Here is a 72,089-nt window from a genome sequence, read left to right on the forward strand (position 1 = left end):
CACGCCCAAACGTCTGAAGCGTGCGCAGCCACTAGGGATTTATTGGCTATAACTGCGGACAGGAATGAAGTATCAACACGACACTTGGTACTTGTGATGACAGTCATGGCCTGAGGTGGCATGCGTCGTTTCGTCACAGCGCCACCTAGTGGTCAGACGAATCATTTAAACGCTTATAACTTAGGCTGAGTTTAACGTATTTTCATGCAACTTTTTTCCATGGAGTCCTGAATTGTTGCGGAGTCCAACGATACCAAGCATGCCAGGTTTTGCTTTACGGTTGGTTCTGCACAGGAAAATATCGCTTAAAAAACATGCGAATAACTCTGCGAGGGTTATTCCGATCGACTCGAAACGAACATAGGAAGAACATTGTATTACCTTCTGAACAAAAAGTTCTATTGGCGCTATGTTAAATTTTCCATCAGAAATGGCCGAAAATTGCAAAAAACGAAAAATTACCTCAAAATTTTGTGTTTTTACACATAAATGGTTATAACTCCGCAACGAAATGATATTTTTTCACCAGATTTGATACGCTGATGTCTGAGCACAGTCTGAGGCAATACAAAAAAAACGGTATGCCTGCACCACTAATTGGCCTCATAATTGAACAAAACCTTTGACATTGAGCAAGCCCAATGGTCATAAAACTGTTTTTTCACTAAACTAAAGTGTGTAGCCATGATACTAGCTCGATGTAACACAGTCATGACCTGAGATTCCATGCACAAGTTTCTCATAGCGCCACCTAGTGGTAATTTGTTATTTTCACTTAATAATACTGTAACCTTACATTTAAAATCATGAGTCATCATGGATTATTCCTTTCATGACTTTGAGTATAATCATTGGTGGATTGCAAGTCACTCCCTAGCAACCAATGAGCATACCCTAGCAACCATTTAGCAAGAGCTGTATCTCTGTATCAGAACATCGTAGAGACATGGGGTTCGGCTCTTTTGACTCATTAACACTATTTTAACATTTTGTGACCCGAGTTTTGCCAATGCAAGCACCACAAACATTTCTTTCATTGTTCCATTTGTCAATGTTCCGTGAGAAGAGAGGGAGACATTTCACTGAATGATAGCACTTTTTTGCTGATAACTTTGAACACGTGTGTCTGGTATCTTATTTTCCATCATTTATTTTGTACAATGCAGCAAATCTACACAGCCATGCCCTTAAAGGTCTTAATGTCCCAAATCGCTTGAACCCCGGTAATCGCTGCTTGCAGCTATATTTATTATTAGGGGTTCAAGCCCGTAGGGCTGAAACCCTATTGTATTTGTATGGATTTTTATTAGGGGTTCAAGCCCGTAGGGCTGAAACCCTATTGTAATTGTTAAGATTTTTATTTTTATTAATTATTATTATTTTGCCGTAAAACGAAATGTGCAGCCCAAACCGTAAGGCCTAGAGACTTGAAACTTGGCCAAATGGTAGGACCCAATTTGGGGAGAGGTTGATAGAGTATCAACCCGATTGGCCTATAGGTGGCGCTATAGCGATAACAAACGCGTTGATGATCATAACTCCCACAAATCTTGTCCAAATGTCAAGTGTCTTATATCAATGGAATCCTTGCGTCAAGACGAACAAAACGTATATCTCCGATTTCATTTCCGTCATGAATTTTTTTTCGCTATTTTCGATTTTGTCGAAAAAAATAAAAACGAACTAGTCCTAGGTTTTTTGTCCGATCGGAACCGTTCCAGTGCTGTAATATTCCTTGGAGTGTGAATATCAAAAGTTATCAAAAAAAAATTGAACTTTCGACTCACCATCGTAAAGCCACGCCCAAACGCCCCAATGGGCGGAGCCTCTTGGACTTAAATGGCTATAACTTGGGATTGGAAAGAGGTATCGACACCAAATTTGGTACACATATACAGGGGACTATTCTGGGGTCACCTGCAAAAAATTGCGCCGCTTGACCACTAGTTGGCGCTATAACACCACCTCAACTTTGAAGGTCTGTAACTATAGAAATATGCGACCGATCAACTTGACCTTTGGCACCGGTGCTCCTGGTCTAGGGTACTATCTATGTCCAAAAGGAATTTTGCGTAGCTCAAAAAACATGGCCGCCATCGGCCAATCAAGAAAAAGCAGCTATCAGACAGTGTTAACGGAGGCCGATCAAAACGAAACGCGTTGGGCCTGTTTGTCTCTTGGCCATGAAGGTCTGTGCAGAGTAAGAAAAAATTCGGCCTCCGGGAGGCGCTATCACGTTTTTTCAGTGTTTAAGTGATTGTGTATTATGCAGTGTTTCAGATATCAACAAGATCTTCATATCATTTAATAGAGGTACTTATAATGAACAATTTTTCCTCAAGAAGCATTTGTCTCAGTCGAATCGTTTGTTAGATATTCATAATTTTCTTATAAACCTACTTTTGCGAACTAGTCCTAGGTTTTTTGACCGATCTGAACCAATCCAGTGCTGGAATATTCCTTAGACACTGAATATCAATAATTATCAAAAAAAGTTGAACTTTGCACTCGTCGTCGCAATACCACGGTCAAAAGTACGAAGAGGCGGTGTCACAAATACTTAAATGGCCATCATTTATGATAGGAATGAGATATCAACACGAAATTTGGTACACATATGTATAGACCTAGGCCGAGGTAACATGCAAAACATTTCAGAGATTGTCCACGAGGTGGCGCTATAACCTAAGGACAAAGAACGATGACTATAGCATATGTATACGACACATAAATATTTGTCTGACCTACTTGTTATTTTGCACTTAACATCTGCTTTCAGATTCTTATAAGGGTCTATTAGGATAATTACATATCTTAGAATACATGAGACCAACAGCCAGCCAGCATTAACCATGTACGAGTCCAGTGTAATGGTGTGCGATTACAACTAAACTGATGGGCCTGTTTGTCTTATGTTCTCAAGTGTCTGTGAGGATTTTTGGCTCATCATTCCGGAAATATTTGCATCTAGAACAACGGGTGTTACGTTAACTGTTCCCTAGATCAGTGGTTCTCAAAGTTATTTCTGGAGGCCCACTGCTCTGCACATATACAAAAGTCTTCTATTTTAAACAAATCTACTTTAATCATCAGTAGAGATTTGTATGAACTGAACTGATTGTGTCAGATGAGAGAATCATACAAAATGTGCCGAGCATTGGGTCTCGAGAAACCACTGCGTTTCACTGGGTTAAAAGTACTGCTCCTAGATGTTTATGTTTATATGAAAAACTATTTTGTGAATTTACTGTACTATATCTATTTTATTTTATAATCAAATCATCAAAACGTATTAAAACTAATTAAAATCTAATTATCTCCACTTCTGTTTTCAAATTATAATATGAACAATTTATATATATATATATATATATATATATATATATATATATACAGGGTTCTAAATTAACTTTTTTGACCACCAGCCAAAGTGGCTGGTAACTTTCTAAAGTTACCAGCCAATCAGCATTTCCACTAGCCAAATTTTTTCCGGTGAAAATAAGAGAAATTATGAGTGCCACTGAATGCAACAATGATTTGTTTTTTTTCTTTCGCGTGCATGAGACAATCCTGACAAAACATGACAACATTTTTGTGATGAAACATAAGATTTCTTCATTTCTCTGTCGATAGACATAAAGCTTTACTGGGGCACATTCCCCCCATTTTTTGCTGACTTTTTTGAAAGCCTGCTGTGTGCAAGTATACAATGTCCTTTGCTTAACCCACTATTCTACAGTGCAACAGTTACTGTGAAAGATTTATATGTATTTAATAATATTTAAGTATAATTTTCATCATACCTAACATTATTAACATGTTTGGAGGCATACATGGCAGAAAATGTTTGGTAATAATGACAGCAGAGAAATATTTTCTACATTATACAATGATAGCAATGATTAATAACTTATTTTTACAAGAATATTTTAAGAAACCAGTCATTTTATGACTGCTATACTAAATAATCTAAATCACAGTTACTGCTAACTGTTATGCAAGTTAGTGTCCTAGAGTTAAATATTAGTAAACTAAATATTAATTTCATATCTTGTTGGACTTTAAAGTGTCCAAAGCGTGTTCATCAATGGAGAAAGACACAAATATCTAAATTGAATATTTATTGATCAGATATGAAAAAGTTACAGCATGCCGGGTCATCAAGTCCTACAGCAGGATTTGACCAACTCCCAGCTCAGAACAAAAACATGAGTATTTATCGCCGTTCTTTCTTCAGAATCCTCCTCCCCCAGCTGGCTATTCTCCTTATCAGATTCCATCACCACATTCCTGAGGGGGTTGCCTATCACACACAGACAAAGAAGAAACAAACTGTTCTCCTCTCATCCCTGAGAGCCATGCAGTCCATCACTTTCTCCCCAGTACTCCTCCACTCCACATAGCATGTTTATAATGCTTTCTTAAAAACAAATCATTAATAAAACATTCATTTATAAAAAACATAAGCTGTAAGATGAAAGTGATTATTACGTAAAACATATTTCAATATCATGACATCATTTCATTATTCGTAAAATTGGTTAAATGAATAAGGCACACATTAACTTCTTTAGATAGATAAACAGATATTAAATCTTTTACTGCAATACTACTTCTAAGCAAACACTTTAATCATTATTAAAACCCATCTGTTAGGAAAGAAAACACACACACAACAAGCACAGGAGATTCTGTTCTTCAAGGTTGAGCTGCCATGCCCCCATTAAATTATTCTATATGCAACCTTCATTTCATTGGTTAATACACATTTATCAAAGACAACATCTTATCTTTATTACATCAATTATTCAATGATTAATACTGATTAAGTAAGAAATACATGGCATATTTTATCCTGTGAATATAAAAGCATTAGTTAATAAAATAGTTGCCGGTTTGCTTTTCCCCCTCAGGCTTCTCTCTTATCTTGATCTATACCAGGCGTAAATTCCTCAGCACATGCTCCTTGTAGCTTTTACACACATACAAAAGCTGGTAACTTTCCACTCTCAAACACAAACACCTCATTTTTACATAATAGCTCAGTGCATATATGAAACACACAATGTTTATAGAATAAAATGATTAATTAAAGAAATATAAAATGGAACAAAATCAATTTCCACAGTCCTTATTTGGACATCTTTGTAACTTTAACACTTTTAGCAATCAGCATGAAATGTAGGCAGTAAATATGTAAAACATAATTATTCAACAACACAACAATACTCCATTGTTCATGAATTGGTTGAATGCATTCATTAGTTAAACAAAATCAAATCCCACAATTCCCTCTCTTGACCTCTGAAAGAGGTCACATATTTTCTTCTTCATCCTCATCCAGGTTCTGTAGGCCTAATAGGGGCATGCTATATGGGGGTGGACTATTCTCTTTTTTCTCTATTGCAGACACTATCAGTCTGTTACACAGGGATCTAAAACATGGAATACAACAACATCCACAGGTCACCAGGATGGCCACGAATACACCAATGGAAACTACTACTGAGGTCACTATTGCCTTCCATTTGCCTAATGTTTTATCCAGCCAGTCAGATATGGGGTTGTCAATACCTGAGTGTTCTCGCATTTCTATGGACAAAGTTTTTAGTCCTTCCAGTGCCCTGGTCACTGACCCGTCCGGTGCTGTATTATTCGGAATGTACGTACAACAAAAATCAGAAAATAAATGACATACGCCATTCTTTTCGGCCAACAGCATATCTAGGGCCATTCTATTTTGAACTGCCATAAGAGAAGTGGGTGCCAATTGTTCTGCTAGGCCGTCCACCGCATCTCTGGTCATGTTCGCTAATCTCATAACATTATAATGCACATAATTGATCCTATCCACGTTTTTATTCGGGGTAACTGGAAAGAAGGCCGATAATATTGGGATATTTTCAAATCCGGCAGCTATCTGGTCAGCTAATTTGTATTCGTCAGGTACACCCCTGGGCACACCTATTGCATCGATGTATGTGGGACTATTTAATGACAAATCTACGTTTCTTTTTGCTGCTCTTTTAGCTAGAACATGCCTACGTCGTCTGGCAGTAATGGCATTAGGTTGTGATTGGAGCTTCACAGCTTTTCCTCCTATTAAAACTATTGGTGCCCCCAACCTTACCATGGCACATGTTCCTTTAGATGAGTGTTCGATTTTAGTTACTAACCTTTGACTCCCACAATAATAATATATTCCTGACCTGGCCCATCCTCCAACCATGGACCCATTGTCTTGGTAGGTGATATTACACCACCCGGGGTCAATGGTTCCCAGATTAATTTTTGGATTGGTCCTGGTGAAATTAAAACAGGTGTAATTGGCTATATGGGGCCTAAATGGTCCCGCTCTCGAGTTATTACCTATTGGTGGAAAAACTGAGGATAAGGTCGTGCAGTTTTTTGGAGAGGCCTCTTTAGTTAATGCTAGCATGCACTCATAACCCCACGGGTCTTCCGGGTAAAGGGGAGCTGGTTCTGTATATAGTACCGGTCTACCTCTAGCACAGCCTACACAATCTTCTAGTTTCTGTTCTCTGGCCGTGGAAATGATCCATTCCAGCCATAAATTGGTTTCCCCATAGCCTGTGGCCATCTCTATTATGTCTTCTGGTTTTAGTTTGGTATAATCTATTTCAATGATTTCATTAGCTTGTTTCTTTTCCACCGGGTCAGGCAGTTCTGCGGTCGCGATTGTATTGGGTTCTACTGATTCTATAATGTTTATTTTTATAAGACCCTTAGGGTCTGTTCCATCTACATCTGCACCTATTACCAACCACATAGTGGTCTCCTCCTTTTCCCCATACCTCATAGCTGTGCCTCCCCGGGGTAACCTGCTCCACTCTCCTATTGACATGGTAACAGGATTTTGAACTGGACTGTAATCTCTTTGTATTTTTAAGTTTTCCCACATTTCCCCATCTGTACCCGTCCTCTTTAGGAGATCCCATGTTCCCGTATAAGCCACTACACTACTCCATCTTGGGCACCATGATCTGTCATCATAGCCTCGCTCCCGACACCACAGTGTGGTTATAATATCCAGACACAAGTATATATCATATCCCCTCCATGAGCTATTCTTCCCTCCACAGTCTATCACATTGCATAAATCAAAGGTGTATGATGTCTTTGAATTTTTTATGTAATTTAATTCAATTCCCCCATATCTGTTTAAACACTGATCTTGTGATGTTGTTTTGGACCTTTTGTCATTTTTCAGATTACCTCCATAGTTTATGCCGAATCTCATGATAATTATAATTGCAGTTGTAACCCCTAGGGCCCACAGAACCTTCCAATTCCCACACAGCTTCATCTCTGTGGAAAAATACACGTATGCCTATTGGCTAAATTCAAAAAACACTCTTAAACTTAATACTTGATAAAAGGTAGGAGTATAGTAAAAGACGTAAAACGATAATACTAATACAAAATTAAAAGGAAGTAACACGATAATAATAGTAAAATTAAAACTTAGATGACATTCACAATGAATAAACCGTAATTGTGATGTTCAGGTCCCTGAACACTTCTGTCAGGATCTCCACCACCTTATGGAAGTCCAATTTATCTAACCCACACCCCAGCCGGGGAGTAGATACACTTGTTATGTTTTCTTTCTCACACCACTCTCTCATACATCTGAGGCTGTGGGTAAAATTCTCATATGTTGGTAAATCAGTACAGTTTTGTTTGGTTATTAAATGAAAAATCAGTCTGCCGTCGTCCTCATGGGTAACTGCACATTCACCTGTGTGTTTGTTCTGACTTAAAACCTTTTGTATTCCGTACTTTGCCTTGAATTGTACGGCTATACCTGCTCCATATGCACAATCTGCACTAACACAGTGTGCTAAAGGCTCTGTTATTGGACTGGAAAAAAGGTCACCTGTTTTGTACAAAATTTTACAAACTGTTTGTTGACTTTGTTGTTGATGTTGTGTTGGTGTTACCAATGTTGTTGGTTCAGTTTCTCTCTGTTCTCTCTGTTCTGTAGCACTTATAGCACTTTCACCTTCAACACTCTCCCTCTCTTGGACCTGAGTCCTCAGGTCCACCCCTGTATCTGTCAGAGACCTAGAAGGAGAATCACATGGAACACAAGAAGAGAGATGGAACCAGGTTTCGCCTTTTCCCTGTAGCTGCACACAATGTGACGTTCTGGCAGTCACTCTGAGCGGTTTGGACCATCTGGGTTCGTTCCACTTCCTCCGAAACACCTTCACTCTCACCCAATCAGCCTGGCTAGGGGCTGGGTCATTGTCCCAGTCCCGTTGTCTGATAGCCTGGCAGGAAAAATGTTTGATCAGAGCAGTTAGTTTGTCAAAATAAGCAGCATGAGTTAATGGCAGGATTGGGTCCTGCACCAAGGCATTCCTTGGGCCTGGAAACTGTCGACCTGTAAACAATTCAAAAGGTGTGAAACCAGAAATCCTGTTAACAGAAGAACGGATAGACATTAATGCAATTGGTAATGCATCTAGCCATGTTATTTTTGTTTGTGCACAGATTTTGGCAAGTTTCAATTTCAGAGTCAAATTCATCCTTTCAACTTTTCCCTGGCTTTGTGGGTGATAAACAGCCCCAAAGCTGTGGGTCAAACCCAATGCCTGCTCAACCTGTCTGAGATGTTCATTTTTGAAGTGACTTCCATTGTCAGATCTTACACGTCTGGGGAAACCATGATTAGGAATGTAATGATTTATCAAACATTTGATGACAGCTGTGCTGTCTTCTCTGCCTACCGGATAGGCCTCAGGCCAGGCAGTGAACGAATCGACGATCACCAAAACATATCTTTTCCCTCTTACTCCAGTTATCATGTCAGTGAAATCAATAATGATTTCATCCCCAGGTCCTGTTGTGATTGGAAAATACCCTCTCTGGGGCTTAACAGTGGGCTTCACATTATGTTCACAGCACACTTCACAAGATCTAATGTAATTGGCCACCATAGACGTCAAAAATGGATGCCACCAATACTGAAGATCACGTAACATCTGTTTGTCAGATACATGACTCGCTGTATGCACCTGTTTAAACAATGAGTCACAGAGTGACATGGGCATGGCAGGTCTCCCATCCGGAGCCTGCCACAGGCCGTCATTGGCACGGACAGCACCATGGTCTCTCCAAGCATTCTTTTCATCAGGTGAGGAACCAGCTTGTTCCTTTATCAAGTATTCACGAGTGAAACGTGGTAATATGTCTGATTTTGTTTTGTCTGAAGTCACAACAAATTGTGTGGCTGTGTACCCGGCAGCATTTTTGGCAGCGCAATCAGCAGCGTCATTTCCACGAGCAATAACTGAGTTTGCTTTATCATGTCCCTGGCATTTCACCACAGCCACTTCATCAGGAATCATCAGAGCCTGCAATAGGTCTCTGGCTTCGCTAGCATGAGTTATAGGCCGGCCTGTTGTTGTAACAAATCCACATCTCTGCCACACAGGCAGCTCTACATGTACAGCTCCTATCACATATGCAGAGTCACTATAAATAGTTACCCTCTCTTCACCAGCATAGTGCAAGGCCTTGGTTACAGCTATCATTTCAGCTCTCTGCGCTGACTGCTTACCCTCCAATTTACCACTCACTCTAGTCACAAAATCACCCTCAACCTGTTCAACCACAGCAAACCCTGCCTTTAATGTACCATCCGATGCCCTGAAACAACAACCATCTGTGAACAATGTCATTGCTGGTGGGGGAGTTGGCAGCGGTACTGCAAAGAGGCCATCTCTAATTTTGCTGGCTTTCTCAGTTAAAGGTATGCAATCATGAGGCTCTCCTTCAGTGATTAAGTCAGCCATGTTAACACCTTCATGCACATATGTGACGTTGGGGCTAGCCAAAATCTTGGCCAGCTTTCTTTGCCTGAGAGGTGAGAAAGTGAAAGCAGTTGAATTGACAAATGACATTACAGAATGAGTAGTGAGAATGGTCAACGGGTGACCCATTACAATATGAGATGTTTTTGTTATCAATTTGGCTAACCCTGCCGCGTAGCGAGCACATGCTGGCTGTCTCTGCTCAATGGGGTCCAACAAAACACTACTGTACATCAAAACCTTTCGTCCCCCTGTTGTTTTCTGATACAACACACCATGGGCACTGTTTTGAGTTTCAGATACATCCAGTATGAATGGTTTGGCATAGTCTGCACAATTAAGATGAGCTGCCTGCGACAACTGTGCTTTTAGTGAAATGAAAGCTGATTCTGCCTCTGGGGTCCACATTAACTCTGCCCTTAGGTTTTTCATGCCCTGTTCTCTCACTAATGCTCTTAAAGGTGCAGTAGCAGACACATACATGGGTATATATTGTCTGCTGAAGCCAGTCAGGCCTAAAAATGACAACATGTCCTTCACAGTCTCTGGTCTTGGGTGAGACATGATGCTTTGTCTCTGTTGTGGTGTCAGTGTGGAGCCCTGTGCCGTTACCATCCTACCCATAAAAGTGACGCATTGTCTGCATATCTGCAGCTTCTCCCTGCTCACCTTGAACCCTGACCTGTGTAGTTGTTGCAATACAAGTTTTGTTACCTCCATACACGTTTCCATGGATGTGGCTGCTAGCAAAAGGTCATCAACATACATAATCAGCACACATCCCATTGGCAATTCACATTTTCGTAATTCAGTTTGTAATACCTGATTGAAAATGCCAGGTGATAAAACAAAACCCTGTGGTAAACGGTTATAGGTGTACTGGCGCCCCCTATAGGTGAATGCAAAACATGGTTTGCATTCATCAGCTATAGGGATGCAGAAAAATGCATTTGCTAGATCAATGCACGTAAACCACTGATGTGCAGGTGATAAATTTGATAAAGCAACATATGGGTTGGGTACATTCAGTGTTCCAGTCTCCACCAAACTGTTAATGGCTCTCAGGTCATGTACTAACCTATACTTATCTGTACCGGGTTTAGGTACTGGAAAAATGGGCGTGTTCCATTCAGAACTTGCCGGAGTTAAAACTTGTTTACTCAATAAACCCTCCACTGTGGTCCTAACTCCCTCTTCTGCATCTGGTTTGTTTCTGTACTGGGGAACCCACACTGGTACTGTGTTAGATAGTTTAAATGTGACAGGAGTGATATTACAAAACCCTACATCTGTTGGGCCCTGTGACCATAAGTCATGCGGCATACTTCCTATCATCTCCTCTGTCCCTTCGCCATCTGTGTTTTCTCTGCCATGGCTTCTAGGTAGCTGTTCATGCTTCAAAATACCTACGTCTTCTGTGTGCTGCCTAATCCAATAAGCATCTTGCCTTTGGGAAAACCACACCCCTTTCATATCTGTCTCCATCCAATCATTGGTAGCCATTAATCTTTTTACCATGCTGCCTAGTTCCCTAGCCTCATGATTTGGATGTAACGCAAGTGAGATGTGTGGTGCGGCTGTATCTGCCATTTTATACCATTCTTTTTGTTCTTCTGTTAAGATGATTGGAGCTGCCACGCCCTGATTCCCTATCATAATGCCATTACCCACTAATCTCCATTTAGTTCCCTCAATAGATTGAAACAATTCCTCATAGGTGATGGTATCAAATCTGTCATAAAACATAGTACAATGTAATGGGTCTATAGGTGGTAGAAATAGGGCTATGTCTTGTATCCAGGGCTTATATGTGTTATACAGGGTCACTACACTGTTACTAGACATTTCATCTTCCCAGTCTGTTTCTAATTCTGCCCAGTAGATGTCAACTAATTCCTTGTATTTTCCCCCTACTAGCATCCATTGGTTTCCTGTTTCTGTTGAACCCAATGAACAATCTATGGTATTTCCGTCCGGAAACCCAACTATGACACCGTCCGGTGAACACAGTATGCTAGCACCCAATTTAATTAGTAAGTCCCTACCAAGTAAAGGAATAGGTGCATTGGAGGAATACAGAAATGCATGTGAAACAGATTGGTTAGCTACTGTGGTTGGTAAATGTTTAGTTAATGGCCACTTTTCAATTTCACCAGAGAAACCCATCACATCCACCGTTTTACTACTAAGATGTTTTGGCTCTATGGTGCCTTTAGTTACGGTGGAATATGTAGCTCCAGTGTCCACTAGAGCTTTTAGTGGTGTAGCGTTTACCACTATTTCCATGAGAGGCTCAGCCATTCCCCTCATGGTGGTTTCCTGTGTGCCTCGTCATTCCTCCACCCCACCCCCTTGGCCCCATGTTGGGTGCATAGGCGCCATAAAATTTGGTTGTGGGAGGTTGTGCTGTCTAGGTGGCCCCCTGCCATAGCCACCAGCTCCACGGCCGGCCCCACCTCTTTGGGGACCCCATCCCCCTGCAGGTGGTCCATTGTGTGAGCTAGCACTGGAATTTTGGGCCCGTGACCATGTTATGGGACAATCACGTCCCCAATGACCCTCCTGTCCACACACATAACATGTATTCCTTCCAATTCCACCATAGCCACCCCTACCTGCTCCACCCCTACCCCTTGGGCCTCCCCTATTTTGTTGATACCCTCCCCATGGGTTTCCTCTATGCAGTGGTCCTGTATATGGGTCTTGTGGGCCATTGGGATATGAATTTGGGTACTGGGTAGTTTGTGGTGCATTAGGTGTACCTGTGGTGGTGTCTGGTTGGGCCTGCTGTAGCATTTGCTTCTTCTTTGTGTTTGCCTGTTTGGCCTGTTCCAGCTGCAGTTTTAGGAGCTCATTTTTTATTTTATCTACCTCAGCTAGCTCTTTACTTGATTTTTCAAGGGCTCTATCTGTATGATATATGAGATGTCTCTCCCATACCTCATTTGTCGCTGCAGGGATGTCTGGGTTGTTTTCCATGATCTGCTTAACACTGGGTGGGGCCCCTGCCATTACTGCTGACCTAAAGACATCCCTGGTGACCGGGTTATTAATACCGTTCTCTTCAGTTAGCTGTTCCCATTCAGCTGTGCATCTGAAATAATATGCTGCACCTGTCTCATCTGGTTTGATTTTAAATTTAATATTTTGGTATACGGTTGGTGGAGTAGGAAACTGAACCCTCAGAGCCTTGCCTATTACAGTGCTCACAGTGGTATATGGCGTGTCATTGTCATGCAATATTATATTGGCATTTTGTTCAAAATCTTTTACTTGTGCATTGGTCAGGATCTGACCTAACAGGCATCTGATGTCACCCAAAGCCAGCATTGTGCCATGACATAGCGTGGTTAATTTATTTAACCATCTGCCGCCACCACTGGTGATAGGTGGGAGTTTACTCATAATGGCAGTTAAATCACTATGAGACCAAGCTTGGTATTTGTCACCACCCGATTTAGCTATCAGAGGCATGTTATTACTGGCCAACTGGGAATATGGGCCCGACCTTGCTGGCTGTTCTGACCTCATTGACTGTTCTTGTTCCAACATCCATGCCTGGAAAACCTCATCCACTGTTACGTCTACCCTACTCTTATCTTTGGATCTGGTGTTGCTCGCTGGCCCATCATATGGTTCTCCTGCAGGCTTTCTTAACCCCTTTTTCTGTCTACCTGGCCCACTACCTTGTGGTATAGATGCCCTTGCCATTGGAGGTGAGCCCTGTGTTATGATCATTTTGCCCTCTATTTTCACATCCATTGGCATGTTTACCTCAGTCTCGGTCTCGTGTGGGTTATTAGCTAGTGTTAACGTGTTTGGTCTTCCTGGTGTTGATACCAGTCGCCTGTATGAAGAAACACTAACTACACTTCCATCTTCACTTTCAGAGTCACTTCCTCCCTTATCATCAGTATTGTGTCTGTGACTGCTACTATTTTCCCCTCCATTATTACTCTGGTCAACTAGTTGTGTTACACTATTTTCACTCAGAGCCCTTTTATTTGCACTCCCTGTTTCACTGATGGCCCTTTTGTTTGCCATGTCTTGTTTTAGAATTATGTTTCTCAATTGTACTAACTCATTCCTTAGACCATTTAATTCCCCCATGTCTATGTCCAATTCACCTCCATTCACTTGCATCATTGGCTGCTGCATGGGAATTACAACAGATTCCTTCTCATAAGGGGGAGGTGTATGGAGGGAGGGGTAAAGTGGTTTTACTTTAGGAGGAGTTATAGGCGGAGCTGTGGGCGGAACGGGGGGTATTGGCTGAGCGCTTCCTAGTTCTATTTCCTGTTGCTTGGCAGCAGCACCACTGTCAACTTCCCCTTTCTTCTTACTAATGGCCTGAGCCGCGGCTGTTACCAATGCCATTCTGGTCCACATTCTCAATTCTTTTTCTAAGTCTTTAATCCTTTTTTCCTTTCTATACCATTTACCTTTACCCTTCACTTCATTGATTTTGTGCACAATTCTCTGTTCCATAGCAAAAATAATCGGCGCTAATGGAACCCTTTTTTTCTCTTCTGGTTCCCAACAATTCTCATCTCTCAATATTTTCCAGCCCAATTCAACCTCTTTTTGTCTTTTCTTAACATCTCTTGGGTCTGTCTGGGCCATCATAAGTTTAATCACCTTTTGCCATTGTACATATACTGATGAACAACCATATTCATCGCATTCTTTCTGAAATTCAGCCATCTTTCATATGATTTTCATAAAATAACAACTTCACAGCAATATGTCAAAGCAATACATAAAAATTTCACCAACACGATTAATCACAAAAACTCAAATTGGACAACTCAAACCAGCAAATCAATTTGAACAACTCAACCCAGGCAAAATAAACAATAAACAAAGAATTTACGGAACTTTCATCCGAGGGACTTTAACCCAGTTGGTACTTTATAATGTCTAATACATTAATGGACTCCAACCACAATTTACCTTTACGGGACTTTAACCCGAGGGACTCAAACCCAAACTTATTACTTTATAATGTCTAGTACATTAAAGGCCTCTAACCCAAACTTATTACTCCCATTCTTTTAAGTTTTTCAATCTGATCTTGTATTCAATTATTTATTACTTTCAGTTTGGATCTCCTTATCAACACAATTAATTTGGTATATGCCCAATAGCAGAATTTGATATAACAGGTTTCTGCTTACCTTTATTTTAGAAGACCGGTCTTTTGTGTTGAAATGGAGCCCTCCCTTACTCGATCTTAGGCAATTCGAAACTTCTCTTAATCTCCTTTTCCCTCCAAAGAACGTCGGCGGTCACCAATTGTTGGACTTTAAAGTGTCCAAAGCGTGTTCATCAATGGAGAAAGACACAAATATCTAAATTGAATATTTATTGATCAGATATGAAAAAGTTACAGCATGCCGGGTCATCAAGTCCTACAGCAGGATTTGACCAACTCCCAGCTCAGAACAAAAACATGAGTATTTATCGCCGTTCTTTCTTCAGAATCCTCCTCCCCCAGCTGGCTATTCTCCTTATCAGATTCCATCACCACATTCCTGAGGGGGTTGCCTATCACACACAGACAAAGAAGAAACAAACTGTTCTCCTCTCATCCCTGAGAGCCATGCAGTCCATCACTTTCTCCCCAGTACTCCTCCACTCCACATAGCATGTTTATAATGCTTTCTTAAAAACAAATCATTAATAAAACATTCATTTATAAAAAACATAAGCTGTAAGATGAAAGTGATTATTACGTAAAACATATTTCAATATCATGACATCATTTCATTATTCGTAAAATTGGTTAAATGAATAAGGCACACATTAACTTCTTTAGATAGATAAACAGATATTAAATCTTTTACTGCAATACTACTTCTAAGCAAACACTTTAATCATTATTAAAACCCATCTGTTAGGAAAGAAAACACACACACAACAAGCACAGGAGATTCTGTTCTTCAAGGTTGAGCTGCCATGCCCCCATTAAATTATTCTATATGCAACCTTCATTTCATTGGTTAATACACATTTATCAAAGACAACATCTTATCTTTATTACATCAATTATTCAATGATTAATACTGATTAAGTAAGAAATACATGGCATATTTTATCCTGTGAATATAAAAGCATTAGTTAATAAAATAGTTGCCGGTTTGCTTTTCCCCCTCAGGCTTCTCTCTTATCTTGATCTATACCAGGCGTAAATTCCTCAGCACATGCTCCTTGTAGCTTTTACACACATACAAAAGCTGGTAACTTTCCACTCTCAAACACAAACACCTCATTTTTACATAATAGCTCAGTGCATATATGAAACACACAATGTTTATAGAATAAAATGATTAATTAAAGAAATATAAAATGGAACAAAATCAATTTCCACAGTCCTTATTTGGACATCTTTGTAACTTTAACACTTTTAGCAATCAGCATGAAATGTAGGCAGTAAATATGTAAAACATAATTATTCAACAACACAACAATACTCCATTGTTCATGAATTGGTTGAATGCATTCATTAGTTAAACAAAATCAAATCCCACAATTCCCTCTCTTGACCTCTGAAAGAGGTCACATATTTTCTTCTTCATCCTCATCCAGGTTCTGTAGGCCTAATAGGGGCATGCTATATGGGGGTGGACTATTCTCTTTTTTCTCTATTGCAGACACTATCAGTCTGTTACACAGGGATCTAAAACATGGAATACAACAACATCCACAGGTCACCAGGATGGCCACGAATACACCAATGGAAACTACTACTGAGGTCACTATTGCCTTCCATTTGCCTAATGTTTTATCCAGCCAGTCAGATATGGGGTTGTCAATACCTGAGTGTTCTCGCATTTCTATGGACAAAGTTTTTAGTCCTTCCAGTGCCCTGGTCACTGACCCGTCCGGTGCTGTATTATTCGGAATGTACGTACAACAAAAATCAGAAAATAAATGACATACGCCATTCTTTTCGGCCAACAGCATATCTAGGGCCATTCTATTTTGAACTGCCATAAGAGAAGTGGGTGCCAATTGTTCTGCTAGGCCGTCCACCGCATCTCTGGTCATGTTCGCTAATCTCATAACATTATAATGCACATAATTGATCCTATCCACGTTTTTATTCGGGGTAACTGGAAAGAAGGCCGATAATATTGGGATATTTTCAAATCCGGCAGCTATCTGGTCAGCTAATTTGTATTCGTCAGGTACACCCCTGGGCACACCTATTGCATCGATGTATGTGGGACTATTTAATGACAAATCTACGTTTCTTTTTGCTGCTCTTTTAGCTAGAACATGCCTACGTCGTCTGGCAGTAATGGCATTAGGTTGTGATTGGAGCTTCACAGCTTTTCCTCCTATTAAAACTATTGGTGCCCCCAACCTTACCATGGCACATGTTCCTTTAGATGAGTGTTCGATTTTAGTTACTAACCTTTGACTCCCACAATAATAATATATTCCTGACCTGGCCCATCCTCCAACCATGGACCCATTGTCTTGGTAGGTGATATTACACCACCCGGGGTCAATGGTTCCCAGATTAATTTTTGGATTGGTCCTGGTGAAATTAAAACAGGTGTAATTGGCTATATGGGGCCTAAATGGTCCCGCTCTCGAGTTATTACCTATTGGTGGAAAAACTGAGGATAAGGTCGTGCAGTTTTTTGGAGAGGCCTCTTTAGTTAATGCTAGCATGCACTCATAACCCCACGGGTCTTCCGGGTAAAGGGGAGCTGGTTCTGTATATAGTACCGGTCTACCTCTAGCACAGCCTACACAATCTTCTAGTTTCTGTTCTCTGGCCGTGGAAATGATCCATTCCAGCCATAAATTGGTTTCCCCATAGCCTGTGGCCATCTCTATTATGTCTTCTGGTTTTAGTTTGGTATAATCTATTTCAATGATTTCATTAGCTTGTTTCTTTTCCACCGGGTCAGGCAGTTCTGCGGTCGCGATTGTATTGGGTTCTACTGATTCTATAATGTTTATTTTTATAAGACCCTTAGGGTCTGTTCCATCTACATCTGCACCTATTACCAACCACATAGTGGTCTCCTCCTTTTCCCCATACCTCATAGCTGTGCCTCCCCGGGGTAACCTGCTCCACTCTCCTATTGACATGGTAACAGGATTTTGAACTGGACTGTAATCTCTTTGTATTTTTAAGTTTTCCCACATTTCCCCATCTGTACCCGTCCTCTTTAGGAGATCCCATGTTCCCGTATAAGCCACTACACTACTCCATCTTGGGCACCATGATCTGTCATCATAGCCTCGCTCCCGACACCACAGTGTGGTTATAATATCCAGACACAAGTATATATCATATCCCCTCCATGAGCTATTCTTCCCTCCACAGTCTATCACATTGCATAAATCAAAGGTGTATGATGTCTTTGAATTTTTTATGTAATTTAATTCAATTCCCCCATATCTGTTTAAACACTGATCTTGTGATGTTGTTTTGGACCTTTTGTCATTTTTCAGATTACCTCCATAGTTTATGCCGAATCTCATGATAATTATAATTGCAGTTGTAACCCCTAGGGCCCACAGAACCTTCCAATTCCCACACAGCTTCATCTCTGTGGAAAAATACACGTATGCCTATTGGCTAAATTCAAAAAACACTCTTAAACTTAATACTTGATAAAAGGTAGGAGTATAGTAAAAGACGTAAAACGATAATACTAATACAAAATTAAAAGGAAGTAACACGATAATAATAGTAAAATTAAAACTTAGATGACATTCACAATGAATAAACCGTAATTGTGATGTTCAGGTCCCTGAACACTTCTGTCAGGATCTCCACCACCTTATGGAAGTCCAATTTATCTAACCCACACCCCAGCCGGGGAGTAGATACACTTGTTATGTTTTCTTTCTCACACCACTCTCTCATACATCTGAGGCTGTGGGTAAAATTCTCATATGTTGGTAAATCAGTACAGTTTTGTTTGGTTATTAAATGAAAAATCAGTCTGCCGTCGTCCTCATGGGTAACTGCACATTCACCTGTGTGTTTGTTCTGACTTAAAACCTTTTGTATTCCGTACTTTGCCTTGAATTGTACGGCTATACCTGCTCCATATGCACAATCTGCACTAACACAGTGTGCTAAAGGCTCTGTTATTGGACTGGAAAAAAGGTCACCTGTTTTGTACAAAATTTTACAAACTGTTTGTTGACTTTGTTGTTGATGTTGTGTTGGTGTTACCAATGTTGTTGGTTCAGTTTCTCTCTGTTCTCTCTGTTCTGTAGCACTTATAGCACTTTCACCTTCAACACTCTCCCTCTCTTGGACCTGAGTCCTCAGGTCCACCCCTGTATCTGTCAGAGACCTAGAAGGAGAATCACATGGAACACAAGAAGAGAGATGGAACCAGGTTTCGCCTTTTCCCTGTAGCTGCACACAATGTGACGTTCTGGCAGTCACTCTGAGCGGTTTGGACCATCTGGGTTCGTTCCACTTCCTCCGAAACACCTTCACTCTCACCCAATCAGCCTGGCTAGGGGCTGGGTCATTGTCCCAGTCCCGTTGTCTGATAGCCTGGCAGGAAAAATGTTTGATCAGAGCAGTTAGTTTGTCAAAATAAGCAGCATGAGTTAATGGCAGGATTGGGTCCTGCACCAAGGCATTCCTTGGGCCTGGAAACTGTCGACCTGTAAACAATTCAAAAGGTGTGAAACCAGAAATCCTGTTAACAGAAGAACGGATAGACATTAATGCAATTGGTAATGCATCTAGCCATGTTATTTTTGTTTGTGCACAGATTTTGGCAAGTTTCAATTTCAGAGTCAAATTCATCCTTTCAACTTTTCCCTGGCTTTGTGGGTGATAAACAGCCCCAAAGCTGTGGGTCAAACCCAATGCCTGCTCAACCTGTCTGAGATGTTCATTTTTGAAGTGACTTCCATTGTCAGATCTTACACGTCTGGGGAAACCATGATTAGGAATGTAATGATTTATCAAACATTTGATGACAGCTGTGCTGTCTTCTCTGCCTACCGGATAGGCCTCAGGCCAGGCAGTGAACGAATCGACGATCACCAAAACATATCTTTTCCCTCTTACTCCAGTTATCATGTCAGTGAAATCAATAATGATTTCATCCCCAGGTCCTGTTGTGATTGGAAAATACCCTCTCTGGGGCTTAACAGTGGGCTTCACATTATGTTCACAGCACACTTCACAAGATCTAATGTAATTGGCCACCATAGACGTCAAAAATGGATGCCACCAATACTGAAGATCACGTAACATCTGTTTGTCAGATACATGACTCGCTGTATGCACCTGTTTAAACAATGAGTCACAGAGTGACATGGGCATGGCAGGTCTCCCATCCGGAGCCTGCCACAGGCCGTCATTGGCACGGACAGCACCATGGTCTCTCCAAGCATTCTTTTCATCAGGTGAGGAACCAGCTTGTTCCTTTATCAAGTATTCACGAGTGAAACGTGGTAATATGTCTGATTTTGTTTTGTCTGAAGTCACAACAAATTGTGTGGCTGTGTACCCGGCAGCATTTTTGGCAGCGCAATCAGCAGCGTCATTTCCACGAGCAATAACTGAGTTTGCTTTATCATGTCCCTGGCATTTCACCACAGCCACTTCATCAGGAATCATCAGAGCCTGCAATAGGTCTCTGGCTTCGCTAGCATGAGTTATAGGCCGGCCTGTTGTTGTAACAAATCCACATCTCTGCCACACAGGCAGCTCTACATGTACAGCTCCTATCACATATGCAGAGTCACTATAAATAGTTACCCTCTCTTCACCAGCATAGTGCAAGGCCTTGGTTACAGCTATCATTTCAGCTCTCTGCGCTGACTGCTTACCCTCCAATTTACCACTCACTCTAGTCACAAAATCACCCTCAACCTGTTCAACCACAGCAAACCCTGCCTTTAATGTACCATCCGATGCCCTGAAACAACAACCATCTGTGAACAATGTCATTGCTGGTGGGGGAGTTGGCAGCGGTACTGCAAAGAGGCCATCTCTAATTTTGCTGGCTTTCTCAGTTAAAGGTATGCAATCATGAGGCTCTCCTTCAGTGATTAAGTCAGCCATGTTAACACCTTCATGCACATATGTGACGTTGGGGCTAGCCAAAATCTTGGCCAGCTTTCTTTGCCTGAGAGGTGAGAAAGTGAAAGCAGTTGAATTGACAAATGACATTACAGAATGAGTAGTGAGAATGGTCAACGGGTGACCCATTACAATATGAGATGTTTTTGTTATCAATTTGGCTAACCCTGCCGCGTAGCGAGCACATGCTGGCTGTCTCTGCTCAATGGGGTCCAACAAAACACTACTGTACATCAAAACCTTTCGTCCCCCTGTTGTTTTCTGATACAACACACCATGGGCACTGTTTTGAGTTTCAGATACATCCAGTATGAATGGTTTGGCATAGTCTGCACAATTAAGATGAGCTGCCTGCGACAACTGTGCTTTTAGTGAAATGAAAGCTGATTCTGCCTCTGGGGTCCACATTAACTCTGCCCTTAGGTTTTTCATGCCCTGTTCTCTCACTAATGCTCTTAAAGGTGCAGTAGCAGACACATACATGGGTATATATTGTCTGCTGAAGCCAGTCAGGCCTAAAAATGACAACATGTCCTTCACAGTCTCTGGTCTTGGGTGAGACATGATGCTTTGTCTCTGTTGTGGTGTCAGTGTGGAGCCCTGTGCCGTTACCATCCTACCCATAAAAGTGACGCATTGTCTGCATATCTGCAGCTTCTCCCTGCTCACCTTGAACCCTGACCTGTGTAGTTGTTGCAATACAAGTTTTGTTACCTCCATACACGTTTCCATGGATGTGGCTGCTAGCAAAAGGTCATCAACATACATAATCAGCACACATCCCATTGGCAATTCACATTTTCGTAATTCAGTTTGTAATACCTGATTGAAAATGCCAGGTGATAAAACAAAACCCTGTGGTAAACGGTTATAGGTGTACTGGCGCCCCCTATAGGTGAATGCAAAACATGGTTTGCATTCATCAGCTATAGGGATGCAGAAAAATGCATTTGCTAGATCAATGCACGTAAACCACTGATGTGCAGGTGATAAATTTGATAAAGCAACATATGGGTTGGGTACATTCAGTGTTCCAGTCTCCACCAAACTGTTAATGGCTCTCAGGTCATGTACTAACCTATACTTATCTGTACCGGGTTTAGGTACTGGAAAAATGGGCGTGTTCCATTCAGAACTTGCCGGAGTTAAAACTTGTTTACTCAATAAACCCTCCACTGTGGTCCTAACTCCCTCTTCTGCATCTGGTTTGTTTCTGTACTGGGGAACCCACACTGGTACTGTGTTAGATAGTTTAAATGTGACAGGAGTGATATTACAAAACCCTACATCTGTTGGGCCCTGTGACCATAAGTCATGCGGCATACTTCCTATCATCTCCTCTGTCCCTTCGCCATCTGTGTTTTCTCTGCCATGGCTTCTAGGTAGCTGTTCATGCTTCAAAATACCTACGTCTTCTGTGTGCTGCCTAATCCAATAAGCATCTTGCCTTTGGGAAAACCACACCCCTTTCATATCTGTCTCCATCCAATCATTGGTAGCCATTAATCTTTTTACCATGCTGCCTAGTTCCCTAGCCTCATGATTTGGATGTAACGCAAGTGAGATGTGTGGTGCGGCTGTATCTGCCATTTTATACCATTCTTTTTGTTCTTCTGTTAAGATGATTGGAGCTGCCACGCCCTGATTCCCTATCATAATGCCATTACCCACTAATCTCCATTTAGTTCCCTCAATAGATTGAAACAATTCCTCATAGGTGATGGTATCAAATCTGTCATAAAACATAGTACAATGTAATGGGTCTATAGGTGGTAGAAATAGGGCTATGTCTTGTATCCAGGGCTTATATGTGTTATACAGGGTCACTACACTGTTACTAGACATTTCATCTTCCCAGTCTGTTTCTAATTCTGCCCAGTAGATGTCAACTAATTCCTTGTATTTTCCCCCTACTAGCATCCATTGGTTTCCTGTTTCTGTTGAACCCAATGAACAATCTATGGTATTTCCGTCCGGAAACCCAACTATGACACCGTCCGGTGAACACAGTATGCTAGCACCCAATTTAATTAGTAAGTCCCTACCAAGTAAAGGAATAGGTGCATTGGAGGAATACAGAAATGCATGTGAAACAGATTGGTTAGCTACTGTGGTTGGTAAATGTTTAGTTAATGGCCACTTTTCAATTTCACCAGAGAAACCCATCACATCCACCGTTTTACTACTAAGATGTTTTGGCTCTATGGTGCCTTTAGTTACGGTGGAATATGTAGCTCCAGTGTCCACTAGAGCTTTTAGTGGTGTAGCGTTTACCACTATTTCCATGAGAGGCTCAGCCATTCCCCTCATGGTGGTTTCCTGTGTGCCTCGTCATTCCTCCACCCCACCCCCTTGGCCCCATGTTGGGTGCATAGGCGCCATAAAATTTGGTTGTGGGAGGTTGTGCTGTCTAGGTGGCCCCCTGCCATAGCCACCAGCTCCACGGCCGGCCCCACCTCTTTGGGGACCCCATCCCCCTGCAGGTGGTCCATTGTGTGAGCTAGCACTGGAATTTTGGGCCCGTGACCATGTTATGGGACAATCACGTCCCCAATGACCCTCCTGTCCACACACATAACATGTATTCCTTCCAATTCCACCATAGCCACCCCTACCTGCTCCACCCCTACCCCTTGGGCCTCCCCTATTTTGTTGATACCCTCCCCATGGGTTTCCTCTATGCAGTGGTCCTGTATATGGGTCTTGTGGGCCATTGGGATATGAATTTGGGTACTGGGTAGTTTGTGGTGCATTAGGTGTACCTGTGGTGGTGTCTGGTTGGGCCTGCTGTAGCATTTGCTTCTTCTTTGTGTTTGCCTGTTTGGCCTGTTCCAGCTGCAGTTTTAGGAGCTCATTTTTTATTTTATCTACCTCAGCTAGCTCTTTACTTGATTTTTCAAGGGCTCTATCTGTATGATATATGAGATGTCTCTCCCATACCTCATTTGTCGCTGCAGGGATGTCTGGGTTGTTTTCCATGATCTGCTTAACACTGGGTGGGGCCCCTGCCATTACTGCTGACCTAAAGACATCCCTGGTGACCGGGTTATTAATACCGTTCTCTTCAGTTAGCTGTTCCCATTCAGCTGTGCATCTGAAATAATATGCTGCACCTGTCTCATCTGGTTTGATTTTAAATTTAATATTTTGGTATACGGTTGGTGGAGTAGGAAACTGAACCCTCAGAGCCTTGCCTATTACAGTGCTCACAGTGGTATATGGCGTGTCATTGTCATGCAATATTATATTGGCATTTTGTTCAAAATCTTTTACTTGTGCATTGGTCAGGATCTGACCTAACAGGCATCTGATGTCACCCAAAGCCAGCATTGTGCCATGACATAGCGTGGTTAATTTATTTAACCATCTGCCGCCACCACTGGTGATAGGTGGGAGTTTACTCATAATGGCAGTTAAATCACTATGAGACCAAGCTTGGTATTTGTCACCACCCGATTTAGCTATCAGAGGCATGTTATTACTGGCCAACTGGGAATATGGGCCCGACCTTGCTGGCTGTTCTGACCTCATTGACTGTTCTTGTTCCAACATCCATGCCTGGAAAACCTCATCCACTGTTACGTCTACCCTACTCTTATCTTTGGATCTGGTGTTGCTCGCTGGCCCATCATATGGTTCTCCTGCAGGCTTTCTTAACCCCTTTTTCTGTCTACCTGGCCCACTACCTTGTGGTATAGATGCCCTTGCCATTGGAGGTGAGCCCTGTGTTATGATCATTTTGCCCTCTATTTTCACATCCATTGGCATGTTTACCTCAGTCTCGGTCTCGTGTGGGTTATTAGCTAGTGTTAACGTGTTTGGTCTTCCTGGTGTTGATACCAGTCGCCTGTATGAAGAAACACTAACTACACTTCCATCTTCACTTTCAGAGTCACTTCCTCCCTTATCATCAGTATTGTGTCTGTGACTGCTACTATTTTCCCCTCCATTATTACTCTGGTCAACTAGTTGTGTTACACTATTTTCACTCAGAGCCCTTTTATTTGCACTCCCTGTTTCACTGATGGCCCTTTTGTTTGCCATGTCTTGTTTTAGAATTATGTTTCTCAATTGTACTAACTCATTCCTTAGACCATTTAATTCCCCCATGTCTATGTCCAATTCACCTCCATTCACTTGCATCATTGGCTGCTGCATGGGAATTACAACAGATTCCTTCTCATAAGGGGGAGGTGTATGGAGGGAGGGGTAAAGTGGTTTTACTTTAGGAGGAGTTATAGGCGGAGCTGTGGGCGGAACGGGGGGTATTGGCTGAGCGCTTCCTAGTTCTATTTCCTGTTGCTTGGCAGCAGCACCACTGTCAACTTCCCCTTTCTTCTTACTAATGGCCTGAGCCGCGGCTGTTACCAATGCCATTCTGGTCCACATTCTCAATTCTTTTTCTAAGTCTTTAATCCTTTTTTCCTTTCTATACCATTTACCTTTACCCTTCACTTCATTGATTTTGTGCACAATTCTCTGTTCCATAGCAAAAATAATCGGCGCTAATGGAACCCTTTTTTTCTCTTCTGGTTCCCAACAATTCTCATCTCTCAATATTTTCCAGCCCAATTCAACCTCTTTTTGTCTTTTCTTAACATCTCTTGGGTCTGTCTGGGCCATCATAAGTTTAATCACCTTTTGCCATTGTACATATACTGATGAACAACCATATTCATCGCATTCTTTCTGAAATTCAGCCATCTTTCATATGATTTTCATAAAATAACAACTTCACAGCAATATGTCAAAGCAATACATAAAAATTTCACCAACACGATTAATCACAAAAACTCAAATTGGACAACTCAAACCAGCAAATCAATTTGAACAACTCAACCCAGGCAAAATAAACAATAAACAAAGAATTTACGGAACTTTCATCCGAGGGACTTTAACCCAGTTGGTACTTTATAATGTCTAATACATTAATGGACTCCAACCACAATTTACCTTTACGGGACTTTAACCCGAGGGACTCAAACCCAAACTTATTACTTTATAATGTCTAGTACATTAAAGGCCTCTAACCCAAACTTATTACTCCCATTCTTTTAAGTTTTTCAATCTGATCTTGTATTCAATTATTTATTACTTTCAGTTTGGATCTCCTTATCAACACAATTAATTTGGTATATGCCCAATAGCAGAATTTGATATAACAGGTTTCTGCTTACCTTTATTTTAGAAGACCGGTCTTTTGTGTTGAAATGGAGCCCTCCCTTACTCGATCTTAGGCAATTCGAAACTTCTCTTAATCTCCTTTTCCCTCCAAAGAACGTCGGCGGTCACCAATTGTTGGACTTTAAAGTGTCCAAAGCGTGTTCATCAATGGAGAAAGACACAAATATCTAAATTGAATATTTATTGATCAGATATGAAAAAGTTACAGCATGCCGGGTCATCAAGTCCTACAGCAGGATTTGACCAACTCCCAGCTCAGAACAAAAACATGAGTATTTATCGCCGTTCTTTCTTCAGAATCCTCCTCCCCCAGCTGGCTATTCTCCTTATCAGATTCCATCACCACATTCCTGAGGGGGTTGCCTATCACACACAGACAAAGAAGAAACAAACTGTTCTCCTCTCATCCCTGAGAGCCATGCAGTCCATCACTTTCTCCCCAGTACTCCTCCACTCCACATAGCATGTTTATAATGCTTTCTTAAAAACAAATCATTAATAAAACATTCATTTATAAAAAACATAAGCTGTAAGATGAAAGTGATTATTACGTAAAACATATTTCAATATCATGACATCATTTCATTATTCGTAAAATTGGTTAAATGAATAAGGCACACATTAACTTCTTTAGATAGATAAACAGATATTAAATCTTTTACTGCAATACTACTTCTAAGCAAACACTTTAATCATTATTAAAACCCATCTGTTAGGAAAGAAAACACACACACAACAAGCACAGGAGATTCTGTTCTTCAAGGTTGAGCTGCCATGCCCCCATTAAATTATTCTATATGCAACCTTCATTTCATTGGTTAATACACATTTATCAAAGACAACATCTTATCTTTATTACATCAATTATTCAATGATTAATACTGATTAAGTAAGAAATACATGGCATATTTTATCCTGTGAATATAAAAGCATTAGTTAATAAAATAGTTGCCGGTTTGCTTTTCCCCCTCAGGCTTCTCTCTTATCTTGATCTATACCAGGCGTAAATTCCTCAGCACATGCTCCTTGTAGCTTTTACACACATACAAAAGCTGGTAACTTTCCACTCTCAAACACAAACACCTCATTTTTACATAATAGCTCAGTGCATATATGAAACACACAATGTTTATAGAATAAAATGATTAATTAAAGAAATATAAAATGGAACAAAATCAATTTCCACAGTCCTTATTTGGACATCTTTGTAACTTTAACACTTTTAGCAATCAGCATGAAATGTAGGCAGTAAATATGTAAAACATAATTATTCAACAACACAACAATACTCCATTGTTCATGAATTGGTTGAATGCATTCATTAGTTAAACAAAATCAAATCCCACAATCTGCAAATACAGAACAGTATAACACATACATCTGTGGATTTTCTCAGCAACAATGCAATCCTATAGACTTGACAAAAGGTTTTCCTGAGATTTTTCCTCTAATGTTTGAGACCTGACAGAGTGAGGATGTAGTTTGTCTTACCTCCCTTAATCTCATCATCTTTCCTTTCTGCTTCCCTTTCCCTGCTTTGCAAAAAAACATTTCTGATGTCCATCTACAGAAGCCAATAATGATCGAGTAAAAATAAGATTAGCATTATGATTTAGAAACTTACTTCTCGTCATGTTTTCATAATTACTCATTCGCGTGGCGTCCCCTTTTGGATGCAGTTGCGCGCGCGGAGGAACGCAAAGACGCGCGTGGACATGGATACATGCATGCACACGTCCGTGCGACTGCTTCGTCGCTTTACAAGCGTAAATTGGTTAACTACATTGCATATAGATCTGTTTTTGCCGCTATTTTCTTTGTTAAGGAATACACTAGTTAACTGCTAAAATTTAAACTTGAGATTTACACATGGGCACAAAAGATTTACACTGGATCACCTGCCCCAGTAAAGGGGTGTGGCGACACCGCTGTCTTTTAGTCTATCCTCCCTGCTCTGCCCGTTCGTTCTCCATGGTTTCTCGCGCTGGTTTCGCTGCAAACTGCGCAGCCAATGTTGTGGATTTTTTTAGTGATTATGAAAAATAATTTTCAGCAGAGGGTTCCATTGCCAAAAGATGACTTTATTGCATACAACAATAAGGCCGAGTTGGTGGCCAGGCAACTAAAGAGTCTTTTTCAGAATGCAACCTAATATACAGTTCTCTAAAAGTTGAAACCCCTCCCATGTAGTTGTTTTTAGCATGTTTTTATGTTTGACAGGTGTTGTGACTTCATTCCTTAAATGTCAGCCTATGCATTTTTAGCTCTGCTCTCAGTTACCATATTTTAAACTCTGCATACATTGCAGTCTTTAAGACTGCTAGTCTTCAGCTTACAAGCATGAGACATACATTCTTGCAAAACACATTTGAATCTGAATACCATGTTCACCAAAGATATAGTTCTGAATTAAAAATATAGTTCTGAATTAAAAAATCTTCTTCATTCCACCCTTTGAGACTTTCACAAGTCTCACCCAAAGTGCAACTTCATAGTCCAGTTCAATTAAGTCAAGCTAATTAATGGCCCAACTAAGCCATCTTTCCCTTTACCAATGACTAAATCATGCTGCCGCACTTTGGTGGAGTGTGGAACAAACATCTTCTCTTGGAGAAGTAAAAGAACCTACTCCTTCAATTAATAAACCTTTATGATCATGGAATATACTTCATTATGTCATTGTTGCTGTAAAATCAGAACTCATAAAAATATTCATCATAAGAGTGTAAATTAGTCAAATACCTTTTCAATTCTTAATATCTTTTTCTGATGTAATATTACCATTTTCAAACTTTTGCAAAACCCATTTTTGATGCACTTTGTAATTTCCTATATGAAGTAACTTTTCATCTTGATATTTCCATTAACATTTGTTTCAAAATAGGGAGTACACAATAAAATAACAATCCATCCAATTAAACTTGCAAATCCTTAACCTCTGATAATTTGCATCATTTACCTTATACCTTTGATAATATTCATCCTTTAACCCATACCTTTAATCATTTGCATCATTTAACCTATGAATCATTTGACATACCAAAATATATCTTTGATAATTTGACAAACCAATCACCCATTTTCCTAATTTTAAATCACACCAATTCCACATTAAGATTCTTTCTTCCTGTATTTGTTGCAGTTTCTATCCTAAACTCTTAAGCTTATTGATAGCTTCAATGAATATACATGTTGTATTTTTAGCATAACATTAATCTCCATACAATAAAACTATACCCCTTTGTAGTATCTCATTGTTTTTCTAAAAGTGTTAAAACATCATTAGTTAAATTTAATAACCCTTTGTTGATTATAGTAGATATAATTTAGTAATTCTAGATTAAATCAATATTTATTCTAACCATGATTTTATCTCATCTCTTGCTTAAATTGTAACAGGTAATACCAAACCAATTTAGGGATAAACTATTTTAGTTTTATCATTTGTTTTCTCAGTATTTTGTTCAATATACTTCAATATAATCATGATGATTTCTTAAATTAACCTTAGTCTTGTACATATATATTTCTTCTCTAATTGCAAAACCACCATAAGTTAACATTTCCCATTAAATCAAAATTAAACCAAAAGAATTCTGCTAACATTACTGTTTGATCTTCATATGTCCACTGCTATGATTTCATTTTTTCATTTCCTATACTATATAATAGCATTGTCCACCCTTTCCATACCTAACACCCAAATTATTAAAAATTTTATAACATCTCTTTTATAACACCAGAATTTGTCAATTTGTTACATCGAACCCCCCTGTAATATCATGTTGACTTTTGACTATTCCTACCTTTTATGATTTAGAGCATAATAAGCAATTGTTCATACCAATTTCTCTTAGCTTTGAAAGTTACCCATTTGTACTATTCATTCATAATGTTTTTTTGTTTCCCATAAAATGTCCAACATATTTTTTTTTTCCTTCCGTTGACGTCCTTTTTCTTCTGTTGATGTCCTTGTCTCCTTTTTGTTTTGGTATCTTCAGTATTTTATCTAAATTTTGGTTCTGCAGAGATTATTGTAGAATAAATTCTCACTGGTGTTACTGGTCCTCGCTGAAGTGTTACTGATCCTTGCTGATAGGTGAAAAGTTAATTGAAGAGAAGTTTGATTATTGACTGTAGTCGTGTGAATTTACCATATGTTGCTGATAATTGTCAAACTGGTTATAAGCTTTATTTTTCAATTTTCATGGCTAATTCCTTGAAGTTTTCTTTGTGTGTCCTTTACACATTACCAGCAACTTTGTCTCTGTGTATTGCTTGTGAACTCCACTGCTTTGCATTCATTGGTTGTTGCTCCTGAAAGTCTCTTCTCATTTACATATTTTTCTTAACTTTGTTGCCATTGCTTGATATTCCCTGAGTGGTCATTTCTTCGTTCTTTTATCTCTTTGTAGGCTTGAATTGCTTTTAATTTTTCTGTTGTTGTCTTCTGTATCATGTCTTTTATTATTTTCTTTTCCTCAGCTCTCCTCTTCATTATTGTGTTTAAGTTCTCCTTTTCTCCCCAGCTCTCCTCTTCTGTATCGTGTTTTTGTTGTCCTCTTCTCCGACTAGTATTTTAGGAACTCTGTGCAATGGCTCAGATGACATCAGATGTGCTCCTTCCCCCTGGCCTGCTGTTAGAGCTGCTCTCCCTGGTCCTTGTTTTATGTCACTCTCTCCTGAAGACCCTCAGATACACTAGATCCCATGGCATAATATGGCATTTTATCTCCATCTCCTCATCAGGCTCCTTTTCTTTTTTCCTGCACACAAATAGCTTATGCATACAGTTAGTTTTATCATATAAGACCTCATCTTTATTTGTAATTGTTCCAAAAGCTCCATCTGCAGTCGTTCCAGAGGAAGTCCTTTTTTGGGGATGAATTTTTGTTATATAGTATTGCGCATACATTGGTATTGGCATTGGTCGACCAATAAGCATTCCATGCAGTGTTAGTTTGCAGTCTGTCACTCATTATTGCAAGAGACAAAGCATCCAGTCAGTTCAGTTTCATGCTTTCACATTTTTTTGCTGAGTTTGACGTTGAAGGGATGGTATACTTTTTATGATTAAGGATGGTAAACACATCTTAGTCTTTTCTTTGTTCTTTATTGTTGCAGTATTCACTTTGTTTTTTGTTTTTTAAATGAATTCTGATCCATTATATAAAATGATTCCTAATAGTATTTCAAATCTAGGGATTACTTCTTCTATCATTATTTTTTTTATCATTACTCTTGGCACAAACTTTACCTGCCGAACAGAAATTTAACCAGTATTGAATTCAGATATGGAGACCATTTCTCAAATATGGAGAATAATACCCATTTTTTTTTTTTTTAATCTTTAATTTTAATTTGTTCTTTAATACCTGTTTTTAATTTGAAATTAAAACCACCCATCTGGAAAGGTAACATTTTACTGTACAATAGAATGATTTATCCCCAATGTGTACATTAGATGTCTTGAATGTCTTTCTTTGTCCCCCTTTAGGTACCACAAAATATTCCTAACATCCAGCGTGTTCTTTTTTTCCTTCTATCTTCTAAGTAAGGCTTTTGTATTAACACTATAGAAGCACTACTTCTGTATGGCATTCTGAGGCTTCTTTAGCTTCCAAATCTGCTGTGTTGTTACCAGTGATAAAATATCATTCATTTTTATACAAGTTTAATATTTTATGATTGCCAATTACTTTGATAATATTGTAGCAGAAATTAACCCCACTTGTCCAGTACATTGAATATATATTCCCTCATTATTTTGAAAGCCTCTTTGTTCCTATACCAAATTGTATATTGTTTAATTTCATAAAAACATACAAATATTTCTTCTGTTTGAATACTTAAATATATAAAGCAAAGATCAATTACAGTATTTGTCATCTGGGAAAACATTTGTTAGCAATGTGGATCTGGATATCAACTGGTTAGTCTTACAATGTCATTAATTGGATACTTCAATTAGTACTTTGTTCTCTACATCTTTTAACAATTAATACATCTTCTTAATCTTGCATGTTGTTATCATCTGCATTTATTCTTTTTATGAGAACTATTTCTTGACCAATTATTTTACTTAAACGTATAATTCTAATGTGATTCTTAAACATAATGGATGTATCCTACTGGCTTTGTAGCTTTTTTCCATCATATCCCATAAATCCTTTGCTTCCCAGATTTTTTCCAGTATACAAGAGACCTGTGGAAATAAATCAGTTACATTAAGTCATTATTCTATTAACTGATTTTCAACCATACTCTTAACTACTTCTTATTTACCTTCCTGTGATGGTATGTCAATTTCTTGTCCTATATTTTATTTTTTCCACTTTTTAAGTTGAATATCTTTCTCATGATCATATTATAATACACTGAAGTTCCCACTTTGATAACTTTGCATTAGAAATTTGTGCTTCAATACATTTTCCAATGTATTCATTGTTTGTTGTACATCACTATTTATTACACTAATATACATTTGCTTTGATTCAGTTAATATCACTTTAATATACTTGTACCCTTCTGGAGAACACTAAATCCAATGGCTTAATTCAAATTATGCATATCTTCCTAACCAGTAAACAGTAAACAGGAGTGTGATTTTGATATGAGAATAGATATGGTCATGGTTTTGTTTATTGTTTATAGACATACATTGAATTAGCAATACTTGTCCAGAGAATCATATTCTTAACAAATCTTACAACTGGACCATAAACTGGACTTTGAAAGGCTGCTGTCACCCTCTCCCCTTCACTCACAGAGCTGGTACATGGATATAGCGAAAGTCTCTCTTGGCGTGGCCAGGCTTTTTGTAATCCTCAGCATGTTTTCTTTGTCCCTCCCAGTTCAAGTTGTTTTCTTTCTGGGATGGTGATGCTGTAAAGTCATTTATGATGGGTACAGGATTCTGGCTTGCTTTTGGAGAAATTGCTGAAAGTAGCTGAACACAAGAGTCATCACTGTTATTCACTTTGCATTTCAAAACAGTGTGGTCATTCTAGGGTCTCCTTCTGGATTTCCCTCAGTCTCTGTTTTATTGTCTTTGAACAAAACTGGATTCTCTGTGTCTCCAAGTTTTCTCTCTGTGCTTTTAGAGTCCAAGCAGTGGCTGCCACACTGCTATGATATGTTCAAAAATAGTCCCTCCTCATGTAACGTTAGTCCACAGGTCAGAGGTTTGGAGGATTTCTTTCATTTCTCCATTGCCACAACTTAGTCCTTCTCCCAGCCCCATGAATGCCTGAGGGTAAGTGATCAGCCTCACAAGGTCCTTAATACCTTTATTAAATTAAGAAATTGTAAGGCCAATGGCCTAAGCCAACCTTTATCTTTTTCCCCATATCCACATTTCTCCATCAGATAAAAAACTCCTCCTTACTCTCCCTCTCTACTCTCTTCTTATTTTACTTCATTAATTCTTTTTAATGTTTTTCTTATTTTTATTTCTTATGTATATCTTCCTACCTCATCTTCTTTTTCACCTCTTTGTGTAAACAATGCCACTTGTCTTTTTACTCTACACACTTATACTATTTCTGATAATACTTTAAATTTCTTTCATTTAGTATCTTTCCTCATTTGTCAGATTTACTTTAATTTTCCTATTTTATATCTACTGATCATTTCATTTACATTTTACCTTTAATTTCCACAGTGCCCTTGAGTATTGGAAATCAACCTTCTACAGTATGCATGATAAATATAGATTAACACTTTATTTTGTTCCATTATCAACTTCCTTTAACATTCTATCATATATATGTTCCCCTTAATTCATTAATTATGCCAATGCTTTTTTCTTCAAATCCATCCTTCTTTTCTTTCTTTTGATTTACTATAGATTTATTTACAATATCCATTTCTTTACACATTGCAACATCAAATGTTCCCTTCATGACAATTTCTTAGACACATTCTTTATTAGATCTCTGCCCAATAGATATTTCCACAAGAATACCAACTATGACTTTTCACTACACCTGTTACTTCTCCATTCAATCTTTTCTATCATATTTAGCCATTTTTTTTTTTACTTTTTTTTTAAATTAGAAAATTAACAAATAAAAACACTTTTATTCCAGTTAACTTTCAAGCTAAGTAAACATCAAGCTTACCATTTTCTCTCCAATATTACTTTTTCTACACTGCAAATGTTTTTCAAGCAGTTCCTTACTTAATTAATGTTTCTTTTTCAATTCACTTTTTTCATTTGTCAAGTAATACTATTTTTTCCTTTAGTCTTAAGCACAAAGATTTTTCATTGGATTAAGATTTAAAATATAGATGTAAAAACCTCCTTTCAACCTATATATACCATTTACTTATAGTTTTATTTATAATCTCTTATTACTTTATTATATAAATAATATATTATTATTATTATTTTACTTATATTATTTCACTTCACTGCTAGCTCCTTTCATCCACAGCACTCAGTCAGGCCTGCACTCACTCTATTTATAAAATACACCCAGTCATTCACACTTTAAACATGACACCACATGTTTTTCACTGTTGAGGATCCTTTCCACTTTTACTCACAAGTCAAACTTTTTATCATACATTAGGGCGGTATCCACAGAATAATATTTTATCCATTCAGACCTCTATTATATAAACATATATAAAGAGCTGTTTCATAAAAATCAATTCTGCCCTTGCAGACCCCTGTCCACTTTTTAACACTTTTGTTTCATGCTCTATTTATTTATGTTTTATTTTTTATATCATTTTTATCCATACACTGTAAAATATGCAGCATTAATGTCAAATTAACATATATGTTTGTTACCTTAAAATAACAAAATAAAACATGAATGGCTTGCAAAACCAAAGTACTTTTCCTTTTGCTATCATTATTTTACAGTGTATCCGCTTATTCCATAAGCATTTTTAATAGTCTGTTCCAGTCTACCTGTATCCGTCAAGGCCCTCTTACAGAATAAACACAGATTATTTAATTTTATCTTATTTTCCATAAGCATTTTAATAGTCTGTTCCAGTCTACCTGTATCCGTCAAGGCCCTCTTACAGAGTAAACACAGATTATTTAATTTTATCTTTTTTTTTTTCATACACTGTAAATAAAATGCAGTATTGATGTCAAATCAACACATATCACTACTTAACCCATTAAGGCAAAACATGGATTGGCTTGCACCATCACATAACTTTGTCCCAATGCTATCAGTCATTTACAGTGTATCAGCTTACACCATAAGCATTTTTAATAATCTGTTCCAGTCTATCTGTATCCATCAAGGCCCTTTTACAGAATAAACACAGATTATTTAATTTTATCCTTTTTTTTTTCCATACACTGTAAATGATATATTGTATTAATGTCAAATCAACATCTACATAGTTACTTAAACTAACAAAGTGCAACATGTATTGGCTTCCAAAACCAAATCACTTTCATATTTATACAATTATGCATTTACAGTGTATCCGCTTATTACATCTATCAAAGCCCTCTTGCAATAAGCATTTTTATAATCTGTTACAGTCCATTTGTATCCGTCGAGGCCCTCTTACAAATGCACACAGATTAATTTTATTTCTGTTTAATGCTATCTTCGAAGCCCACTTAGCTATTAAACTATTATCTGTTCCAGGTTAATGCTGTCCAATCAAAGGCCCTCTCAGCAAAACCACAGATTATCCACCTGAGCTCAGGAATTTTTTCCTCTTTATCATTTCAAACAAATCACACCATGCAATCCTTGGAAGTGGAACCCTTTTTAACTGTATTAATCTTAGTTCTTATATTGGAAGAGCATTGTGAAAGTCTTTCCACCATGAGCCAACCCAGATGAGCAACACAACAGTAAACCAGTAAATAAGCAAAAACTGCTTACCTGGTCCTGTGTATGCTGCTCATCCAAACTCAGCCCACAACGGTCATCCACCTCCATGCTCCTTTCCAATCCCATCCTCGTCGCCAAATGTTGTGGATTTTTTTAGTGATTATGAAAAATAATTTTCAGCAGAGGGTTCCATTGCCAAAAGATGACTTTATTGCATACAACAATAAGGCCGAGTTGGTGGCCAGGCAACTAAAGAGTCTTTTTCAGAATGCAACCTAATATACAGTTCTCTAAAAGTTGAAACCCCTCCCATGTAGTTGTTTTTAGCATGTTTTTATGTTTGACAGGTGTTGTGACTTCATTCCTTAAATGTCAGCCTATGCATTTTTAGCTCTGCTCTCAGTTACCATATTTTAAACTCTGCATACATTGCAGTCTTTAAGACTGCTAGTCTTCAGCTTACAAGCATGAGACATACATTCTTGCAAAACACATTTGAATCTGAATACCATGTTCACCAAAGATATAGTTCTGAATTAAAAATATAGTTCTGAATTAAAAAATCTTCTTCACCAATTGGCGTATAAACATCATCACGTATTACGGCACAGTGTTCATGGGAAATGTCCTGCCAGAGGGATAAATGACCGAGAACGAAGCTTTATGTATCTTGCATGCAATGCCTCATGCATCACCGGCCAAACTGGCTAGTAAGTTTTTATTAACACCCGCCAAAATGAATTTTAACCCGCATTTGGCGGGTTGGCGGGTGTTAATTTAGAACCCTGTATATATATATATATTAATTTTAGAAACTTATTACTATAATATTACAATCAAATAGTTTAAATTAAAACTTGTTTAAAGGTTGAACTGCAGATTACTATGCTTTACGTCTAGGCAAATATTCATTTCTACATTCATTTCTGTTCTTATAAAAAAGTTATTAATTTTTTTTTCTAGAATATTTACTCTATTAATACATAACTGAGTATTATGTAAGGAGTTACAATCATAAGATGTATAACATTGAAAGAGTTAAATAAGTCCACTAGTTATGGCATCAAATACAACTGCAAATTCCTTAGCAGTTACTGGAATCTTATAGTGATTGAGGAATTCACAATAATTAAAGAGGTGACCATCATCTTTAAATAACTGCCTCACTAATATTATATTATTATCATACCAATTTCTGTAAAATAAGGATCTGTTTCTTGTATAGAATATTCTTGTTATTCCAAATAACAGATCTATGTGGAGAAAAGTTATGTTTATATATGCGCTTCCAAGAAAAACAAACCTGTTTATAGAAACCTGACAGTTTTATGGGAAACTTGTTTATATCAAAATTGTATCGCAAAAAAATTCCAAACCACCCAATTTCTTAAAAATCATTTCTGGTATGATGTTCCATATACTACCTTTGCAACTTCAGTAACTTTTTATCCACTTATTTTTAAAAACACAGTTAGCAGTATTAAAATCTAGTAAAAAAAATGTATCCTCCTTTCTCAACTGGATTGCATAGAATTGACTTTTTAATGTAGTGCTTCACTGCTGGGTCTGTCGTTCATACGTGGATTACTCAGTTAGCTGGATTTCATTGTTGACGATTTAGCTTCATGTTGAATTATTTGTTTCTTCGAAGGTCATCCTAGAGTAGTTGTTATAGTAACATGTCCGTAAGGTTAAAACTGCTCGGGATTCAAATTCAACTCGTTATAAAAAATGATACCTTAAATATTTTAGTAATGTTATTTAAAAAACTATATAATATAAAAAACATAATTAAGACTGTGTTTTAATGACTAGTCTGAAGAATTAGTAGTTAGTTAGGGCTAATCAGTCTTACTATTTGGATTTAAATATAATTTAAATAACAGTTGTGTTCAATCGTGAAGATAAAAATGTATGACTAACTTTGAATACTAGTCTTAGAGATTAATGTTACTGACCATTGGTTTAAGTGTAGTTACAGACTAAAATTTAGGCTTAAGTTTTAGTTGTCTTACTTGAAAATAGCTTACACTGGCCTACCTTTAAATATATCTGGGCCATAGTTTTGTCTTAAGATGTACACCAGTAATGTTTTTTTAAGGTTTGTTTGTAAAAAGTACCTACATGTTTTTACATAACTAATGGCTAGTCATGCATCAATCTAAACCTGTGGGAAACAACCCAATAAAGTTATAAAGCTTCAAATGTTGTCTTAGAATTTTTCAAATCCTAAAGGTATGAAAAAGATTGCTGTAAATATGTGGATCCTTAAAGAACAATAATAGGCCAACATTAGAAATAATAACTAATAATCATACCTAAAGAGAATATATATTTGGTTATCAGTAGCTTTAGTATTCTAATCTACTTTCCAGAACATAAACATGTCATAATGTATCTTATAAAGTTTTTTAATAATTGTTTATAGAAATATTGCAATGAAATTGTAATGTTATGATACAATTGGTTATTTTAAATGTAAATGATTTGCTGAAAACTTACTCTAGCACAGCACATGTGTGAACACTAATAAGTGCTTAATAGCAAATCTGACTGACATTTGCTTAATGACATCATTTGTTATTAACTCCATTTGATATAAACAACACATCTGTATCAGTTATGTATGGACATAGCCAGTGGTTAAATATAAAAAAATGTAGAGCTTTAGTACTACTTTTAGGCCTACTATAATATGACAGAGGCTGTCATCTGAAATACTTGTATGTTTGCACATAATATCAGTGTGTAATTTTTTGAAGGACCTCTTGACAGAAATGCAAAATAATATACAAAACAATATTATCAGGGGTGCATAAAGACCTTTTTATAATGAACCGTTATGTTTTTATTACCTTAGAATGAGACGTTTTTATCTACAAACACCAAGGTCCCCTTACGTGGAAGTCGCCATTTTGTGCCGCCATGTTTCTACAGAAGCCCTTAACGGACAAACTAAGTTGTCTGTCAATTACATGTTTTTCCGGTGGCGGCTACCATAGCTTCTCTATGCGTTTCACAAGCAAGAGGTGAGCAGTGGACTGAGCCGTTGGTTGCAATTCGCAACCTCACCAGTGGATGCCGCTAAAATGTACATACTGCACCTTTAAACAAGCAACCATTTAGTAAGACCTACAAAATAGATCTCTATGAACTAAAATGACTGTTTAAGATGAGAGAAACATACAAAATGTGCAGAGCATGTTTGTGTATATGTTCCTTTTGTCCATAAAAATATATACGGTTTAATAACTTGCATACCTCACTTTATTTACCTAATTAAAACAGAAAGCCTTCATGGTACTCGATTAAAGGACATGAACATGAATCTGCTAAATGAAATGATATTTGTTATTGACACAATTTAATAACATCATCCACCATTCAGATAAAGTATCTGGTTATGTTTTATTAAATTGTGTCAGTTCTTACACTCAACAACAGTAAAGCCAGTGCAGTACAATTTTCTCTACACTGTATAAATATATATATATCAAATACAAAAACAACTTTGCAGAAGTATAGCTATCACACAGTCATTTTGAAAACGGCTCTGACGAACGGCCCCTAAAGCTTATGACAAAGCATACAATGTATTATTGAGATCAGGCAATATACTCAAATTCCTTATTGTGGTTTTTAGGTGCAATTTTCCGTTATGTCCACTAGATGGTAGAAGAGGATCAATCACTGGCTGACATTTGCACTCACAGAAAACACAGATGATGATTACTCTTTAACTAAGTTTACTATTAATAGAAATCTGTTCACATTTAAAGGTGCAGTGTGTAAATTTTAGAAGGATCTCTTGACAGAAATGCAAAATGATATAAAAAACGATATTATCAGGGGTGTATAAAGACCTTTCATAATGAACCGGTATGTGTTTATTACCCTTAGAACGAGACCTTTTTATCTACATACACCGAGTGTCCCCTTACATGGAAGTCACCATTTTGTGGCGCCATTTTTCTACAGAAGCCCCTAACGGACATTTTTTTACTAAGTTGTCTCCGACGATGACATGTTTGTCTGGTGGCGGCTACCGTAGCTTCTCTATGTGTTTCAAAAGCGAGGGGTGAGCAGTAGACTAAGCCATTGGTTGCAATTCGTGACCTCACCACTAGATGCCGCTAAAATTTACACACTGGACCTTTAACTTCATGATTTTACTGTTATAATATTAAAATCACATTTAGTGAAAGACTAACACTTCAATTGTTCTGAATTATCAGTTTTAACACTCATGTCACTTTATGATAGCTGTGAAACGTGAACATAATTTTGGAGGCACTTACACAACATTTGCAGTAAGAATTATATTTTTATGTTTTTTATAAAAAAAACTACATTCCAAATGGGAGTGTAACCATGTCAGTATTAAGTCTTGTTTCTCCTTTCTCAGGTAAACATGTGTGTGTACAATATACAATGCAGAATATCTATATGGCCATGTCCTTAAACGTCTTGTGATCTAAATGGCTTGAACCCCGGTAATCGCTGCTTGCAGCTATATTGATTATTCTAGTTATTATTTTTCTTCTGCCGTAAAACGGATCGTGCAGACCAAACCGTAAGGCCTAGACACTTGAGACTTGGCCAAATGGTAGGACCCAATTTGGGGAGAGGTTGATAGAGTATCAACCCGATTGGCCTATAGGTGGCGCTATAGCAATAACAAACGCGTTGATGCTCATAACTTCCACAAATCTTGTCCAAATGTCAAGTGTTTTATATCACTGGAATCCTTGCGTCAAGACGAACAAAACGTATATCTCCGATTTCATTTCCGTCATGAAATTTTTTTCGCTATTTTCGATTTTGTCAAAAAAAATAAAAACGAACTAGTCCTAGTTTTTATGTCCGATCGGAACCATTCCAGTGCTGTTATATTCCTTGGAGTGTGAATATCAAAAGTTATCAAAAAAAATTTGAACTTTCGACTCACCGTCGTAAAGCCACGCCCAAACGCCCCAATGGGCGGAGCCTCTTGGACTTAAATGGCTATAACTTGGGATTGGAAAGAGGTATCGACACCAAATTTGGTACACATATACAGGGGACTATTCTGGGGTCACGTGCAAAAAATTGCGCCGCTTGACCAGCAGTTGGCGCTATAACACCACCTCAACTTTGAAGGTCTGTAACTATAGAAATATGCGACCAATCAACTTGAGATTTGGCACCGATGCTCCTGGTCTAGGGTCCTATCTATGTCTAAAAGGAATTTCGCGTAGCTAAAAGAACATGGCCGCCATCGGCCAATCAAGAAAAAGCAGCTAAGAGACAGGGTTAACGGAGGCCGATCGAAACGAAACGCGTTGGGCCTGTTTGTCTCTTGGCCTTGAAGGTCTGTGCAGAGTAAGAAAAAATTCGGCCTCCGGGAGGCGCTATCACGTTTTTTCAGTGTTTAAGTGATTGTGTATTATGCAGTGTTTCAGATATCAACAAGATCTTCATATCATTTAATAGAGGTACTTATAATGAACAACTTTTCCTCAAGAAGCATTTGTCTCAGTCGAGTCGTTTGTTAGATATTCATCATTTTCTTTTAAACCTACTTTTGCGAACTAGTCCTAGGTTTTTTGACCAATCTGAACCAATCCAGTGCTGGAATATTCCTTAGACACTGAATATCAATAATTATCAAAAAAAAGTTGAACTTTGCACTTGTCGTCGCAACACCATGGTCAAAAGTACGAAGAGGCGGGGCCACAAATACTTAAATGGCTATCTTTTATGATAGGAATGAGATATTAACACAAAACTTGGTACAAATATGTATAGACCCCGGCCAAGGTCACATGCAAAAAATTGCAGAGATTGTCCACTAGGTGGTGCTATAACCTAAGAACAAAGAACGATGACTATAGCATATGTATACAACACATAAATATTTGTCTGACCTACTTGTTATTTTGCACATAACATCTGCTTTCAGATTCTTATAATGGTCTATTAGGATAATTACATATCTTAGAAAACATGCCAACCAGCATTTACCATGTACGAGTCAAGCGTAATGGTGTGCGATCACAACTAAACTGATGGGCCTGTTTGTTTTATGTTCTCAAGTGTCTGTGAGGATTTGTGGCTCATCATTCCGGAAATATTTACATCTAGAACATTGGGTGTCACCTTAACTTTCCCCTAGATCAATGGTTCTTAATGTTATTCCTGTGTATATTGTTGTATGTGAGTATTAAGTCTTATTCTCCATCATTGCGATTTCTGCTTGCTTATATAAATGTGTCTGTGTGTGTGTGTGTGTGTGTGTGTGTGTGTGTGTGTGTTTTAGGTCATTCAATTCAATTTTTCAATTCAATTTTATTTATATAGCGCTTTTCACAATACTCAATTGTTTCAAAGCAGCTTTACATTAATAGAAGCAGTAAAAGCACAGAAAAATGACAGATAGTACAACATAATACACAATAGCATAAGCAGTCAAATTTGCTGCGGCTATGACTCGACATTATGAACGAGCGTATTACTAATGTAACGTCTAGAAGAAGAAGCTAAATTAAGCCCAAGCAGGCTACCTCCCCGGGCTAAAAAACCCCCTAGGAGAAAAAAAACAAAACCCCGGGTTGTTTAGCCGAGGAAATAAACATTAAAAAGTCCTAGGAGGGAAAAACCCTTGGGAGATATATATGTATATACACACATATAAACGGATAAGGAGATTAAGCGGAGATTAAGCGGAGATTAAGCGGGTTCTGCCGGTGGTCGTTGGTCAGGCATCAGCTGGGCATCACATTGATGGACGACCAGTAGATCAGAGGTGTGCCGACTTTCACATCTACCGGAACTGGGTCTGTTTGTCCCATTGTCCTCAGGGTCGAGGACAAGACAGGGAGAGAAAAACAAAATCATATTAGCGTAGGGGCCGTTCACATGTAATGCAAGTGTCACACAGTGATGTGGTTTAATCAGCTTAGTTTCAGACAGACTAACTATTGAGGCATAATTATATATACACATGCTGGTTGTATCAGGGCTACAACATATTAGGATGCCCAAAAAGAGGGTTAAACAATTAGCAACATACTGTGCCTTGTCTGCCACCATATATGGTAAAGTCGATGCCATTTATATCCATAGCAACTGCAAAAAATTGCAGAGATTGTCCACTAGGTGGTGCTACAACATGAGAACAATGAACAATGTCTATAGCATATGTATATGATATATAAGTATTGGTCTGACCTAATTGTTATTTGCATATAAAATCTACTTTCAGGTTCATCTTTCTGACAAATGTGTGCGAAGTAAAAGTTCTCTAGATCAGTCGTTCTCAACACACCTGCTTCAAATAATTAGCACAATAGTAGAGATCTCTTTGAACTAAACTGATTGTGTCAGATGAGAGAAACATTCAAAATGTGCAGAGCAGTGGTCCTCCAGAAATGAATTGCTGCTATCAAGAGGATATATGTCTGGCTGTATTTACATCAGTAGCATTAGGATTCTATTCTACCTTCCATGACATAAACGTGTCCTGACATGATGTATAATACAAAGTAGTTACATTTTTATACGTTCTTTTTTAAAATATTGCACCCAAAACTTTATGTAATAATGCAATTGGTTATTATTCACATACATGACCTGCTAGAACCCAACTAAATAGTTGCACTTTATGAAAGTGAACACAGACAAATGCACACCAGCAAATATGCTGCAAATCTACTAAATGACATGACATTTGTTATTGACACAATTTGATATTGAAAGCATATCTGGATAAGTTATTTATTGGCCCAGCCTAAAATCGCATGCCAATAATTGCAGAGCTATACCACTATTTGACAATTTAACATGACAGAGCCTAAAAAATTTTCTATTAAAATATGTAACATTGCTTTATTGTTTCCAAATCCAAAAATCAGTATTCTCTTATATACTCTCTGTGTGAAACACAGACCCTCATTAACATACTTAAGAGCATGCTTATTAAGATTTGAATTAAAAATGTGCCTATTTTTTGCCTTTACACTACTAATTTTATGTTATATTAAGTGTAAAATTATTATTTATTATTTAAAATGTATACTCAATGAAATTGTGTTCACAGGTTTCATCAATGGATGCATGATTTAACTTTATGAAGTCATTTATTATTATGTTAAATAAACATTTCGTCAATCATTCTTACGGTATCCGTTTTTACAGTCAAGTGACATTCTGACAAAGGCGAAACATTTAAATAGGTTGATGAACTCTTGAAGGACATCAAGCATATGGAGATTGTTCATTTATTTCAAAGTCTTATTTCCTAACTCTGCCATTTCTGCTTCTGTGTGTAAATGCATATATGTGTGTTAGCTTATTCTTCATCATTGCTGTGTTATAGGTTAGCCCTGTAAGACTTATATCTCTATATCAGAACATCATAGAGAAATTGTGGTGGGCTGTTTTGTCTCATGTTAACAATTTTTGAAACATTTTGTGTGGCAAATCTTGCAATGGCATGCACCACATCATTTTCTCTTCAAAAAATTTACCTAATTGGTAACATGTTAGTATTTCATATTCTAAGTATATATGATAACAATGCAGCAAATCTAAACAGGCATGCCCTTAAAGGTCTTAAAGGGTCATATTATGAGTTTAAGATGTAAAATGAATCGTCGGTGTCCCCAGAGTGTGTATGTGAAGTGTTAGCTGACAATACTCCACAGCTAATTTAATATAGCATGTTAAAATTGACACTTTGTAGGCCTGAGCAAAAGTGTGCCGTTTTTGAGTGTTTCATTTAAAATGCAAATGAGTGGATGAAATGCAAACACTGATCACAATGATGGTGGTTTGTTGTAATTGAAACTCAATTGTGCTCTCGATTATTTTATTTTTTATCTTTTTCACGTTTTCTAGGTTGATAAAAGCACTGGGGACCCATTATAGCACTTACACATGGAAAAAATCAGATTTTCACGCTATGACCCCTTTAAGGTCCCAGATCGCTTGAACCCCGCTAATCGCTGCTTGCAGCTATATTTAGGGGTTCAAGCCCGTAGGGCTGAAACCCTATTGTAATTGTTAAGATTTTTATTAGGGGTTCAAGCCCGTAGGGCTGAAACCCTATTGTATTTGTATGGATTTTTATTATTATTCTAGTTATTATTTTTCTTCTGCCGTAGAACGGATCGTGCAGACCAAACCGTAAGGCCTAGAGACTTGAGACTTGGCCAAATGGTAGGACCCAATTTGGGGAGAGGTTGATAGAGTATCAACCCGATTGGCCTATAGGTGGCGCTATAGCGATAACAAACGCGTTGATGCTCATAACTCCCAGAATTCTTGTCCAAATGTCAAGTGTCTTATATCCCTGGATTCCTTGCGTCAAGACGAACAAAACGTATATCTCCGATTTCATTTCCGTCATGAAAATTTTTTCGCTATTTTCGATTTTGTCGAAAAAAATAAAAACGAACTAGTCCTAGGTTTTTTGTCCGATCGGAACCGTTCCAGTGCTGTAATATTCCTTGGAGTGTGAATATGAAAAGTTATCAAAAAAAAGTTGAACTTTATACTCGTCGTCGTCAAGCCACGCCCAAACGCCCCCAATGGGCGGAGCCTCTTGGACTTCAATGGCTGTAACTTGGGATTGGAAAGAGGTATCGAAACCAAATTTGGTACACATATACAGCGGACTATTCTGGGGTCACGTGCAAAAAATTGCATCGCTTGACCACTAGTTGGAGCTATAACACTACTTCAACTTTGAAGAGCTGTAACTAGAGAAATATGGGACCGATCAACTTGAGATTTGGCACGGGTGCTCTTGGTCTAGGGTACTATCTGTGTGGGAAAGGAATTTCGCGTAGCTCAAAAAACATGGCCGCCATCGGCCAATCAAGAAAAAGCAGCTATTGGGCAGGGTTAACGGAGGCCGATCGAAACGAAACGTGGTGGACCTGTTTGTCTCTTGGCCATGAAGGTCTGTGCAGAGTAAGAAAAAATTCGGCCTCCGGGAGGCGCTATCACGTTTTTTCAATGTTTAAGTGATTGTGTATTATGCAGTGTTTCAGATATCAACAAGATCTTTATATCATTTAATAGAGCTACATTTAATGAACAACTTTTCCTCAAGAAGCACTTGTCTCAGTCGAATCGTTTGTTAGATATTCATAATTTTCTCTTAAACCTACTTTTGCGAACTAGTCCTAGGTTTTTTGACCGATCTGAACCAATCCAGTGCTGGAATATTCCTTAGACACTGAATATCAATAATTATCAAAAAAAAGTTGAACTTTGCACTCGTCGTCGCAACACTACGGTCAAAAGTACGAAGAGGCGGGGCCACAAATACTTAAATTGCTATCATTTATGATAGGAATGAGATATCAACATGAAACTTGGTACACATATGTATAGACCCAAGCTGAGGTCACATGCAAAAAATTGCAGAGATTGTCCATTAGGTGGCGCTATAACTTAAGAACAAATAACCATAACTATAGCATATGTATATGACACATAAATATTTGTCTGACCTACTTGTTATTTTGCACATTACATCTACTTTCAGGTTCTTATAATGGTCTATGAGGATAATTATTTATCTTTGAAAACATGCCACTCAACAGCCAACCAGTATTAACCATGTACGAGTCAAGCCTAATGGTGTGTGATTACAACTAAACTCATGGGACTGTTGGTCTTATGTTTCCAAGTGTCTGTGAGGATTTTTAGTTCATCTTTCTGAAAATCTTTGCATCTAACACAATGTGTGCAAAGTAAACAGTTCTCTAGATCAGTGGTTCTCAACACACCTGCTTCACATAATCAGCACAATAGTAGAGATCTCTATTAACTAAACTGATTGTGTCAGATGAGAGAAACATACAAAATGTGCAGAGCAGTGGTTCTCCAGAAACGGAGTAGAGAACCACTGCTCTATATGTTTATGTTTATATGAAAAAACTATTTTGTGAACTAATACTTGGTTTTTCACTCAACACCACTAAAGCCAATGCAATACAATTTCCTGTAGTCTGTGAGCAAATATGAATGCCAAATTGTTATCACCAATTGTACGTCTTATTCCTTTAGTTGTTTAGCTTTGAATTACAAAAACAACTTTTCAAAACTACTAGAATTTTTTCAGTCAACAACAATAAAATCAGCGCAGTACATTTTTCTGTCCTCTGTGTGTAAAGGTATATCAAATACAAAATGTAATGAATTTGAATACCTGCTTTTGTAAGCATAGATTTCATGTGATGTCACACATTGGTGTAGGTGCCATTTGTACGACTGAATTGCAGCATGTGTGTTTAAAGGAACTCATAAAGATATGGATTAAAGTTTTTCATTATCTCCATTTATTTACATCAGTAGCATTAGGATTCTATTCTACCTTCCATGACATAAACGTGTCCTGACATGATGTATAATACAAAGTTGTTACATTTTTATATGTTATTTTTCAAATATTGCACCAAAAACTTCATGTGATAATGCAATTGGTTATTATTCACATAAATGACCTGCTAGAACCCAACTAAAAAGCAGCACTTTATGAAAGTAACACAGACAAATGCTCACCAGCAAATCTGCTGCAAATCTACTAAATAACATGACATTTGTTATTGACATAATTTGATATTGAAAACATATCTGGATCAGTTATTTATTGGCCCAGCCTAAAATCACATGAAAATAATTGCAGAGCTATACCACTATTTGACAATTTAACATGACAGAGCCTAAAAATGTTTCTATTAAAATATGTAACTTTGCTTTATTGTTTCCAAATCCATAAATTAGTATTCTCTTACAATAACACAATAAAAGGATTATATGAAAAATATATACTCTCTGTGTGAAACACAGACCCTCATTAATATACTTAAGAGCATGCTTATCAGGATTTGAGTTAAAAATGTGTCTACCTTTATTTACTTTTAAATATTCAATACTAATTTTATGTTAAATTAATTGTAAAAGGAAAACAATAATTTTAGCCAACATATGGCAGAAGGTCATCTTCTGCCATCTGCTGGCTAAAATTATTATTTATTATTTAAAATGTATACTCAATGAAATTGTGTTCACAGGTTTCATCAATGGATGCATGATTTAACTTTATGAAGTCAGTATTATTATGTTAAAATAACATTTCGTCAATCATTCTGACGGTATCCGTTTTAACAGTCATGTGACATTCGAACATAGGATAAACATTTAAATAGGTTGATGAACTCTTAAAGGACACCAAGCATATGGAGATTGGTCATTTATTTCAAAGTCTTATTTCCTAACCCTGCCATTTCTGCTTCTGTGTGTAAATGCATGTATGTGTTTTAGCTTATTCTTCATCATTGCTGTGTTATAGATTAGCCATATGAGACCTATATCTCTATATCAGAACATCGTAGAGAAATTGTGGTGGGCTGTTTTGTCTCATGTTAACAATTTTTGAAACATTTTGTGTGACAAATCTTGCAACAGCATGCACCACATAATTTTCTCTTCAGAAAATTTACCTAATTGGTAACATGTTAGTATTTCATATTCTAAGTATATTTGATAACAATGCAGCAAATCTAAACAGGCATGCCCTTAAAGGTCTTAAAGGTTCATATAATGAGATTTTTTAAAGATGTAAAATAAATTGTTTGTGTACCCAGAGTGTGTATGTGAAGTGTTATCTCAAAATACTCCACAGATCATTTATTATAGCATGTTAAAATTGACACTTTGTAGGCCTGAGCAAAATTGTGCAGTTTTTGGGTGTTTCCTTTAAAATGCAAATGAGTGGATGAAATGCAAACACTGATCACAATGATGGTGGTTAGTAGTTGTAACGGGACGGCACTCGTCAAACTTTTATGACCCCCTCCCCCACCCGGTGACAGTTGCTGTCTGACAGGCCGTTTTTATGACCCTTTGACAGGGGGGCGGGACCATCAATCAAAATCTGTACAAGTTGTCAACTTTAGACAGAAAGTATTTAATGGTTTTATTGCCGGTCATTTAGAGTGATTGTTTTTCCTGAGTGTGTTTTATGTCAAGCGTATGGTGTCATGTTTAATGACGGCTCGTGTTTCGACATTTTGCAGTTTATTGACATTTGATGTCAGATCTCAAACATCCTCACTCCTTTCGCACAAGACATGCATTCTTTCACAGGGGTGCGTGTTGTAAAGCGATTAAAGATTTCTAAAACTCAATGTTGGTAAAACAATCCCCCATTACGGTGTCAAAAAAGTAAAATGTTTATTTTAGATTTAGACAAATCATGAACAATGCTACGATTAAAACATTTGTTTGTAACATCACAAGTTATTTAATGAAATATTCCGTATACGTGTATAGTTTAAGCAATGATCTGAGCCATAACCTTCGGAGCCGGCAATACTACAATCTTTAGACGAAAGTCTAAACTAAATACAATTTTAAACGATTCATGAGTTCCGTGAATCTTTTCATAACCTGCACTATAGTTTCACGCGTATTAAAGATCCGGCGGTGTCTGACAAAGCGCCGGGTGAGCGTTCATATCTGCCATTTTAAAATAATGTTAATAAATGTAATGCTGTCCACTATGGCAAAATAGGATTTTATTTTAGATTTACGGGAAACTTTAACCAAGTCTCTGATTAAGACATGTGTATACACAGATGGTGACAGAGAAACTTATATATGACGTTAATAAACTTTTAAATGTTTTTAAGAAGTATTCACCCCATTTTGGGGTTTTATTTTTAATTAAAGGCTTCTTAAAACATGTGTGATTATGTGTATATTATACAAAGAGTCTTATATTGTCTGCTCTGACAAAAATAAAGTATTATTTAGATTTAGGTCAATTGACTGCGTGTATCTTATAAATACAACTTGATAATACGTTTGTTTTGTCAAGAGACTTTTTTTAAAGTCACGCAAGAATAAAATCTTTTAGTTGTAATGGTAAACATTAAATATACTATTATCTATTTAACTATAAGCTATATTTTTCTGATCAACCTCAAAGTTTTTGATGTTGAGCTTATGACCGTGTGTGATAGATATTTCACAGCAGGGTCGGTTTGTAATCTAGGTAGAGTCTTTTAAAACTGTAGTGGTAAAATGTAATATGGTAACTCTGTCAAAAAAAAGTAAAAGGTTTATTTTAGATCATAATCTATTTTATGGCAAACATTACTGTATCTAAAAGTTTTTAACAACACAATTTATTTAATGAAATACGCAGTATGTGTATAGCAATGAATTGTACCAAAAACCCCGTAGGTCGACATTTCTTTAGACTAAATCCTATTTATTTTAAACTATATAAAAGTTTAATCTTTTCAGACATAGTATTCTGATCACAACATTAGATCGCGCTCCGGCGTTTACAAACATACGCGGATGAATGTTCATATCCACCGTTAAGAAACTTTTAAACGATTAAAAACACTTTCATATCATCTTCTGGGTTTTGTTTTAAATTAATGATATCTTAAAACCAACTGGGAATATGTGTTTATTACACAATAAAATGTAATTATGGCCGCTCCGGTATAATAGGGGTTTTATTTTAGATTTGGGACTTTCTTTAACCAAGTCTCTGATTAAAACATGTGAATGCGTGCACCAAAGTTGTCAGATAACGTAGACTGAGGCGCACATATATCTGGTGTTAAGAGCCTTTTAAACGTTTTAAGACATTTCACACCCTATTTTGAGTTTAATTCATTAATGTCATCTAATATCGAAGTGTGTACATGTCTATTTACGATAAATGTAACACGGTACGTATTGTCAAAATAAAAGGTTTCTTGAACATGTTATTCCAGTGTGTGGTTCTTGTATTGCGAGTGTTCGACATATTTAGTGATGTGGAAAAAGTTTGTTGTTTGGACGAACAGTTTCAGTCTCTCTCTCTCTCTCTCTCTCTCTCTCTCTCTCTCTCTCTCTCTCTCTCTATCACCAGTCCGCTATCAACCAGCAGACAACCCCCCAGATGTCTGGACAGAGGGAGTGTTGGTAAAATAAAAGAAACTCAGCCCCCATTGACAAAAAGTAATAGTTTTATTTTAGATTTCAGGCTTCATTACTCAGATACAGATTAAAGCAGGTTATTTCTTATTCGTAATTTAAAGAAACTTAGAAGTTTTAAGACATTTCATCACACAACCTATGATGACATAAACCCTTGTGTTAGCCCTTAGAGGACAACAAAACGGGTGCAAATATTATTTATCAACGTTTGATGTTGTTATAAACCAGGTTGTCACATACGTGAAAACAATCATTGCTTTAAAGACAAAACATTTAACAAATTTGACATTTTGTTAAACATGGTTGTGTGCGTCCACAAACACAACATCAGTTAGGACATGGTTCTACATAATATTAAAATCACGGGCTTACGTTAAATAGGTAAACCTTAATTTTTACTAAATAAAATAAAAATAAACTATTTTAACATATTATCTGATATTAGGTTAGGTTTAAGATGAATTAGTGTCTATAGCTTTACGAATTACATCGTAAAACCCCCAGCGGATATGGTGTGTGCGTGTGCGCGTGTGCAATGGCTGTTATCACGTGGTGCGGACCGAACGACCAACGCTGCGGGGGTTGTGAAGCGAAGAATGAGTTCAGATGAGAAGTTTTTCCTTCTGAACACAGAACCTTTACCAAAAACGTAACCCCGGATTAACACATCACAGAACAATTTGAACAACCGTGTCGGATTCGTACACACCAGAGGTCTGTTTTATGTTTTGCAGAAACTGTGGAAGCTTTTGATGCTGCCAAGGTGTCCGAATTCGCAAACAAACTATCAAACGCAACGCGGCGGAAACAGTGGACACGATCCTTTTGTTGCTGAGAAAGCGATTGAACTCAGAAACAAACAAGCAAGCAAAGTTGTCTACGAAACTACAGATTCTTGAAAAAGATGGCACAAAGATCATTCGAACGACTACGCAATGGCCAGATGGGGTATGTGTACGGGACCGACCTTTTTAAAGATATGCTTAAAAAGAACTACAAGCGCGAGATGTCCAATCTACTATGTACTGTGATATACAAAGAGGCCAATGTGTGCATGCCTCCAAACTATTGCGAATCTAACGCCGGTCGTGTAACCAGACTCAAGGAAAAAACAGATGGTGTGAAAATTATAGATGCCTCTTTCAATAACATGGTACAGACAGTTGTACAGGCCCAAGAGGAACCCCGTGTGATTATTAGAAAGGCCCTAGAGATATTTTATGAATGTGACGAGGCCGAGTTCTACATCATCAATATCATACTTATGTCGGCCTTTGTAATTGACGTATGCATTGATATCCTTGTAAAGAAACGAGAAATTAATGTGTGTGAAATCATAGAAAATGCCGTAGATTTCATGTTTGAAAAGGGTCTTGGATCATGCATGCACTTTCTATGGTATCTAGATAATATCATAACGTTTAATGATGACTAAAAAACCAAACCTGTGAGCCAATGGTATATTTTACGCAAGTTTTACAGTTGTTTTTTAGTTTTCCAAAAGTTTCATTCTGTTTTATTTTTTACTCAACATTATGATGGCAATCCATGTCCGTCAACAATTGTATACTTTAACAAAAACTACGTTCTAGTAGTTTCAATGTATGGTCACTGTTGTTTTTCATCATTGATTTTGTTTACTGCTTATGTTTTTGTTTTTTTTTGTATGTTTTGCTGTACCGGTTTCATAAAAACAAAAAATATACAAGGATTTATGGTCTTAATGTCTGTGTTGTTACCATTAGAACATTTAGACATCTTGTTCAGACAACGTGTGACATTGCTCATTCTTCATATGTTTTTGCAAATCCACACAGAGAAATGTGAAAGATTAATAGAAATTACATGTGGCTACATCACATGTTTTTTCAGAGGCGTAAAAATAAAAGTCAACAGTGTTAGTATGGGAATCTAAAACAGCACATGCACGATATGATCCTAATTTTGTTACCTGACGTCTGTCACATAGTCAAAGATCATCTACTTCATGTCTCTACGAATCCTGACAGAGTTTTAGTTTCATATACACAACACATCAAATGTAAACCACGGTAAACTAAATACATTTGACAGCCAAGATCTCTAATTTTCATCATCAAACATCACTCACTTTTAAGGTACCGAAAGGTTTTTGTTTAATTTAGTTTAACTCAACACTGAAATTTTAGTTTAAGCACACAGAAATGCACAGATTTTACGTTTTCAGTATTCATGTGTACATCACATGGTGATTTCAGTCTCTACTAGATCGATGATCTAACAATATTAGCTACAAATGTTAGCTCTGATTTCACAAAACATCCATTTACATTCAAAACCTATGGATTCAACGCCTTAAAGTCATCATTTTTATTTCGTTCACATCAACAGCACCAATATTTTTGAATGTGCAAACTGATTTAATTCGTTTTAAACATGTTTGTGCGGTTTCGGTCTAGATTTTATAGAAAACTTCAGAACATGACACCGTTTTAACATTTACAAAATGAAACATTATACTTTTAAGTGTCCCCCATGAGTATATGTTGCTGCGACAAATACTTTTGATTGTTTGGAAATTATATGATTGCAGAGAAACAACGCAAAAGTTTTGAACTTTAACATAATTTTATATGGGTCCTGATTTTTAAAAACAGTAAGATGTAATGTTTCTTACACACAGATCTAAACACATCACAAGTCTGAATGTTTAATAACATAAAAACCTGTATGTATAGGTTTGTTGACGTATTTTAGACACAAGCTGTTTATTTTAATCTTTAAACAAATGTGTATGACAAAAGTTGTACTGCCTGAACTGCCACTAAGGGTCGATGCCGAAATGTTAAATCTAAGTATTTGCAAAACAACCTGCACCAACATATAGATGTTTTCAATCTAATGGTAACGGTTTTAAATGTGATCAAACTATTTCAAACAGCACCAAGTTGTAGATGGTTGCGACTTAATTTACAAGGTTTTAACACACATTACTGCTTTGTCACGGGGTGTTTCATCGCAGTGCTGATACATGCAACAGACTCTCAAGTTTTATGTTAAAAGGATTACTAAATAAAAACCTAAGCATTTTGTATTATGTTGGCACTGATGATTTTACAAGTTTACAGTTTCAAACATTTTTGCTATATTCGCCGTGAAAGATTTAGTAAATAAATCTAAAACATACACAGGGTTGAGGCGGTCCCTTAATCTTCTAACACGATTTTCAAGAGATTACCAACATGTATGATGTACTAACTGTCAGGGGATCTGTGATATTATTTTCTGAAGTAATTAGCTATCTAAGGGGGCTACTGCACAATAACTTATGCGATAAAGAGTTTGTTACATAACCTATAGAAACGAAACAAGATAAATTACAAAGTCACTGGCATGAGGTTTACACTTAAACAAATCACGCAGATGTTTAAAGTGAAGTTGTTACGCCCAGAGAGGAATGTCCCTAACTCCAGGACTCCTATCTCCGCCTATCCATTACAGTCATTAAATCGGCGCCAGTATGATTCATTCAAACACAATCGCCTAACAAGTTTCAAGAAACTATGGACTCCTACTGCTACACCAACACATTCGCGCTACCCCACCCCAGAGCAATTATGAGAGAACCTACAGCTGGACCTGTGCACTCAATAAGTCCACCATAGTATCTGATGGCGGACCATCAACCTACAACAACAACACAACCCTTTGTACGGCTCAAGTAATGTCTGATGATGTTCCAATGGACCGGTGCCCCCAAGAAGGATCCGACAAAGCCTGATGAATCGATATACATTGCGTGTATCGATTCCACAGACTGTTTGGTTTCAAGATCATGAAATAGTCGTAGTGATACATCTGTTACAAACTTGATGACAAAAAGCTAATGGCTTTCTATAGAATATTTAGAGACTATTACCTGTGTGGTTTGTGTGTATTTACAATATCAAATAATAATCAAATTGCTGTTTGTGAAATTATTGAACCGATCGTGAAAAACGTTGTGATATTTCTACACTACAATGATAACATATGATGTATTTCTTTTACTTGATGAGAAATAAAAAATATGTACCACTTTAAACATCTGCGTGATTTGTTTAAGTGTAAACCTCATGCCAGTGACTTTGTAATTTATCTTGTTTCGTTTCTATAGGTTATGTAACAAACTCTTTATCGCATAAGTTATTGTGCAGTAGCCCCCTTAGATAGCTAATTACTTCAGAAAATAATATCACAGATCCCCTGACAGTTAGTACATCATACATGTTGGTAATCTCTTGAAAATCGTGTTAGAAGATTAAGGGACCGCCTCAACCCTGTGTATGTTTTAGATTTATTTACTAAATCTTTCACGGCGAATATAGCAAAAATGTTTGAAACTGTAAACTTGTAAAATCATCAGTGCCAACATAATACAAAATGCTTAGGTTTTTATTTAGTAATCCTTTTAACATAAAACTTGAGAGTCTGTTGCATGTATCAGCACTGCGATGAAACACCCCGTGACAAAGCAGTAATGTGTGTTAAAACCTTGTAAATTAAGTCGCAACCATCTACAACTTGGTGCTGTTTGAAATAGTTTGATCACATTTAAAACCGTTACCATTAGATTGAAAACATCTATATGTTGGTGCAGGTTGTTTTGCAAATACTTAGATTTAACATTTCGGCATCGACCCTTAGTGGCAGTTCAGGCAGTACAACTTTTGTCATACACATTTGTTTAAAGATTAAAATAAACAGCTTGTGTCTAAAATACGTCAACAAACCTATACATACAGGTTTTTATGTTATTAAACATTCAGACTTGTGATGTGTTTAGATCTGTGTGTAAGAAACATTACATCTTACTGTTTTTAAAAATCAGGACCCATATAAAATTATGTTAAAGTTCAAAACTTTTGCGTTGTTTCTCTGCAATCATATAATTTCCAAACAATCAAAAGTATTTGTCGCAGCAACATATACTCATGGGGGACACTTAAAAGTATAATGTTTCATTTTGTAAATGTTAAAACGGTGTCATGTTCTGAAGTTTTCTATAAAATCTAGACCGAAACCGCACAAACATGTTTAAAACGAATTAAATCAGTTTGCACATTCAAAAATATTGGTGCTGTTGATGTGAACGAAATAAAAATGATGACTTTAAGGCGTTGAATCCATAGGTTTTGAATGTAAATGGATGTTTTGTGAAATCAGAGCTAACATTTGTAGCTAATATTGTTAGATCATCGATCTAGTAGAGACTGAAATCACCATGTGATGTACACATGAATACTGAAAACGTAAAATCTGTGCATTTCTGTGTGCTTAAACTAAAATTTCAGTGTTGAGTTAAACTAAATTAAACAAAAACCTTTCGGTACCTTAAAAGTGAGTGATGTTTGATGATGAAAATTAGAGATCTTGGCTGTCAAATGTATTTAGTTTACCGTGGTTTACATTTGATGTGTTGTGTATATGAAACTAAAACTCTGTCAGGATTCGTAGAGACATGAAGTAGATGATCTTTGACTATGTGACAGACGTCAGGTAACAAAATTAGGATCATATCGTCCATGTGCTGTTTTAGATTCCCATACTAACACTGTTGACTTTTATTTTTACGCCTCTGAAAAAACATGTGATGTAGCCACATGTAATTTCTATTAATCTTTCACATTTCTCTGTGTGGATTTGCAAAAACATATGAAGAATGAGCAATGTCACACGTTGTCTGAACAAGATGTCTAAATGTTCTAATGGTAACAACACAGACATTAAGACCAAAAATCCTTGTATATTTTTTGTTTTTATGAAACCGGTACAGCAAAACATACAAAAAAAAACAAAAACATAAGCAGTAAACAAAATCAATGATGAAAAACAACAGTGACCATACATTGAAACTACTAGAACGTAGTTTTTGTTAAAGTATACAATTGTTGACGGACATGGATTGCCATCATAATGTTGAGTAAAAAATAAAACAGAATGAAACTTTTGGAAAACTAAAAAACAACTGTAAAACTTGCGTAAAATATACCATTGGCTCACAGGTTTGGTTTTTTAGTCATCATTAAACGTTATGATATTATCTAGATACCATAGAAAGTGCATGCATGATCCAAGACCCTTTTCAAACATGAAATCTACGGCATTTTCTATGATTTCACACACATTAATTTCTCGTTTCTTTACAAGGATATCAATGCATACGTCAATTACAAAGGCCGACATAAGTATGATATTGATGATGTAGAACTCGGCCTCGTCACATTCATAAAATATCTCTAGGGCCTTTCTAATAATCACACGGGGTTCCTCTTGGGCCTGTACAACTGTCTGTACCATGTTATTGAAAGAGGCATCTATAATTTTCACACCATCTGTTTTTTCCTTGAGTCTGGTTACACGACCGGCGTTAGATTCGCAATAGTTTGGAGGCATGCACACATTGGCCTCTTTGTATATCACAGTACATAGTAGATTGGACATCTCGCGCTTGTAGTTCTTTTTAAGCATATCTTTAAAAAGGTCGGTCCCGTACACATACCCCATCTGGCCATTGCGTAGTCGTTCGAATGATCTTTGTGCCATCTTTTTCAAGAATCTGTAGTTTCGTAGACAACTTTGCTTGCTTGTTTGTTTCTGAGTTCAATCGCTTTCTCAGCAACAAAAGGATCGTGTCCACTGTTTCCGCCGCGTTGCGTTTGATAGTTTGTTTGCGAATTCGGACACCTTGGCAGCATCAAAAGCTTCCACAGTTTCTGCAAAACATAAAACAGACCTCTGGTGTGTACGAATCCGACACGGTTGTTCAAATTGTTCTGTGATGTGTTAATCCGGGGTTACGTTTTTGGTAAAGGTTCTGTGTTCAGAAGGAAAAACTTCTCATCTGAACTCATTCTTCGCTTCACAACCCCCGCAGCGTTGGTCGTTCGGTCCGCACCACGTGATAACAGCCATTGCACACGCGCACACGCACACACCATATCCGCTGGGGGTTTTACGATGTAATTCGTAAAGCTATAGACACTAATTCATCTTAAACCTAACCTAATATCAGATAATATGTTAAAATAGTTTATTTTTATTTTATTTAGTAAAAATTAAGGTTTACCTATTTAACGTAAGCCCGTGATTTTAATATTATGTAGAACCATGTCCTAACTGATGTTGTGTTTGTGGACGCACACAACCATGTTTAACAAAATGTCAAATTTGTTAAATGTTTTGTCTTTAAAGCAATGATTGTTTTCACGTATGTGACAACCTGGTTTATAACAACATCAAACGTTGATAAATAATATTTGCACCCGTTTTGTTGTCCTCTAAGGGCTAACACAAGGGTTTATGTCATCATAGGTTGTGTGATGAAATGTCTTAAAACTTCTAAGTTTCTTTAAATTACGAATAAGAAATAACCTGCTTTAATCTGTATCTGAGTAATGAAGCCTGAAATCTAAAATAAAACTATTACTTTTTGTCAATGGGGCTGAGTTTCTTTTATTTTACCAACACTCCCTCTGTCCAGACATCTGGGGGGTTGTCTGCTGGTTGATAGCGGACTGGTGATAGAGAGAGAGAGAGAGAGAGAGAGAGAGAGAGAGAGAGAGAGAGAGAGAGAGAGAGAGAGAGAGAGAGAGAGAGACTGAAACTGTTCGTCCAAACAACAAACTTTTTCCACATCACTAAATATGTCGAACACTCGCAATACAAGAACCACACACTGGAATAACATGTTCAAGAAACCTTTTATTTTGACAATACGTACCGTGTTACATTTATCGTAAATAGACATGTACACACTTCGATATTAGATGACATTAATGAATTAAACTCAAAATAGGGTGTGAAATGTCTTAAAACGTTTAAAAGGCTCTTAACACCAGATATATGTGCGCCTCAGTCTACGTTATCTGACAACTTTGGTGCACGCATTCACATGTTTTAATCAGAGACTTGGTTAAAGAAAGTCCCAAATCTAAAATAAAACCCCTATTATACCGGAGCGGCCATAATTACATTTTATTGTGTAATAAACACATATTCCCAGTTGGTTTTAAGATATCATTAATTTAAAACAAAACCCAGAAGATGATATGAAAGTGTTTTTAATCGTTTAAAAGTTTCTTAACGGTGGATATGAACATTCATCCGCGTATGTTTGTAAACGCCGGAGCGCGATCTAATGTTGTGATCAGAATACTATGTCTGAAAAGATTAAACTTTTATATAGTTTAAAATAAATAGGATTTAGTCTAAAGAAATGTCGACCTACGGGGTTTTTGGTACAATTCATTGCTATACACATACTGCGTATTTCATTAAATAAATTGTGTTGTTAAAAACTTTTAGATACAGTAATGTTTGCCATAAAATAGATTATGATCTAAAATAAACCTTTTACTTTTTTTTGACAGAGTTACCATATTACATTTTACCACTACAGTTTTAAAAGACTCTACCTAGATTACAAACCGACCCTGCTGTGAAATATCTATCACACACGGTCATAAGCTCAACATCAAAAACTTTGAGGTTGATCAGAAAAATATAGCTTATAGTTAAATAGATAATAGTATATTTAATGTTTACCATTACAACTAAAAGATTTTATTCTTGCGTGACTTTAAAAAAAGTCTCTTGACAAAACAAACGTATTATCAAGTTGTATTTATAAGATACACGCAGTCAATTGACCTAAATCTAAATAATACTTTATTTTTGTCAGAGCAGACAATATAAGACTCTTTGTATAATATACACATAATCACACATGTTTTAAGAAGCCTTTAATTAAAAATAAAACCCCAAAATGGGGTGAATACTTCTTAAAAACATTTAAAAGTTTATTAACGTCATATATAAGTTTCTCTGTCACCATCTGTGTATACACATGTCTTAATCAGAGACTTGGTTAAAGTTTCCCGTAAATCTAAAATAAAATCCTATTTTGCCATAGTGGACAGCATTACATTTATTAACATTATTTTAAAATGGCAGATATGAACGCTCACCCGGCGCTTTGTCAGACACCGCCGGATCTTTAATACGCGTGAAACTATAGTGCAGGTTATGAAAAGATTCACGGAACTCATGAATCGTTTAAAATTGTATTTAGTTTAGACTTTCGTCTAAAGATTGTAGTATTGCCGGCTCCGAAGGTTATGGCTCAGATCATTGCTTAAACTATACACGTATACGGAATATTTCATTAAATAACTTGTGATGTTACAAACAAATGTTTTAATCGTAGCATTGTTCATGATTTGTCTAAATCTAAAATAAACATTTTACTTTTTTGACACCGTAATGGGGGATTGTTTTACCAACATTGAGTTTTAGAAATCTTTAATCGCTTTACAACACGCACCCCTGTGAAAGAATGCATGTCTTGTGCGAAAGGAGTGAGGATGTTTGAGATCTGACATCAAATGTCAATAAACTGCAAAATGTCGAAACACGAGCCGTCATTAAACATGACACCATACGCTTGACATAAAACACACTCAGGAAAAACAATCACTCTAAATGACCGGCAATAAAACCATTAAATACTTTCTGTCTAAAGTTGACAACTTGTACAGATTTTGATTGATGGTCCCGCCCCCCTGTCAAAGGGTCATAAAAACGGCCTGTCAGACAGCAACTGTCACCGGGTGGGGGAGGGGGTCATAAAAGTTTGACGAGTGCCGTCCCGTTACAACTACTGTGGTTTGTTGTAATTGAAATTCAATTGTGCTCTCGATTATTTTATTTTTTATCTTTTTCATGTTTTCTAGGTTGATATAAGCACTGGGGACCCAATTATAGCACTTACACTTGGAAAAAGTCAGATTTTCACGCTATGACCCCTTTAAGGTCCCAGATCGCTTGAACCCCGCTAATCGCTGCTTGCAGCTATATTTATTAATTATTATTATTTTGCCGTAAAACGGAACGTGCAGCCCAAACCGTAAGGCCTAGAGACTTGAAACTTGGCCAAATGGTAGGACCCAATTTGGGGAGAGGTTGATAGAGTATCAACCCGATTGGCCCATAGGTGGCGCTATAGCGATAACAAAGGCGTTGATGATCATAACTCCCACAAATCTTGTCCAAATGTCAAGTATCTTATATCACTGGAATCCTTGCGTCACGACGAACAAAACGTATATCTCCGATTTCATTTCCGTTATGAAATTTTTTTCGCTATTTTCGATTTTGTCGAAAAAAATAAAAACGAACTAGTCCTAGGTTTTTTGTCCGATCGGAACCGTTCCAGTGCTGTAATATTCCTTGGAGTCTGAATATCAAAAGTTATCAAAAAAAATGTGAACTTTCGACTCACTGTCGTAAAGCCACGCCCAAACGCCCCCAATGGGCGGAGCCTCTTGGACTTAAATAGCTATAACTTGGGATTGGAAAGAGGTATCGACACCAAATTTGGTACACATATACAGGGGACTATTCTGGGGTCACCTGCAAAAAATTGCGCCGCTTGACCACTAGTTGGCGCTATAACACCACCTCAACTTTGAAGGTCTGTAACTATAGAAATATGCGACCGATCAACTTGACCTTTGGCACCCGTGCTCCTGGTCTAGGGTACTATCTATGTCTAAAAGGAATTTCGCGTAGCTCAAAAAACATTGCCGCCATCGGCCAATCAAGAAAAAGCAGGTATTAGACAGGGTTAACGGAGGCCGATCAAAACAAAACGCGTTGGGCCTGTTTGTCTCTTGGCCATGAAGGTCTGTGCAGAGTAGGAAAAAATTCGGCCTCCGGGAGGCGCTATCACGTTTTTTCAGTGTTTAAATGATTGTGTATTATGCAGTGTTTCAGATATCAACAAGATCTTCATATCATTTAATAGAGCTACATTTAATGAACAACTTTCCCTCAAGAAGCATTTGTCTCAGTCGAATCGTTTGTTAGATATTCATAATTTTCTTATAAACCTACTTTTGCGAACTAGTCCTAGGTTTTTTGACCGATCTGAACCAATCCAGTGCTGGAATATTCCTTTGACACTGAATATCAATAATTATCAAAAAAAAGTTGAACTTTGCACTCATCGTCGCAATACCACGGTCAAAAGTATGAAGAGGCGGTGCCACAAATACTTAAATGGCCATCATTTATGATAGGAATGAGATATCAACACGAAATTTGGTATACATATGTATAGACCTAGGCCGAGGTCACATGCAAAACATTTCAGAGATTGTCCACGAGGTGGCGCTATAACCTAAGAACAAAGAACGATGACTATAGCATATGTATACAACACATAAATATTTGTCTGACCTACTTGTTATTTTGCACTTAACATCTGCTTTCAGATTCTTATAAGGGTCTATTAGGATAATTACATATCTTAGAAAACATGAGACCAACAGCCAGCATTAACCATGTACGAGTCCAGTGTAATGGTGTGCGATTACAACTAAACTGATGGGCCTGTTTTTCTTATGTTCTCAAGTGTCTGTGAGGATTTTTGGCTCATCATTCCGGAAATATTTGCATCTAGAACAACGGGTGTTACGTTAACTGTCCCCTAGATCAGTGGTTCTCAAAGTTATTCCTGGAGGCCCACTGCTCTGCACATATACAAAAGTCTTCTATTTTAAACAAATCTACTTTAATCATCAGTAGAGATTTGTATGAACTGAACTGATTGTGTCAGATGAGAGAATCATACAAAATGTGCCGAGCATTGGGTCTCGAGAAACCACTGCGTTTCAATGAGTTGAAAGTACTTCTCTAGATGTTTATGTTTATATGAAAAACTATTTTGTGAATTTACTGTACTATATCTATTTTATTTTATAATCAAATCATCAAAATGTATTAAAACTAATTAAAATCTAATTATCTCCACTTCTGTTTTCAAATTAAAATATGAACAATTTATATATATATATATATATATATACATATATATATATATATATATATATATATATATATATATATATATTAATTTTAGAAACTCATTACTATAATATTACAATCAAATAGTTTAAATTAAAACTTGTTTAAAGGTTGAACTGCAGATTAGTATGGTTTACGTCTAGGCAAATATTCATTTCTACATTCATTTCTGTTCTTATAAAAAAGTTTTTCTAGAATATTTACTCTATTAATACATAACTGAGTATTATGTAAGGAGTTACAATCATAAGATGTATAACATTGAAAGAGTTGAATAAGTCCACTAGGTATGGCATCAAATACAACTGCAAATTCCTTAGCAGTTACTGGAATCTTATAGTGATTGAGGAATTCACAATAATTAAAGAGGTGACTATCATCTTTAAATAACTGCCTCACTAATATTATATTATTATCATACCAATTTCTATAAAATAAGGATCTGTTTCTTGTATATAATATTCTTTTTATTCCAAATAACAGATCTATGTGGAGAAAAGTTATGTTTATATATGAGCATCCAAGAAAAACAAACCTGTTTATGGAATCCTGACAGTTTTATGGGAAACTTGTTTATATGATGTCTGGTATGATGTTCCATATACTACCTTTGCAACTTCAGTAACTTTTTATCCACTTATTTTTAAAAACACAGCAGTATGAAAATCTAGTAAAAAAATGTATCCTCCTTTCTCAACTGGATTGCATAGAATTGACTTTTTAATGTAGTGCTTCACTGCTGGGTCTGTCATTCATACGTGGATTACTCAGTTAGCTGGATTTCATTGTTGACGATTTAGCTTCATGTTGAATTATTTGTTTCTTCGAAGGTCATCCTAGAGTTGTTGTTATAGTAACATGTCCGTAAGGTTAAAACCGCTCGGGATTCAAATTCAACTCGTAATAAAAAATGATACATTTAATATTTTAGTAATGTTATTTTAAAAACTATATAACATAAAAAACATAATTAAGACTGTGCTTTAAGAACTAGTCTGAAGAACTAGTAGTTAGTTAGGGCTAATCAGTCTTACTATTTGGATTTAAATATAATTTAAATAATTTAAATATTTTTTCACGTGATAATTAAAACAGTTATGTTCAATCGTAAAGATAAAAATGTATGACTAACTTTATATACTAGCCTTAGAGATTAAAGTTACTGACCATTGGTTTAAGTGTAGTTCCAGACTAAAATTTAGGCTTAAGTTTAGGCTTGAAAATAGATTACACTGGCCTACCTTTAAATATATCTGGGCCATAGTTTTGTCTTAAGATGTACACCAGTAATGTTTTTATAAGGTTTGTTTGTAAAAAGTACCTAAATGTTTTTACATAACTAATGGCTAGTCATGCATCAATCTAAACCCGTGGGAAACAACCCAATAAAGTTATAAAGCTTCAAATGTTGTCTTAGAATTTTTCAAATCCTAAAGGTATGAAAAAGATTGCTGTAAATATGTGGATCCTTAAGGAACAATAATAGGCCAACATTAGAAATAATAACTAATAATCATACATAAAGAGAATATATATTTGGTTATCAGTAGCTTTAGTATTCTAATCTATTTTCCATGACATAAACATGTCATGATGTGTCTTATAAAGTTTTTAATAATTGTTTATAGAATTATTGGTTGTTTTAAATGTAAATGATTTACTGAAAACTTACTCTAGCACAGCACATGTGTGAACAAAAATAAGTGCTTAATAGCAAATCTGACTGACATTTGCTTAATGACATCATATTTGTTATTAACTCCATTTGATATAAGCAACACATCTGGATCAGTTATGTATGGGCATAGCCAGTGGTTAAATATAAAAATATGTAGAGCTTTAGTGCTATTTTTAGGCCTACTATAATATGACAGAGGCTGTCATCTGAAATACTTGTACGTTTGCACATAATATCTATGTCAAAGAATATATATGTTCTATAAGAACAATTACTTTTGTTAAAAAATAGTCTAATACATTTAAACAAGCAAACATTTAGTAAGACCTACAGAATAGATCTCTATGAACTAAAATGACTGTTTCAGATGAAAGAAACATACAAAATGTGCAGAGCATGTTTGTGTATATGTTCCTTTTGTCCATAAAAATATATACGGTTTAATAACTTGCATACCTCACTTTATTTACCTAATTAAAACAGAAAGCCTTCATGGTACTCGATTAAAGGACATGAACATGAATCTGCTAAATGAAATGATATTTGTTATTGACACGATTTAATAACACCATCCACCATTCAGATAACGTATCTGGTTGTTTTATTAAATTGTTTCAGTTCTTACACTCAACAACATTAAAGCCAGTGCAGTACAATTTTCTCTACACTGTATAAATTAATTTATATATATTTATATATATCAAACACAAAAACAACTTTGAAAAAGTATAGCTATCACACAGTCATTTTGAAAATGGCCCTGATGAACGGCCCCTAAAGTTTATGACAAAGCATACAATGTATTATTGAGATCAGGCAATATACCCAAATTCCTTATTGTGGTTTTTAGGTGCAATTTTCCGTTATGTCCACTAGATGGAAGAAGAGGATCAATCACTGGCTGACATTTGAACTCACAGAAAACACAGAAGATGATTACTCTTTAACTATTTCTACTATTAATAGAAATCTGTTCACATTTAAAGGTGCAGTGTGTAATTTTTAGAAGGATCTCTTGACAGAAATGCAAAATGATATACAAAACTATATTATCAGGGGTGTATAAAGACCTTTCATAATGAACCGGTATGTGTTTATTACCTTAGAACGAGACCTTTTTATCTACATACACCAAGGTCCCCTTACATGGAAGTCAACATTTTGTGGCGCCATTTTACTACAGAAGCCCCTAACGGACAAATTTTTTACTAAGTTGTCTCTGGCGATGACATGTTTGTCTGGTCGCGGCTACCGTACCTTCTCTATGTGTTTCAAAAGCGAGGGGTGAGTAGTGGACTAAGCCATTGGTTGCAATTCGTGACCTCACCACTAGATGCCACTAAAATGTACACACTGCACCTTTAACTTCATGATTTTACTGTTATAATATTAAAATCAAATTTAGTGAAAGACTACCACTTCAATTGTTCTGAGTTGTCAGTTTTATCACTCATGTCACTTTATGATAGCTGTGAAACGTGAACATAATTTTGGAGGCACTTACACGACATTTGCAGTAAGAATTATATTTTTATGTTTTTTATTAAAAAAATCTACATACATACAAAATGAGTGTGTAACCATGTCAATATTAAGTCTTGTTCTTTAACAGTCTTGTTTCTCCTTTCTCGGGTAAACGTGTGTGTGTACAATATACAATGCAAAATATCTATATGGCCATGTCCTTAAACGTCTTGTGATCCCAAATAGCTTGAACCCCGCTAATCGCTGCTTGCAGCTATATTTAATTATTATTATTTTGCCGTAAAACGGAACGTGCAGCCCAAACCGTAAGGCCTAGAGACTTGAAACTTGGCCAAATGGTAGGACCCAATTTGGGGAGAGGTTGATAGAGTATCAACCCGATTGGCCCATAGGTGGCGCTATAGCGATAACAAAGGCGTTGATGATCATAACTCCCACAAATCTTGTCCAAATGTCAAGTGTCTTATATCACTGGAATCCTTGCGTCAAGACGAACAAAACGTATATCTCCGATTTCATTTCCGTTATGAAATTTTTTTCGCTATTTTCGATTTTGTCGAAAAAAATAAAAACAAACTAGTCCTAGGTTTTTTGTCCGATCGGAACCGTTCCAGTGCTGTAATATTCCTTGGAGTCTGAATATCAAAAGTTATCAAAAAAAATGTGAACTTTCGACTCACTGTCGTAAAGCCACGCCCAAACGCCCCCAATGGGCGGAGCCTCTTGGACTTAAATAGCTATAACTTGGGATTGGAAAGAGGTATCGACACCAAATTTGGTACACATATACAGGGGACTATTCTGGGGTCACCTGCAAAAAATTGCGCCGCTTGACCACTAGTTGGCGCTATAACACCACCTCAACTTTGAAGGTCTGTAACTATAGAAATATGCGACCGATCAACTTGACCTTTGGCACCCGTGCTCCTGGTCTAGGGTACTATCTATGTCTAAAAGGAATTTCGCGTAGCTCAAAAACATTGCCGCCATCGGCCAATCAAGAAAAAGCAGGTATTAGACAGGGTTAACGGAGGCCGATCAAAACAAAACGCGTTGGGCCTGTTTGTCTCTTGGCCATAAAGGTCTGTGCAGAGTAAGAAAAAATTCGGCCTCCGGGAGGCGCTATCACGTTTTTTCAGTGTTTAAATGATTGTGTATTATGCAGTGTTTCAGATATCAACAAGATCTTCATATCATTTAATAGAGCTACATTTAATGAACAACTTTCCCTCAAGAAGCATTTGTCTCAGTCGAATCGTTTGTTAGATATTCATAATTTTCTTATAAACCTACTTTTGCGAACTAGTCCTAGGTTTTTTGACCGATCTGAACCAATCCAGTGCTGGAATATTCCTTAGACACTGAATATCAATAATTATCAAAAAAAAGTTGAACTTTGCACTCATCGTCGCAATACCACGGTCAAAAGTATGAAGAGGCGGTGCCACAAATACTTAAATGGCCATCATTTATGATAGGAATGAGATATCAACACGAAATTTGGTATACATATGTATAGACCTAGGCCGAGGTCACATGCAAAACATTTCAGAGATTGTCCACGAGGTGGCGCTATAACCTAAGAACAAAGAACGATGACTATAGCATATGTATACAACACATAAATATTTGTCTGACCTACTTGTTATTTTGCACTTAACATCTGCTTTCAGATTCTTATAAGGGTCTATTAGGATAATTACATATCTTACAAAACATGAGACCAACAGCCAGCATTAACCATGTACGAGTCCAGTGTAATGGTGTGCGATTACAACTAAACTGATGGGCCTGTTTTTCTTATGTTCTCAAGTGTCTGTGAGGATTTTTGGCTCATCATTCCGGAAATATTTGCATCTAGAACAACGGGTGTTACGTTAACTGTCCCCTAGATCAGTGGTTCTCAAAGTTATTCCTGGAGGCCCACTGCTCTGCACATATACAAAAGTCTTCTATTTTAAACAAATCTACTTTAATCATCAGTAGAGATTTGTATGAACTGAACTGATTGTGTCAGATGAGAGAATCATACAAAATGTGCCGAGCATTGGGTCTCGAGAAACCACTGCGTTTCAATGAGTTGAAAGTACTTCTCTAGATGTTTATGTTTATATGAAAAACTATTTTGTGAATTTACTGTACTATATCTATTTTATTTTATAATCAAATCATCAAAATGTATTAAAACTAATTAAAATCTAATTATCTCCACTTCTGTTTTCAAATTAAAATATGAACAATTTATATATATATATATATATATACATATATATATATATATATATATATATATATATATATATATTAATTTTAGAAACTCATTACTATAATATTACAATCAAATAGTTTAAATTAAAACTTGTTTAAAGGTTGAACTGCAGATTAGTATGGTTTACGTCTAGGCAAATATTCATTTCTACATTCATTTCTGTTCTTATAAAAAAGTTTTTCTAGAATATTTACTCTATTAATACATAACTGAGTATTATGTAAGGAGTTACAATCATAAGATGTATAACATTGAAAGAGTTGAATAAGTCCACTAGGTATGGCATCAAATACAACTGCAAATTCCTTAGCAGTTACTGGAATCTTATAGTGATTGAGGAATTCACAATAATTAAAGAGGTGACTATCATCTTTAAATAACTGCCTCACTAATATTATATTATTATCATACCAATTTCTATAAAATAAGGATCTGTTTCTTGTATATAATATTCTTTTTATTCCAAATAACAGATCTATGTGGAGAAAAGTTATGTTTATATATGAGCATCCAAGAAAAACAAACCTGTTTATGGAATCCTGACAGTTTTATGGGAAACTTGTTTATATGATGTCTGGTATGATGTTCCATATACTACCTTTGCAACTTCAGTAACTTTTTATCCACTTATTTTTAAAAACACAGCAGTATGAAAATCTAGTAAAAAAATGTATCCTCCTTTCTCAACTGGATTGCATAGAATTGACTTTTTAATGTAGTGCTTCACTGCTGGGTCTGTCATTCATACGTGGATTACTCAGTTAGCTGGATTTCATTGTTGACGATTTAGCTTCATGTTGAATTATTTGTTTCTTCGAAGGTCATCCTAGAGTTGTTGTTATAGTAACATGTCCGTAAGGTTAAAACCGCTCGGGATTCAAATTCAACTCGTAATAAAAAATGATACATTTAATATTTTAGTAATGTTATTTTAAAAACTATATAACATAAAAAACATAATTAAGACTGTGCTTTAAGAACTAGTCTGAAGAACTAGTAGTTAGTTAGGGCTAATCAGTCTTACTATTTGGATTTAAATATAATTTAAATAATTTAAATATTTTTTCACGTGATAATTAAAACAGTTATGTTCAATCGTAAAGATAAAAATGTATGACTAACTTTATATACTAGCCTTAGAGATTAAAGTTACTGACCATTGGTTTAAGTGTAGTTCCAGACTAAAATTTAGGCTTAAGTTTAGGCTTGAAAATAGATTACACTGGCCTACCTTTAAATATATCTGGGCCATAGTTTTGTCTTAAGATGTACACCAGTAATGTTTTTATAAGGTTTGTTTGTAAAAAGTACCTAAATGTTTTTACATAACTAATGGCTAGTCATGCATCAATCTAAACCCGTGGGAAACAACCCAATAAAGTTATAAAGCTTCAAATGTTGTCTTAGAATTTTTCAAATCCTAAAGGTATGAAAAAGATTGCTGTAAATATGTGGATCCTTAAGGAACAATAATAGGCCAACATTAGAAATAATAACTAATAATCATACATAAAGAGAATATATATTTGGTTATCAGTAGCTTTAGTATTCTAATCTATTTTCCATGACATAAACATGTCATGATGTGTCTTATAAAGTTTTTAATAATTGTTTATAGAATTATTGGTTGTTTTAAATGTAAATGATTTACTGAAAACTTACTCTAGCACAGCACATGTGTGAACAAAAATAAGTGCTTAATAGCAAATCTGACTGACATTTGCTTAATGACATCATATTTGTTATTAACTCCATTTGATATAAGCAACACATCTGGATCAGTTATGTATGGGCATAGCCAGTGGTTAAATATAAAAATATGTAGAGCTTTAGTGCTATTTTTAGGCCTACTATAATATGACAGAGGCTGTCATCTGAAATACTTGTACGTTTGCACATAATATCTATGTCAAAGAATATATATGTTCTATAAGAACAATTACTTTTGTTAAAAAATAGTCTAATACATTTAAACAAGCAAACATTTAGTAAGACCTACAGAATAGATCTCTATGAACTAAAATGACTGTTTCAGATGAAAGAAACATACAAAATGTGCAGAGCATGTTTGTGTATATGTTCCTTTTGTCCATAAAAATATATACGGTTTAATAACTTGCATACCTCACTTTATTTACCTAATTAAAACAGAAAGCCTTCATGGTACTCGATTAAAGGACATGAACATGAATCTGCTAAATGAAATGATATTTGTTATTGACACGATTTAATAACACCATCCACCATTCAGATAACGTATCTGGTTGTTTTATTAAATTGTTTCAGTTCTTACACTCAACAACATTAAAGCCAGTGCAGTACAATTTTCTCTACACTGTATAAATTAATTTATATATATTTATATATATCAAACACAAAAACAACTTTGAAAAAGTATAGCTATCACACAGTCATTTTGAAAATGGCCCTGATGAACGGCCCCTAAAGTTTATGACAAAGCATACAATGTATTATTGAGATCAGGCAATATACCCAAATTCCTTATTGTGGTTTTTAGGTGCAATTTTCCGTTATGTCCACTAGATGGAAGAAGAGGATCAATCACTGGCTGACATTTGAACTCACAGAAAACACAGAAGATGATTACTCTTTAACTATTTCTACTATTAATAGAAATCTGTTCACATTTAAAGGTGCAGTGTGTAATTTTTAGAAGGATCTCTTGACAGAAATGCAAAATGATATACAAAACTATATTATCAGGGGTGTATAAAGACCTTTCATAATGAACCGGTATGTGTTTATTACCTTAGAACGAGACCTTTTTATCTACATACACCAAGGTCCCCTTACATGGAAGTCAACATTTTGTGGCGCCATTTTACTACAGAAGCCCCTAACGGACAAATTTTTTACTAAGTTGTCTCTGGCGATGACATGTTTGTCTGGTCGCGGCTACCGTACCTTCTCTATGTGTTTCAAAAGCGAGGGGTGAGTAGTGGACTAAGCCATTGGTTGCAATTCGTGACCTCACCACTAGATGCCACTAAAATGTACACACTGCACCTTTAACTTCATGATTTTACTGTTATAATATTAAAATCAAATTTAGTGAAAGACTACCACTTCAATTGTTCTGAGTTGTCAGTTTTATCACTCATGTCACTTTATGATAGCTGTGAAACGTGAACATAATTTTGGAGGCACTTACACGACATTTGCAGTAAGAATTATATTTTTATGTTTTTTATTAAAAAAATCTACATACATACAAAATGAGTGTGTAACCATGTCAATATTAAGTCTTGTTCTTTAACAGTCTTGTTTCTCCTTTCTCGGGTAAACGTGTGTGTGTACAATATACAATGCAAAATATCTATATGGCCATGTCCTTAAACGTCTTGTGATCCCAAATAGCTTGAACCCCGCTAATCGCTGCTTGCAGCTATATTTAATTATTATTATTTTGCCGTAAAACGGAACGTGCAGCCCAAACCGTAAGGCCTAGAGACTTGAAACTTGGCCAAATGGTAGGACCCAATTTGGGGAGAGGTTGATAGAGTATCAACCCGATTGGCCCATAGGTGGCGCTATAGCGATAACAAAGGCGTTGATGATCATAACTCCCACAAATCTTGTCCAAATGTCAAGTGTCTTATATCACTGGAATCCTTGCGTCAAGACGAACAAAACGTATATCTCCGATTTCATTTCCGTTATGAAATTTTTTTCGCTATTTTCGATTTTGTCGAAAAAAATAAAAACAAACTAGTCCTAGGTTTTTTGTCCGATCGGAACCGTTCCAGTGCTGTAATATTCCTTGGAGTCTGAATATCAAAAGTTATCAAAAAAAATGTGAACTTTCGACTCACTGTCGTAAAGCCAC

The 72,089-nt window shown here is 36.8% G+C and overlaps 2 protein-coding genes and 1 long non-coding RNA gene across 3 annotated transcripts; all 3 read right to left on the reverse strand.

Annotated features, from left to right (window-relative positions):
• Window positions 1–4,106: 4,106 nt before the first annotated feature.
• Window positions 4,107–15,041, reverse strand: LOC135774643 (uncharacterized). Its single transcript, XM_073814789.1, has 2 exons — window positions 12,605–15,041; window positions 4,107–12,169 (listed from the first exon to the last, which is right to left on the reverse strand). The coding sequence occupies exons 1-2, from the start codon at window positions 14,544–14,546 to the stop codon at window positions 7,497–7,499; spliced, it is 6,615 nt and encodes a 2,204-aa protein (XP_073670890.1). The 5' UTR covers window positions 14,547–15,041; the 3' UTR covers window positions 4,107–7,496.
• Window positions 15,042–15,192: 151 nt separating this feature from the next.
• On the reverse strand, window positions 15,193–27,402 carry LOC135774106 (uncharacterized). Its single transcript, XM_065283985.2, has 2 exons — window positions 23,691–27,402; window positions 15,193–23,255 (listed from the first exon to the last, which is right to left on the reverse strand). The coding sequence occupies exons 1-2, from the start codon at window positions 25,630–25,632 to the stop codon at window positions 18,583–18,585; spliced, it is 6,615 nt and encodes a 2,204-aa protein (XP_065140057.1). The 5' UTR covers window positions 25,633–27,402; the 3' UTR covers window positions 15,193–18,582.
• A 770-nt stretch (window positions 27,403–28,172) lies between these two features.
• On the reverse strand, window positions 28,173–36,495 carry LOC135774493 (uncharacterized). The gene is made up of 2 exons (XR_010543697.1): window positions 35,982–36,495; window positions 28,173–32,317 (listed from the first exon to the last, which is right to left on the reverse strand). It is a non-coding gene; the product is annotated as an uncharacterized lncRNA (long non-coding RNA).
• Between the last annotated feature and the right edge of the window lie 35,594 nt (window positions 36,496–72,089).

This window comes from Paramisgurnus dabryanus, chromosome 5 (assembly GCF_030506205.2).
Source record: "Paramisgurnus dabryanus chromosome 5, PD_genome_1.1, whole genome shotgun sequence".
Classification (NCBI taxonomy): Eukaryota; Metazoa; Chordata; class Actinopteri; order Cypriniformes; family Cobitidae; genus Paramisgurnus; species Paramisgurnus dabryanus.

Bases quoted from the DNA above. Each gene is read 5' to 3' on its own strand.
- LOC135774643 (XM_073814789.1), bottom strand. From the start codon at position 14,546: ATGGCTGAATTTCAGAAAGAATGCGATGAATATGGTTGTTCATCAGTA. The intron at 12,170-12,604 runs GTACACCTAATG...AGGAATGACGAG, and splicing joins CCAACCAGACACCACCACAG to GCACACAGGAAACCACCATG.
- LOC135774106 (XM_065283985.2), bottom strand. From the start codon at position 25,632: ATGGCTGAATTTCAGAAAGAATGCGATGAATATGGTTGTTCATCAGTA. The intron at 23,256-23,690 runs GTACACCTAATG...AGGAATGACGAG, and splicing joins CCAACCAGACACCACCACAG to GCACACAGGAAACCACCATG.